Consider the following 72,089-nt stretch of genomic DNA (forward strand, 5'->3'; position numbering starts at 1 on the left):
GAAAGAGAGCCCACGACTAAGGTAAGGAGGGTTTGCATAGAATATTTTTGGAGATACATTTTGTTTTTTAATTAGAAATGCATACCACTGCCACTCAAAAACCTTGTATCTCCATTTTTGCTGTTTTTACTTTTAAATATTGTGTTCATGATGAACGGACCAATAGAAATGCTTGAAAATGGACTTCCGCTGAAAGCCCAGAAGGTTTTTCCGTGTCCTGTTATGTCGGCATTCTGGAGATACAAGGGTTTTGTGTGACAGCGACCAAATGTAGGCCTGAGTTTATGGCAAAGTTTACTGGCCTATTGTTATTATAAGCTTCTATTAGCAAATAATAGCCAAACCAGTTTATACAGAATACCTTGTAGTTACTGAGTAATACACCTTAGTGTGTAATAAGCCTAAAGGTGTTATTATTCAGTTATTAACCTTATGATGTATAATTCAATAACAGCTACAACACTAATATGAAATGAATGATGTTAATAAAGAGTGAGGAACTGAAATATGTGCCCAAATACAGGCATTTAAAGCAGGTAAAGCTTCATTTGCTGATTATTTCCAATGTACTCAAACCCCACAGGTCCCTCAAAAGATGATCTGGATCAGAGCCTTCGTTATTGGCAGCTTGCTGTCTGTCCTTGAAGCTCATAAACAGTGTTCACAGATGATAAGATGGGGAAACCTCTACAAGGCCTTAACTGGCATGGTAAATGTGGACATGGCATCTATCGGCCTCTCTTTAACGGCTGGTTTCATTTGGATTACATGTGAATGTTCCTATTTTTGTGTCCTGCAGAGCACCGATATATCCGGAGTGTGTGCTCCTCACTACAAAATAGACAGCTTATGTGATCCTGCGCAGATGCTGAATCAGGTACAGCATTAATGCTGAATTCCTCATTCATATGTATTCATACTGTATTCATGTCCAAATGTTTGCGGACACCCCTTCTAGTCGATGTATTCAGCTTGTAGAGACCCTGTAGAGAAATAATGGCAATAGAATATGACTCTCATTAATGCCCAGCATGTGTAAGAGGGGCATAAAGTGTACAAATCCTTACAGCAATGCTCCTTTCAAAATCTACTAAAAAGCCTTCTTTCCTGGACAGTAGAAACAGTTACTCAACAAAAGCAGGATAAACTCTTTTTAATACCCTTGAATCCGAAAGAAACAATGAATAAGCGAGTGTCCCAATACTTTTGTCTGTTTAGTGTATATAGTTTAATTATGCAGGTGAAGGGTCAAAATGAAAATAGCTCATAGGTTTGTTGTTTTGATGCTCTCAGGTGGAGCTGAACGCCGTACTGCTGGTTGACATTATGAAGAAAGCAGAATCGATTTACAGGAAAAATCCAAACCCGGAAAATCTCATTCAGGGACTGAAACACACCCAACACACTCTAACACCTTGTGTAAGCACCACCAGCACTGCATTATGTGTCTGTTAATTGTTGTTAATCGCAAAAATGGGCATTTGATAAACCTGTGCTTTGCTTTTTCTAGGCCCATCATGCTCATGACCATGAACCTGTAACTACATGCTTCAACAAGCTGGAGACTTTTATTCAAGACAACATGGTGAGTCTTTTGGATTTAGCCCTTATGATCGGGGCTTAGACAAGGGATAATAATTGAAATCAATTTTAGAACAAAAATTTGAACTTTCTGTTCATGATGTTGGAGCATAAGCACAGGAAGTGGAATTGTACTCTTTCTGTAGCTTGTTAACTTACTTAGTCTAGGTTAACAAGCTACATCCCCCCAAGCCCCCCCCCCCCAAGAGTGCAGAGCAAAAATGACCAGCCCAGCTTATCTATCTTATCTGAGAAATGTTTGTAGTAAGTTAAATTATCCTTGTTTATTGTCCAAAAATATACCAATCAGCCATAACATTAGTACCACTGACAGTGAAAGTGAAAGTGAAAAACAGTGATTATCTTCATCTACGGTGGCTGCTGTCAAAGAGTGGATATATTAGGCAGCAAGTGAAATGTGTAAATAAAAATAATCCGAAAATGGGCACACATAAAAATATGAGACTGGTCTCATATGAAGTCTGAACTGAAGTCTGGTCAGAACACCATGTGGATATTGTGGGGTATGCAGTGGTCAGTACCTACCAAAAGTGGCTCAAGAAAGGACCAAGGGTCGTGGGCACCTAAGGCTTATTGATGCAATCCATTGAGGCCCCACCTCACAACTTACAGATCTTAAAGGATCTGCTGCTAACGTCTCAATATTAGTCAGGTGATTCAAATGTTATGGCTGACAGGTGTATGATTATATAGCTTTATTACAAAAAAATCAATAACAATGCTTGGTTGAAAATAAGCAATATATATATATATATATATATATATATATATATATATATATATATATATATATATATATATATATGGTGGTTGGTGTGGCGCAACAGATAACACCACTACCTGCCACTGAGCTACCACACCATGTGAGGGGCTGGGGTTCAATTCCTGGTCTGGGTGGCTGTGCTACGTTACACCAATAAGAGTCCTTGGCCAAGACTCCTAACAGTCCATTGACCCTCTGTAATACGAGTTACCTTGTAAGTCGCTCTGGATAAGAGCGTCAGCTAAATGCCATAAATGTAAATGTAAATGTAAATATATATATATTTGCAAAACATGAAGGTTAATTTCTACTTAGGTCATGAAATGTGCATATTAGGAAGAATGGCGAAGGTGTCATAACATTTGCATATGCATTTTTTGCTCACAATGTTAAATGACGTAAAGGAGCAGTTACTGTAACAGTATCCAGGGGTTGTAACACTTTATTATGATAGTGGTAGATGCTTTGTAGATACTAAATTTATGTTTAAGGTACATTCACCTAAATATCCATTACACTTACCTTTAAACTGTTCCCATTACACCTAAACCTCATCCTAACCTTGACCTTAACCTAAACCTGAGCCTCATCCTGGTCCAAAACTCCTCCTAGCCCTACCACTGTTAAGAAATACCAGATAGTCTGTTAATAATCTGAATATTGGTAGATGATCATATAGGAGATTACAGCATCCTATCCATATGTCTAAATATCTAAATATCCAAAAAAGAGCATCATGAACCTCTAACAGACACTTTACAAGTTTTCCTGTTCTCGGTTTCGTTCCTCAAAGCAGTTGAGAGTTCTGCTTACAACAGTCTGACAGTGAATCATGGAACCTGTTAAAGGTTTTCCTCTCTGTTTTCAGGCTCATGCTGGCTGTGCGTGGGAAATAGTCAATGCAAGAGTGAGAGAACTCCTTCAGCGACTGGAGAAGCGCACTCTCAGACGGAGACGCTGAGGATTTCTGCTTGATCTGCTTATGTATGCTGTTTATATATACACCAATCAGCCACAACATTAGCACCACCTGTCTAAAATTGAGTAGATCCCCTTGTTCTGCGGAAACAGCTAAGCATTTGAGGCATGGACTCCACAAGACCATAGGCATCCTGTGGTATCTGGCACCAAGACGTAAGCAGCAGATCCTGTAGGTTGTGAGGTGGGACCTCCAGCCTTAGGTGCCCTGCCCTGTTGCCAGTTCAGCGGTTGTCCTTCCTTGGAGCACCTTTGGTAGGTACGGACCACTGCATACCAGAAACACCCCACAAGACCCTGACCAAGTTCTGACCCAGTCATATAGCCATCACAGTTTGGTTCTTGTCAACGTGGCCCATTACCACCTTCAGGAACTGACTGCCTAATGCGTAGATCCCACCCCTTGACAGATGTGACCGGTGAATGTTTTTCACCGGTACTAATGTTATGGCTGATCGGTGTATATATAGGCCATTCTGTTTTGTTTATCAATGTTTACATGGATTCAACTTGAATATTTAAACCCAACTAACTAATATATGTCAGGTCACAGTAAGTGCTGGAAGCTGCCTAACATTACCGTCCTCTCCTGCGTTCAGTTTTACTGGGGCCTTATTTCTAAGCTTTTCATCACGTGGATGATCTCTATTTAGTTTATTTTTCTGTGTTTCTGTGATTTAATATTACATATTTTATTACCTAGTTAAATAATATGTGCAAAATGATAATGATAATGAGTCTTACAGCGAATAATTTCATATTTTACTGTCTGTCCTTTGGGGTCTTCTCTCTAAACGTTTACCTTATGTTGATCATTTCTGTTCACTTTATCACTGCGTTGACATGAATGTAACTTGAATATTTACAACACACATTTTGTGCAAAATAATATAAAATAAATGCCTTTTTATTAAACTCATCTTGGCTTCAGAACTTCTTACACTGATGATGATGATGATGATGATGACATAAATCTCCTCAAATTCATGTAATTCTGGAGAAGTACAAAGAAAAAGTCACCCCTCATTCCTCAAACTAGACTGAGAGTGTCTGAGAAGGAGTAGCTCCATGCTTTGAGACCCAAGGTTGCTAAGTTGTCCCTGCCAGGCCCTTCCGAAAGGCACTTAACCCTCTCTGCCTCAGGGGTGCTGTAGCATGGCTGACCCTGCTCTCTGACCCTGGCTTTCCAAGTGGAAATATAATGATAATAAATGTACTTAACAAAAGAAATCTAAAAATTGTATTATGAACCTGAAAAAACATTAATGTCAAATTATAGTGAATAAAAATCTTAATAACAATTTATTTTTGAACCTAATCCTAACAACTACAATATGTAAATAAACCATAAATCTGAAACCAATAAACCATAAATCTGAGCCATAAATCTGAAAACTGTCACGTAAGAGAAAACAAGTCCAGGTGAAACAAGTAGCAGAGTCATGGCACATTGAAAATACTCTACTGCCACCATGTGGGGGAAATCAGAACAGCATAAAGTGTAGATTGTATCCTTCATGGCAGCCTGGTTGCTTTAACACTTTCACATGTTTTGTTGAGATTTGTGGCCCCAGTGCTGTAAGTGTAAATTTACTTAATAATAGCATTGTACAAAGGACCTAATTTCTTTATTATTATTATTATTATTATTATTATTATTATTATTTATTCTAATGGGCAGAGGGGTTTGGGGTGTTCGGTTCAATCCATGCTCTGGTCTCTGTCTGTGCCTGTGTGGGTTTCCTCTGGGTACTCTAGTTTCCTCCAGCCTCCCAAAAACACACATAACAGGTGAATTGGCTATGCTAAGTCACCCCTAGGTCTGAGTGAATGAGTGTTTGTGGTACCCTGTGATGGACTGGTGCCCTGTTCAGGGGGTATTCCTGCTTTCCACCTAGTGACCCAGCTGCTAGCTGTGCTGCTCTATTGATGGTATTCATGATGAGACCAAACTCCCTGTGGACTTAAACTGCCTAAACTGTCATCTTGTTCTACAGATTAAATAAAATCACCAAAAGTAAGGTAAGAGGAGGGATGGCTGCTGAATAAATATATAAGTATATTGTTGAGGTCACTTTGGGAGGAGGTGGGGGTTTGGTGCTACCTCCCTGAAACTGAAGTTTTTGCAGAGTGGGATGTCTGCAGTCATTATTTTATAGTGTCCTCTTTGGTGATAGTAGTGGAGCACCATTTTGAGTGAGTAATTGTCTAAGTAATATACATTAGCGTGTAATATGGAGTGTTAGAGGGTTAAGCAAAATCTGGACACTGAGCATGTCCATTCACTGACTGACTGCACTGCTGGTAAGTGGAACATTTTGTACATGGGATTTTTCACTGAACAAAGCAGAATAACAATGGCTATGCATGCCTGCATATCTGAAAAGCTATCCTGCCAAATCACCAACCCTGCAAGATATCCTGCTAAACAAAGATAGCTAATGTAAATCATGAGGAACGCTGAGAGATTAGCTGGAGAACAGTGGTCCCTTTCAGAACAGAAAGATGTTTGTGCAGTAGGCGGATTCAGACTTGCCTGCTTTGTACTTTTTTGTGGTCAGGGTTGCAAGACAGGATGACCCTTGAAACTCCCATGCCTGCACCTTTTAAAAATGGGGAGTCATCCAGCTCATCAACCCCACATTATAAACACTATATCGGCCTACTCATTACACCTACAGGAGCTTTTATGACTTCCCATTCTAAATCCATCCAATTCAATATGGAGTTGAATGGAGCACCACACACCATTTCAGAGACCACAGTTGCACTACTCCACAGCTCAATGCTGGGGGGCTTTATAATATAAATGCTGGGGGGCTCTATTATAGCCCACGCCTGGCATTAGGCAGCATAGTGCACATACAGTAGGTTCCTCCAGAGAGTCCTATTCTATTGGCAGTTCTATTCTATGGGGACTAGACAAGCTGTTTTGTGTGCATTTGCACATCTGGGTCTGTGATATGTGCAACCTAAATGGCCTGAATGCATTCATTAGAAAGGGTGTCCACAAACATTTGGACATGTACTATATTTGTGACTCATCACAGGCACAATATAGAACCCATTTGAATCAAAGTGCCGCCAATTACACACTAATAACATCATTCATGCATAATAATTTGCACAACAGGGTGGTAACAATGTGTTAATTGTGTATTACTACACATTAATATTGTACTAATTAGTGATTGTCACATAAAAGACCTCTAAAAAGGTCATAGTGGGTCACAGTAACTAAAGCATAATGCTCAGTGAGTAAATCCATTAGAAATCATTAGCTAAAGCTAGTTTAAAGACGTAACCCCCTTATTTGTGTTACTTAATTGAACTGTTTCCATCAGACCATATTAATTACTCCCTCAATTTAAAGCGTCTACTTATTTTTGATCAACTAGGAAGGCTCAGCTAGCTCAGAGACCCCAGCTGATGCTGTCCCAGACAGACAGATCCATGTGGAGTCTGTATGGGTAGCCCAACAGGGAACCAGATAGTTTTGTCCTTGGGTTTCTACGTTGAACCCATTAATGGATGCCCACCAGGGTCAATGACGGGACCAGCAGGGGTTGAACATGGGTCCCATGTGGGTTGTACACTACATACAAGGCCTAGATGGGACCCATGTGAGATTTAGGTGGGTTGTACGGATGAGGCCCACTTGGGAAGCCGAACTAAGTCCCAATAACAACACCTAGCCCACCTAGCCCACATTTCAACCCTGTGAGCCCCACATGAGCATGTTGGCTGGGATTCACATCTACTGTAACATCTGAAACATACATCTAGAAGCAGCTTATCAATCATATTGATCCTCTTTATTTATATAACACACACAGGTCAGATAAAATAATGCCTGCACCTGTTCCGCCCCATCATTTCAGTATAAATCACCACTAATGTCTCTTTTAATGCGTCTGTACCTGATGGAGGTGCCCAGATGCTCATATTAATATAATTGACAGCTCTTTATATTCTTAACATCTTGTCTTTAATATCTGAAAACAATAAATCATATCCTAATGATATCATTAAAATTCAGAAGACATGAAACATTTGACCTAATTTATATTTTATGTTCATTTAACTTCATCTGCTTATCCACTTACTGTAGAGGTAGGTACGAAACAAACCTGGGAACACTGGGCGCAAAGCAGGGTACCACACACACACACACACTCCCATTAACTCACACAGGAAATATACTTACCATGTGTTTTTGGGAGATGAGAGAAAACCTGAGTGCCTGCAGGACGGTCATGCGAATAGAGGCAAAACACAACTCCTCACAGACAGAAACTGGAGTGGGGATTGAACCTGCACAACTCCAGGCCCCTGAGACTGTGCAGCACACACACACACTCTAGTAACTGGTTTAAAAACATCATGAAGGTGGTTTCCTGAGTCGTTCAGCCACTATGGCTCATTATGGCCACTATGGGTCTCAAGTTCGAATCCAGGGCCATGACGTTTTGCAATCAGCGCCCAGAGTCCTAGAGAGCCCAATTATCAATGCTCTCTCCGGGTGGGTGGATGGCCCTCTCTTCCCTCATCACTCTTAAGCGATGTTGGCCGACACAGGCATCTGTAAGCTGCTGCAGTGGAAGACCCAGCATTTTCCTCTGAGCGTGTCAGTGGCAATGCAGCATTGGCAGCAGTTACCTTCCAGCATGTTGGGAGCGTTGCTAGTGCTAGAGGGAGCTTCGAATGGGTTGGTTAACTGGTAGTGCCAAAAAAGGGAAGAAATTCTATATATAAACATATGAAAATTATGTTTACCATAAACACAAAGGTATTTATTTGTTCAGTAAAAAACTCATATTAGAATAAACACTAATAACGTTCCTACAGAAAGTGGTGGTTGGTGGTTCTCCATCACTGCGTTTATCATTAGAACATCTCTAAAGTTCTCCTCTCTCATGGAGTCTAGTATTATTTAGTGTTCTCCTCAGATCAACACCTGGTTTGGTGGTAAATCAGGTCTTAATGATGGTAAATCAGGTGAGCTGCTGCTGCTGCTGCTGATGGAGTTGAACACATCCTCCACGCTGTGCTGGCTGGACTGGGGGGCGTCCAGGAGAAACCTGGAGGAACCGAGCTCTGTTCTTTAGACTAGCTCACCCACAAGATCTCACTTCTTTCTTTCTTCAGAATGAGAAGCTCTTGTTTCTCCTTTTTACTGGATTTATGTTCACCTGCTTTATCTGTTCTTATGAGATCTGGAGCTTCTACAGTAAAAATTCTCTTATTGCTGAGAGAGATGGGTTTAAATAATGTGCTTCGGTGCCTAAAACCTGTGTACTGTAAAGTATTGTTTACAGATTTCCACCTCACAGGCCCACTTTTCTGCTCCTGTTATTTAAGCTGCATATATCAAACTCCTGGGCACCGGGCCTAGCTGGCTTAGTTTATTATCCATGCTTGTTGGTGACCTTTCACATGCCCTGACAGTTGCTCAATTAACACCTTTCTACAGTCACTTGTAAAACTGTGCTAGTTGTGTGCTGCCCTCTACTGGACTAGGATGCATAGTGCATTCAGACAGCTGATAATATCTCCAGATTGATGTTATTTAATCTACTCTTGAGAATTCTATGGGCTGAAGTGCACATCTGGGTAACTGGGGTCCACAAGTAATGCGTAGCCTAAATTACGTGCCAGTTAATATGGTCATAGGGCACAGCCTTGATAAAAACTTATACTGCAGACTGTCAGACAACAGTGTCCTCACTGAATGTATGCAAAGAAGCATTTTGGAGGTTCTTCGGTTTGAAACTGTGGAGGAACCTCTTAAGGTGCTTTGAGGAACCTTCAAGAAAAGGTTTTTAGAAGAACAAGGTTCCTTGAAAGTTCCTCAAAGCACCTTAAGAGGTTCCTCCAAAGAGACAGAAACTGGAGTGAGGATTGAACCTGCACAACTCCAGGCCCCTGATACTGTGCAGCACACACTCTAGTAGCTGGTTTAAAACGTCATGAAGGTGGTTTCCTGAGTCGTTCAGCTACTATGGCTCATTATGGCCACTATGGGTATCAAGTTCGAATCCAGGGCCATGACGCTTTGCAATCAGCGCTCAGAGTCCTAGAGAGCCCAAATAGCAATGCTCTCTCTGGGTGGAGAGTTAATATGGTCATATGGTCATAGGGCACAGCCTTGATAAAAACTTATACTGTAGACTGTCAGACAACAGCATCCTCAGTTAATTTATGCAAAGAAGCATTTTGGAGGTTCTTCAGTTTGAAACTGTGGAGGAACCTCTTAAGGTGCTTTGAGGAAGCTTCAAGAAAAGGTTTTTCAGAAGAGGTTCCTCAAAAAGGTTCCTTGAAAGTTCCTCAAAGCACCTTAAGAGGTTTCTTCACAAGAACCTCAGTGGTTCCTCAAGGACCTTTTACTTTTAGATGACGACAGAACTTCAGTGGTCTAATGGTGTAGTGTGGTGTACTTATCCAGTCTAGGAATCGAACCCTATTCTGCCACAGGTAATGCAGCGTTGTTACCCATGCCACTATACCAACCTCTACATCTTGCTTTTGCTGGTTATGTACAGACAGTTCAGCAGTGTTGAATGAAGTATAACTTGTATGACTTTACTGTGAAAGTGCACATTTGTAAGTTCTCCAGACAGTGAATCACTCTAAATCCACCTGCTTTCCGTTTTATAGAAACAGCTCATCAGAGCTTACACTTCACGTCAGCTCCACTGATGAAGAATGAGGCCTCAGTTCCTCTGGCCTTCTTCAGCCTATAGTGCAGGAGTGCACCGTGTGCAGCTTGTCTTTAATTGTATAGTTTAAGATAACATATTTTGTCTGGGAATGTGCACCAAAACGGCAAAAATAAAACAACAACCACATTGTTATATATCTCTCACCCTCCCCAAATCTCTAAATGGGGTTTTCCATATAGACATTGTAAGTATTTTTCCTGTTCTGGGATTAGAGAACACCTGGAACTTTTTTTTTACTTTAAAAAAAATATATATTTTTTTTTTATCTGGTTGAAAATTATGGATATGTATGGATTTGATAAACCAGGGTTTGCAATTGTTAATGACTCTCTAAATGAGCCTTTACAGTAATATACTGTGAATGTACTGTGAATAAAGTGATTGTAAACAAAGGCATGTGTTATTAACACAAATTAGACTAGTTCAGTATGATCTTACAATAATGTCTTATTAATAGCAGAATTGTATTATAAAAGAAAAATATCAATAAATATTATGTTCATAGTTTTTTGTTTGATTTAAACACAAATTCTACATAAAAATACAATTTTCAACTAAAAGCTCAAATGATTTATTAAACACAGTTTTAATTAACTCAGTTAAACCCAGACTTTACATTTGAAAAAAAAAAAAAAAGTCTTTGACGACCTCAGTGACCTTCCTCACAGCTCCACCTGCTGGTCTGGTCTGGTTCTACCTGTGGCTACACTGTACAGTGTCTCTACAGGCAACACTTCAGCACGTCCACACTGTGCTCTCTGCCATGTTGGGTTACAGTGGTTCAGGTATGAGATTGTAACACAGATGGTTGTGAAACCTGTTAACCCTTGTTGGAATCCATACATGAACAGCAGAACTGCAGCACTATGGTTTGGGGGTGCTGTCTTATACCCATAGTGCTGCAGTGCTACTGTTCATACTGTTCATATGGATTCCAACAAGGGTTAACAGGTTTCACAATAGGGAATGTGTTACAGCCTATTGCGTCTTTCACGAGCCAGGTATCCCACTTAGGGCCTCAAAAATTAGATTTTTTTTGTATTTGGAGCCAAAAACTAGATCCAGACTGTGGAGCTGATGCTTTCAGGCCCTTTGAAAGGTCGCTGGTGATGATGCATATTAAAAAGACCCCCTTTTTCCAAATTGCTGGAGGTAACAGGTTTCACAATCATCTGTGTTACATCCAGTGACTGCAAATCAGCAGAGAACATTAAATGAGCTCCAGCACACAACATCACAGCTCGTCTGGTGGTTTCTAGCCTAGCCAGTCCAGCACACATGCCAAACGTGTATTGTGTTCTGCTGCAAGCAGCAGGAGAGAACAGAAACCAGCTGGAACAGAGGATCAGGCAGCTACAAAGAGTGCATCTGGCCTACCAAAGATCTTGTTTTTGCTAGAAGGTGTTTAGCTGCACAGGCTAGGCCAGACCTGTAGGTCTCACCAGATAAGAGCGTCTGCCAAATGGTGCGAATGTTAATGTACGTGTGTTTGATTTCCTGTGCTGTCACACAGAACAGTCACCTCACAGCAAACCTAATCTGAGTAATTGAGAATATTGGGATTTTGTGAAGGGGTGGTTTGCTGCTGGCTGTTCCCTTGGGGACACTGGATGTCCTTTGTTTTTATTTACACCTACATGAAGTATTGATTGGTATTGATATTATTTATTGGTGGGTCATTCTCGGCACTGCAGTGACACTGTGAATTTCATGATGAATGGACCAATAGAAATACTCCAAAATGACTAGGAATACTTTTGAGTCTTTTAACATTGATGATCGTTGAAAATTAAGAAGGTTTTTTCTTCTCCAGTAAAGTTGCTATTTTGGAGATTTTGAGTGCAATGATACACACATACACACTCCAGGCTCCTCCCACCACTATGCTTAATTGCCCCTAGCTTGTGCCAACTAATGTGGATGTGTGTGTGTATATATATATATATATATATATATATATATATATATATACACACACATACATATATATATGTAATTTGTGATATATATGAATTATATATAATAATTATATGAATATGTAATACTTAGCTTTTTAATGTGTCCTATTGGGAAAAAAAATAATGAATAAAAAAATTATAGACAAAAAGAATACATATGTAGAAATGCATTTATGTGCCATAACTTTGCACATGCTATTTTTTTCTTTAAAAATAAAAAGGACATCAAAAATAAAATGACATAAAATGAAGTAAATAAATAGTATTAGACTATACAGAAGTCACTGTAGAGGACATTACACTTATTATTACACTTGTAAACGTAATTTTATGTCATTTATGTAATTTAAACATGTCATTTTATCAGGGGTGCCTTGATTTTATATTATAACAAATTATTTTATAATGATGTCATAAAAAATATATATATTAACACACAAAACTGCCCATCTGCAGCCTTCAAACCCCCCACCGAAGAGCCCTTCTTCACACACCGATGCAACCCACACTCTCAGCCCCGGCCACACGGTCCACCTCCCCGCAGTTCCCATTGGTCCAAAAAATCCGAACGTCTACGTGATCTTTCCTGCTATTGGACGGCTTCACCTGTCAGTCAGACTGATGCGGTTAGACAGGCGGGGTGTGGAGGACGTGCCGAAGCGCGCACGGATACAGCAGACAGGAAAAGGGGGGCGGACAGAGTCCCTCTTACCGGCACGACTTCACTGCGTCCCCGTTTCTTTTCCTTTCAGTTCGCGTTTTATTACCACTGTTACCACATCCCTCTCCCTCTCTCTCTGTGTGTGTGTGTGTGTGTGTGTGTGTGTGTGTGAACATGGCGCAGCCGGACAACAAGAAGTTTTTCGAGAACCTGACGGGAGCCGGGAAAGCCATCGCTGTTCTGACGAGCGGAGGAGATGCTCAAGGTACAGTTCGGCCGGGCTGAAGTTGGATTTCCTTCCACCTTAAATAGTGCGCTGGTTTACGGCTCGTAGGGCTGTTGTGGGTGGTGCTGCCGGGCCATTTAAGGTGGAATTGGACATTTGAGCGGAAAGCTGGCTAACTTAATCTTCGTGTGTGTGTGTGTGTGTGTGTGTGTGAGTGTGTGTGAACGTGCTCAGTGACATTGCCTCCACTCCTAGAGGGCGAAACCGACGGTGGATGGAAATGTGAACCCCAGCTTAAGGCCATCACAGAAGGGCATCATTCAGCACCATCATATCTGGTGTATAATAGTCATATATTAATAAAAGTAGCTTAACAAGACAACCCAGCTCATTTGGGATGATGTCAGCCCCCATTACGAGGGGTACAGCCTATTGCGTCTTTCACGAGCCAGGTATCCCACCTAGGACCTCATTATTAAATTAGATGTTTTTTTGTTTTTTTTTGGTGTTTTTTTTGTATCTGGAGCCAAAAACTAGATCCAGACTGTGGCTCTGATGCTTTCAGGCCATTTGGATGGTCGTTGGTGATGATGCATGTTAAAAGACCCCCCTTTTTCCAAATGGAGGGGCGCACGGAGCGCACTGTTCACATCCTATGCCCTTAATAGCTGTAAATAGCTGTAATAGCACACCCTCACTCTGTAGTAAGCTGAAGGATGCCTGTCTTCCCCTCTTCAGAGACACTGCAATGCGGAGTCTAGCCGGTTTTTCTATTTTTTCCTCCTCCATGTGACCATCACGCAGCATTACGCACGCCTGCGCGCGTCCGCGTACCTGTCCCACCGCATCAAGTGCGTGCGTATGTTAGAGAGGTGACCCCTGCCACGATTTTAAGCCCACTAACGTTAGCTTGTCTCGCCCTTTTGGTCTTATTTCCTTTACTAAGTGGCAACCAGGAAGCGCTTTGCTGTGTTGCTGTCACGGTGTGTGTGTGTGGCGTGCGCATGCGCGGTGCAGGCAATGCTAGACCAGAGCCTGGAGCGTGTATGTATGTGTGTGTGAGAGAGAGAGAGAGAGTGCCAGTAGTCACGGATTCAATGGTGGAGGGTAGTGGATGAGTAAAAGGGACCTGACAACCCCCAGAGCCCAAGGGGTGTGTCGTCAGTGGAAACCCACGATGACGTCACCGTGCATCCCCCTGCAGTGAGTGAGTGAGTAAGTGAGTGAGTGAGGTTTCAGTCACACTCATTCAAGGGATGGTTTAGCTGAAACGTGGACCCTGTGCTGTGTCAGAGTGTGTGAGACTGAGTGAGTGGGCACACACTGCTGGATGGACTAGCCTGGTACCGCAGGTGTGATCAGGACTGGGGGATGTTCAGTGGTCAGGGGGTGGTGGGTTTAAATGAGAGGGCGGGGTGGGGGGCGGGGTGGGAGATTGGCTGTCTATGCTGCTGACCTTTTTTATTTGGATTTGATTGATATCTTAATCAATAATTGATGTATTTATTGGCCTCCAGAAAGGCAGAGTGATTAGGTGATGCTGAGCTGCTGCAGTAAAGTGTGCAGTCTGCAGGATCCACAATACCAGCGGTGCAGTGGTGGCTCAGCGGTTAGAGCTCCGGGCTGTCGATAACAGGGTTGTGGGTTCGATTCCCGGGTTCGGCAAGCTGCCACTGTTGGGCCCTTGAGCAAGGCCCTTTACCCTCTCTGCTCCCCGGGCGCTGGAGTTGGCTGCCCACCGCTCTGGGTGTGTGTGTGTGTGTACTCACTGCCCCTAACACGTGTGTGTGTGAGTGTGTGTTCACTACCAGATGGGTTAAATGCGGAGGACACATTTCGCTGTACAGTGTACAGTGACAAATACGTGCACCTTTGCACCTTTACCTTTAGTAACCCTAACGTTCTAGTAAAGGTCAAGAAGGTGCTGATCTGCACCAAGAGCCCTTCCAGCTTCAGGTACGGCTCGGCTCAACCCGCCATCCTTTAAGATCAACTGGAGACGAGCGTCCAGACTTTTTTCTGTCCTGCACCGAAGTGGTGGAGCGAACTTCTCCTGGGTGTCCGAACAGCAGAGTCCAACACTCGCTGTCTTCAAACCCAGACTGAAGACCCTCCTCTTCTGAGAGGACTTGGGCAGAGTGTAGAGTGTGTTGAGTATTGTGGTCTCCATACTGACTTCTGTATTTAGTAGTATCTAAGCTGGGGGATCTTTTGAGTATAGAAACTAGCTAAGGGTTTTTTCTGAGTGAACAGTGAAGCACTTTTGTATTCGCTCTGGAGAAGAGCGTCTGCTAAGCACCTTCAATGTAAATGTAAAAGTTGCAGAGCATAAGGTTATAATTGGATAGATTGTTTAATTGAAGAGCAGCAAATTTGAGTATAAATGACTGCTCAAAGTATCTGAGGTCAATCAAAGGTATTAAAAAGAGCTAATCCTGCTTTTGTTGTAGTAACTGTCTCTACTGTGCAGGGAAGAAGGCTTTCTACTAGATTTTGAAGGAACATTGCTGTGAGGATTAGACTGCATTCAGCGACAAGAGTGTTAGTAAGGTCAGACCACCTCATCACCAGCTCATCCTAAATGTATTAGATGACACCGTCCATCATTCCAGAGAACACAGTTCCTCCACTGCTCCACAGCTCAATGCTGGGGGGCTTTATACCCCTCTAGCCTACGTCTGGCATTAGGTAGCAACATGGTGCTAATAGATTCATCTGCTCCAGAGAGTCCTATTCTATTGGCAGTACCTCTCTACAGGCAATAGACAAGCTGTGTGTGTGTGTGCATTTGTACGTCTGTGTGTCAGCAGTGGGTACAACCTAAAGTAGCAGAATGTGTTTATTAGAAGGGGTGTCCACAAACATTTGGGCAGTGTATATTGCTCAGGCCCAGCTAACTGTAAGCACTTCAGCCCTTTGTTTGGCGTTCAAGCTAGTATGGGAGCAAATAGGATGCTATGTTTATGGTATTCCACAAATCTGACTAGGAACTGCTCAGAAATGTTGAATGTGATATATATATATATATATATATATATATATATATATATATATATAGATATAGATATATATTAATAATGAGTTATTGGATTATTATGTTATTAAGGAATAATAGGGCATAACAGCTGGAATCATTGCAGAGGGATAATGGTGAGACTTCAACAAGCCTGCCACCTCCAAAATGAGCCTGTGTGTGTTATTATAGTTATACAGCAGTGCCAGTTAAGGTACTTTTCCTTCCCTCACAGCTTCAAATTTAACTCAAATTAAATGGAAACAGCTGTTTTACGACCTTGTTTACGTGACTCCAGCCTCACCACTCATGGAGAGAGTGTCTAGTGACTGACATTTGAACCAGCCAGTGATCAGACGCAGACGTCCCACGTGGCTAAACGCAGTGTGACAATAAAATTGGAAATTCCTACGAGAGGAATCACATGACGAGGGGTTTTGTGCTGTAAAGAAGAGAGAAAAATAGGTTAACAAGGTTTTTAGTTGCTTCTGTTAAGACGAAAGTAGTTATTACACATTTGAATGAAGCAGGAAATGAGTAATTTCCCTGTTTCAACAGAGAGAACCCTGCACTGCACTGTACTCCAGTACTGAGCCACTAACAGAATCCAACAGGGCTGGGCCTCTTGTCTTTAAGCTTATTGATCTGGGCACTGTGGACATTTCACTGATGAGCTTCTGGAGATGTTAAGTGTCTCATCTAGAGCATCAGTAGAGACACAATCAATCTGAAAAGCACTGAAGCCAGTCTAAACAATTACAGTTGTCCAAATGTTTGTGGACACCCATTCTAATGAATGCATTCAGCTACTTTATGTAGCATCCATTGCTGACGCAGATGTCCAAATGCACACACACAGCTTGTATAGTGCCTATAGAGAAGTACTGTGAGTAGAATAGGACTCTCTGGAGCAGGTAAAAATGAACCTGTTGAATTGTGTTCTCTGGAATGATGGTTGGTGGTGCTCCATTCGGTATTTTTAGGATGAGTTGGGGAGTTGGAGATGAGGTGGGGTTGTGACCTCACTAAAGCTCTTGTCGCTAGACAGTAGAGACAGTTACTTCAACAAAAGCAGGATAAATTCATTTTAATACCCTTGATTTCAGAAGAAACCATGGATAAGCAGGTGTCCCAATACTTCTGTCCATATAGTGGATCAGTGGTCACCAGCCGTCCTCCTGGAGACCATGTTACATCATACGTTCCTTTAAGCCTTCAAAACATCTTGTTCACCTAATCAAGGACTTCTGAGGCCAGATAATTCATGTGTGGTCAGTTAGGGGTGGGCTAAAGTTTACAGGAAGGTAGATGTCCAGGAGGAGAATTGGTGACCTCTGTCGTACAGTACATTGATTAGCTGAAATTGTCTATGTTTTATGAGTATGGCAATTAGTAATTTATGTAATCTGTCTATAATCTGTATATATTCAGATAATAACACTGATTAGTCATGTAAATAAACAGTGTCAGTCAGTGAATGTAAACACACAGGCAGCTGTTTGAGGCAAGTCTAATGCATCTTCAAGTCAACTATAAACACTATGTGTCCAAAAGTATCCAGACACTCCTTCTTAGTGGTAAATTCACCAGCATTAAGGTGCACCATTTCTGAAACAGGGTTCTGTTGCCCACTCAGTGCTTATATAATCTCCATAGAGAAGCACTGCCAATAGTATGAGATGCCCTGGAGCTGTTGGACATGAAAGCCACCATAGCCTACTGCCAAGTGTTGGCTGGAGGGGTATAAAGCCCCCAAATAATGGTCTATGGAGCAGCGCAGTGATCTCTACTAGAGTAATGAAGCTCTATCCAATTCCTGGGATGGGATGAGTACTGATCCAACATCAGTACCTGACCTCACAACATCTAGCAACATGTAGTTGTAAAGAGTATAGGCTGTTACTGCAGCAAAGAGTAACATCACTCCTATTAATAATCTAGATTTCAGAAGATATGTTGGACGAGAAGGTGTCTACATACTTTTGAACATCATAGTTATGGTTCTGCTCTTAAAAACAAGTTATTGTAATTCAACAGCTCCCTCTTTTTTTTATTTTAATGCATGCAAATCTGCCCTGTCTCACACAGCTGGCTTTGACTGATGTATTTCCATTTACAGTCCTAATCCCGAGGCTGCTGGTGCTGGAGAATGGAGCAGTGCTGCCTTTGCTGGTGCTAATGTTTAGTCCTAATGTTTAGTCTCAGCATGTTGCCCAGTAACACCATTACACATCATCTACTGTTTCAGTGTAGGGCAGCCTGGCAAATGATATAAAGGCAAGCATTTAACACAGCTGTTTACACCTCCCTGCTTACGGCAGCGCTGCATTTTAAGAGCTACGGCAAGCTGGTGTTTTTATCTTCCACTGCTTCTCAGCTAAACCAGCAATTAACTTCCTCAAAAGCCTCAGGATGACAGTCATGATAAAGGAGGAGCCTGCCTGACTGAGTTTTACCAAACAAGGCAGCGAGGGAGAGAGAACCGAAAGAAAAGTACACACATACTCATACACACTCACACACACACTGGCATAGTTCTTACACAGGTTTTAAAATAAAGCCCTCTGCAGATGCTTAACTGAAGCCCCTTACTTTGACTTATAGAGCAGACAGCACATATAAGATTCTTAGCTTTTCGTACTGATGTAAGCTGTGAAGTGTCAAAACTTGACTTACATACTGAGCCAGTGGGTTTTCTGCTTTGATACCCATCCAAAGTAGCCACAGTGCCCTTGTTGTGGGAGTAATATGAGACGAGGGAAGCCTACGTGACATAGAAAATGTCGTCCTGTGTAGTCCTGGGTTGCATCTCTCTTCAAGTTCTACTTCAGTTGCAAAATGTAGAGCAATCCATGTCGGAAACCTCAGCAACATTTAGTTGTAAAGCCTTTCCAGAAGAGTATGGGTTGTTATTAGGGATGCACCGATACCACTTTTACCTTTCCGGTACCTTACCTTTACCGGTATTTTTGAGTATATGCCGATACCAAATCTGACTTAAATACTCGATAGACGGCTATAAATCCTGATATTTATAGTATTTCACTTTTTAAAGGTTTTGTCTTTTTTATATCTTTTCCCAAATAAGATGTAATAAGGTTTGAAGCATTTACTGCTTGAGTGGCTGCACATTTAAAAAATGTCAGAGCTATGGAATAATAAAAATTGGCACAATGCAGAAATGCATGCAGGTAGGGAAGCATAATTTTGCTTAGCTCGACCAAACAGCTTTTACTGGTGTTTAAAATTCACATTTCAGAGCAGTGAATAAACACCAGTTTAAAAACAACAAGTGCTGATTCAGCAATTTCACATTCAGGTTCACATCTCTTTTAAATTTAAATGTCTGTTTAATGGTAATAACTATTCATGACTGGCTTTTAAGGGTTGTTTTAATGTTTGGTTCCATAAAAAAAGCTTGCAAACAAAAATGTTTTATGTCAAAGAAATGCAGGGTGTCAGAAAGTGTCATGAATGGTATCAGTGCTCTCTGTTGCCGATACCGATACTGTGTGTAAGTTCCAGTATCGCCCCCCGATACTGATATTGTATTTGTATCGGTGCAATACTTGTTGTTACTGCAGCAAAGAGTAACATAATTCCTATTAACTCTCTTGATTTTAAAAGATATGTTGGATGAGAAGGTATCTACATACTGTTGGACATCACAGTCATGGTTCTGCCCTTCAGAACAGTATTTCTGTGGGTTTTAATAGTTATTGTAATTCAACAGCCCAACAGAAATGTTTATGGTTAAAGGAACAGTTCAACCATACATGCTTACATACAGTGATGGAGGATAATAGCCAACCATTAGTGTGATGTCATTATAATAATCCCAAATTAACAGGAAAAAATGCAAAAATCATATCTAACAATGTTATTTAAGTTTTGTTTGGAGCCTGATGTACAGCTCTACCATATATCAGTGATCACCAGCCCACCACCTGGAGATCAACCTGGAGATCATGTTTCACCTCCAGCCTATCCAGTCTAACGCACCCCATTGAGCTGATCAATGACCTATGCAGGCATAGTAATTACATGGATCAGGTGGGATGGGGAGTGGAGCTACAGTCTACAGGAAGGCCAATGTCCAGGAGCAGTGCCAGTGCAGTGGTGGAGTATTGCTTAACCTGTCCAGAGAAGATAGCTGACAATTAGTCATGTATGTTTGTTGGTAACTGTACACACACACACCCATCCATTCTCTGTTAGCTAAATGAAGACTACTGAGGGAACCTTTCTTTCCATGCAAGGCAGCGCTGCTTTAAACGAAGTTCCCTAATAATAACATTTATACGATTCTGTCCCAAATGTAGTCAGTCAGTGGTTTCTGAGGTTTGCCTAAAGATAAAAGGAGCAGGTTTGATCCCCTGGACATTCACAATTGAGGTACCTTTGAATAAGGCCTAACCCCTTACTTGCACTGGAGCTTTGAGGGAGATGTAGCTACACTGGAGCTTTGAGGAAATCCCTTCCTCTCCCCCCCAGGGTGATGCTGGCTAGAGGAGACATCTGTTATGTAATGCAACAGACTGGACAGTTAGTGCTCTCCTCCAAGCATGTTCAACCTTCAGCTGCCGTTGTTTGAAAAGCTGTGGTGGAGCACTGTGGTACTTGGTGGATCCCATGCCAGTCTTCATCCTCCCAGCACTGGTAGCATCATGTAATGGGCGGGTCCTAGCTACTGGATGGGAACTGGAAATGGTGAAAATAGGCATAGTTTAGACACCCAACATGTCTCGTCAGATGGGATGACTGTCCTTCTTCACGGAAAATGTGTCCTTGTTCTTGTTTTGTGTGTCCAGGGATGAATGCAGCAGTGCGGGCTGTGGTCCGAATGGGAATCTATGTGGGAGCCAAAGTTTACTTCATTCATGAGGTAGGTTTGTTGAGATCAGGTACAGGGACTATTTACTGCAAATAAAGGGAAATCGTCTGTGATATGAACAGGGCTTTAACCCGAGAAGACCCCTGTTAGTTGACACACATATTAGTCATGCAGTGTAATCGGCTGCAGTGCAAATAAGACAGTCTAGACAGTGTGTGAACCGGAGGCAACAGCTCTGCCTTTCGTTGAGTTTTACTGCAAAGAGAGGCATTGTGTATTGTGAGCATAGTGGTCAGCATAAGATCCAGCAGATGTCCAAAAGTATGTAGACACCTTCTCGTCCAACATATCTTCTGAAATCTAGAGTATTAATAGGAGTGATGTTACTCTTTGCTGCAGTAACAGCCTATACTCTTTACAACAAATCCCTCCCAAGGAGGGATAGTACCTAAATTAATAATAAAATTAATTAATAAATAAATGAATAAATTTGTGAAATTGATTTTACTATGCTTTTAACAAGCTTGTAGGTACACACAATGTATCCTAACATACTTCATAAATCTCTATAGAGTGAGTTTTTGATAGCAGCAGTCATTTCGCTCCACAAAGCCACTCTCAGAGAAGCATTCTGCTAAGCAATCTGATCCTTATTGCGCTTATTGCGTTAAAAGGATTATTTGGAGCTGTGTGGCTAATCACTGCTGATCCAGCAGTGCAGTGGCTATGTGTGTGTATGTGTGTGTGTGTACATGGGGGTCCTCACTCGTGCTTATATAACAGCCTGAAGGCATTAAAGCTCAATCACGCATGCATGTTCCTCCATAAGCACACAGCATGTAGGGCAGAGGCTGTGATACCATCAAGCTGCTGTCTATGCGTTTGTGTGTCACAGCGATCTCACAGAAATAGTTAGACAGATGTTAAACTTGTGAACAGTAGTCCTACACTACCGCGTTTGTGTAGATATTGAGATATTGGGACCTGAATTTGATGAGTATTTTTTTTGGTGTGTACATTCGTTTTATAGTCATTGTTAAAGCAGAATGCAAATTAGCTGTAAAAACATAACCGTGCACTTAATAATCATATAAATATAAGGGATAGCTAATAATGCTCTCTCTGAATTTCTGAAAAGTGTGATATGGTACAAAAAATACTAGATCATGATATTTAAAGACTTCTTTCGTGATACACAGTATTTATCACAATACACAAACTAATCACAGACTAAAACATCAGTAGTGACAGATTCCTATAAACTACTATTCAGAACCTCTCCTGTACTGAATACAGTGATTTATACTCAACATCTGCTGCTCTTCATCTAATTAACCCAGTCTAATCACACTGTTAGTAATAAAACCTGCAGCTGATCAGTGTTTATTAAGCAATAACAGTAGAGTTACAGTTACAGCAGATACAGTTAATGATTGGCTAAAAGAAATGACTGCATTTGGGTGTGTCAAAGGCCATAGTGTGAAGGAAGGAGCTGAATCTGCAGGTGTGTAGAAGCGTACGGTCATGCGGGTCTACCAGCAGTGGCTGCAAACCCAGTCCACAGGAAATCCTCGAGCAGAACTGTGGCCAAAGGACTGACAGGGACCATTGGTGGCATTTACGGTCTCGGCCCATCAGTTTCGTCTTTAGGCCACAACAAAAGGCGAATGTTCTGTGGTCAGGGATTTCTGCCACTGCTGATAGATCCTTATACACTATGGTCTTTGACACGCCCAAATGCAGTCACTCCTTTTAGCCCATCATTAACTGTATCTGCTTTGCGACCCATTTTCCACACATTTAACAAAACACTCACTGCACTGAACCCCCTCTTCTCAGTCTCTGAATCCCGTAGCACACACCTGTAGGTACTTATAGCCCTATTATCCTCTTGCAGCACCATCTGCAGGAGCTTGAAGTTGCTTCCACATTAAACAAGCAAGGTGAACATTTCTCTGGAAGCTTAATATTTAATGTCATGTCTCTGTCGCTGCCTCTGGGAGCTTTGGAGATGTTTTAATAAACACAAGAAAAAGCTCAACTTTTTATATGATTATTATTTGTATTTATTCTAATATTACTGTTTTACTGAGCAAATAAACAACAGTCCTGCATATAAAGCATGTTTTGGTCGTGTATGTGCTCACATTACTCAACCTATAAAGCTTTTTCCTGATTTGTGTGTGTGTGTACGTGCTGTCCCACAGGGATATCAGGGTATGGTGGATGGAGGAGATAACATAAAGGAGGCCACATGGGAGAGTGTCTCCAGCATGCTACAAGTGGTGAGTGTCATGAGAAGCCAGTGGCCCTCAGAGCCAGAAGCACACACATACTGACACACACTCATGCAGTCTCACACTGAGACAGCCATCATGTCCAGAAACACACACACACAGAACCTGACCTACAGCTGCTCTTGTCAAAGCTATGGGGGAGACGAGGTCACCGGTCACCATGGCAACCATAAGGCAGAACAAAAGAAAGACATTACTAAAGGCAGTAAGAAACCATCAAAGATTTCTGAAACCAGTAGATTCATTCTTTCATATTCAAAGAGCCTGATGACCTTGAACACTTATCTGGACTGAGAGCTTTCTCAGGTTTGGTAGTCCTGTTGGAACTGACCTCACAGTAATGTTACTGTAGTACTAATGAAATACCAGACATGTCTAATAGACAAGGCCATGTGCTGGGCTCATAATTTTACCCCGAAGCCATGACCTTTAGAATTTTGGCTATATGTAGGAATTTCCTGGTGAAAGGAATCCAGCTAAAAGTATTGGGACACCTGCTCCTTCATCACTTTCTGAAATCAAGGGCATTAAAAAGAGTTTATCCTGCTTCTGTTGGAGTAACTATCTCCACTGTCCAGGGAAGAAGGCTTTTACTAGATTTCGGAGCATTGGATATTGGATGATCACCACCCCACCTCACCCCCCACTCCCTAACTCATCCCAAAAGTAAAGGATAATTTCAGAGAACACAGTTCTTCCACTGCTCCACAGCTCAATACTGGGGGGCTTTATACCCCTCTAGCCCACGCCTGGCATTAGGCAGAAACCACAAACATTTGGACATGTAGAGTAGCTCTTAAAGCAGCTTTGTGTGAGAATTGGTATTTGTACTCCTGGGCTCCCCCTACAGCTGGGGATTATATTTTACATTTTCTCCACTGCTGTAAATGCTTTTAGTGCCCCCTCATGGACTTCTGTACACATACATTTGTTGACAAGCTCCACCAGAGTTACGTAGTGCAGTAGCAGCAGTGACCGTGACGCCAGTCTCCCCATTACAGTCAGTGTACCATCAACCTGATTCTGAAGCTACTATTTTAGGGTAAATCTGCGTAATGTTGCTTTAACATTTGAAATTCCTTTTCTATCAGGGAGGCACCGTGATCGGCAGCGCTCGGTGCAAAGAGTTCCGCACACATGAGGGGCGTCTGAAGGCAGCTCATAACCTGGTGCAGCGCGGCATCACCAACCTGTGTGTGATCGGCGGAGACGGCAGTCTGACTGGAGCCAACCTGTTCAGAGAAGAGTGGAGTGGACTGCTGAACGAGCTTGTACAGCAGGGTAAGTGTGTGTAAATACATATGTGTGTGTGTGTGTGTGTGTGTATAGTCTTAAGCAACAGTTTGGGCACCCCTGGTAAAATGACACTCGGGTGTTAATTGTTCAAGTGGAAACGATTGAACGAATCCTCTACAGAAAATAGTCACTGTCCTGAAAAAACCTAATATCTCCAAAGTGTGAACTTTCAATGGAAATCAGTAGAAAAAGATTTTATTCCAAGTCATTTTGGAGCATTTCTATTGATCCATTCATCATGAAGTTTTGATACAGAGTAAAAAAAACAACTGCCAGATTCATATTATTTTAAAAAGCAAAAAACAGTAAAACGTTGATACAAGGTTTTTACAGCAACAATATTGAGAGGAAAAACCCAAAAAAAACCCAAAAACAAATAACAGATTATAGATGTGCAGCCTTAGTGTGTGTCTGTGTGCCTATTTCTCTGTGTGTGTGTGTGTGTGTGTGTGTGTGTGTGTGTGTGTGTGTGTGTGTGTGTTTTTAGAAAAAGAGCAATAAAGCTGAATATCTGTCTTGGGACTGGAGAATGCTGCTTAATGACTGGACGCCTGCTGAGAGATCAGGCCAGTAGCTGGCAGTTTTCCAGGCACATTTGAAGTTTCAGCAGATTTTTCAGCAGTGCATCCCTGTTAAAATCAGACTTCACTTCAAATTAGACCTCATTTGAAAATACAGTCTAAAACAGCATTTTAGCAATAGAAATTTTAGGAATATATTATATGGACAAAAGTATTGGGACACACCTCTTAATTATGGTTTCATTCAGTCTCATTGTCACAGGTGTATTCTGTTCTAAAGAGCTCACTGAACTCCAGCGTGGTTCTGTATGTAATTGGAGACACCGCTGCACCAACAACAACAAGTCAGCTGGTGAAATTTCCTCCCTCCTAGATCTTCCACCATCAGTTGTGAGTGGTATTATTATTGAACAGTGGAAGCGTTTAGGAGGAACCACAGAGAGCAGCTCAGCCACCGAGTGTCTGTTAGACCACGTAAAGTTACAGAGCGGGGTCAGGGTCGAGTGCTGAGCTCAGAGCAGAGTGCAGAAAAGTCTCCAACTGACTCAGTAACTGCAGAGCTCCAGACCTGCTGCTGTTAGAGCTTTAGAATAGGATGTCAGAAAAGCTCCTGTAGGTGTAATGAGTAGGTGTCCCAAAACTTTTGTCCATGTAGTGCAGTTTTGTGTCGTTTAATTCTCAGAAACGAGAACTGCTTTTTTTTATCTAAAAGGATTCAGCGTGTGTATGATGTTTGTGTGTGTGTATGTGTGTGTGTGTGTGTGTCCTGGGACTGGAGAATGTTTCTCAATGACTGGACACATGTGGATGATGAGAGCCATGGGGGGTTGCTGGTTTTTATTTGTTGATTAAGTCTTTTCCTTTGAGACCAGGGGATTGTTGTTGGTGTGCCTGTCAGAGCAATATCTTCTCAAGCTCTAATTATTAAAATCAACTGGTCCAAACTGATGGACATCTGGTTTTAATGCACATATTGAAATACTGATGTATTTCTGAAATTCTAGTGTATTTGAATAGGGTGTTTTTATCAATATGTTCTTCTGGTAACATGTTATTTTCAGGTCTAATTGATGAGGACGCTGTACAGCGCTACTCAGCCCTGCACATTGTGGGCATGGTGGGATCCATCGACAATGATTTCTGCGGCACGGACATGACCATCGGAACAGACTCGGCTCTCCACAGAATCATCGAAGTGGTGGACGCCATCATGACTACCGCTCAGAGGTTAGACCTCAGTTACTTTAGTCAAAATCTTGTGTAGAGAGAAACAGCCTCCTTCCCTATGGCAGATATATATCATTTATAACATTTATATGGAATCAGTAGATTATTAGACTTTCAGTATAGGCATTTGTTGCAGCCCTAATGCTAACTATAAATAATACTAGACTCACACTAATATTAGAGTAAATAAACACTTACTGCACAGATAAGCTTTTTTTTAGGCTAACACAGGACTGTTATGTTGCAGTAAACCCTGAACTAGTATGTAAGGTAAAAAAGGGTAGTGTCTGGAAAATGATGCAAATGCAAATAGGTTGATAGTAGTTGAATATCATGTCATTTAATGCTTCTACAATAACTAAGTGACTAAAGTGTGCTGACCATGAGCCATTTTTCAACTGACCACAACTACTGTGTGTGTTTTCAGCCATCAGAGGACGTTTGTTCTGGAGGTGATGGGCAGACACTGTGGGTGAGAAGAACCAGTCATTCAGATATAAATTCATCATCTATCTGTGTGTTACGTTTACCATCGGCCTCTAAATCGCTTGCCAAAGCGACGCATTGCTGTTGATGTTGAGCTGTTCGGCTTTTATACCGACGTGTCCTACTTCAGTATTCAGTTCAAGAGCAGCTTTTTTAAACAGCGCCAGTGCTGAAACTCCATTAAGAGGAGTCCCTGCTGAGTCCCAGCTAAAATAACAACCCACTCACACCCAAGGTCTGAATCTGAAGTCAGGTGATTCATGTTATGATCTTGTGTGCGTGTGCAGCTATCTGGCATTGGTCAGTGCTCTGGCTTGCGGAGCCGACTGGGTTTTGATTCCTGAGATGCCCCCTGAGGACGGCTGGGAGGAGAAGATGTGTGAGAAGCTCTCTGCGGTAAAACCTTTGACTCACCTCCACAAGAAAAGCTATCTACACTATAGGTCCAAATGTTTTTGGACACATCCTCTAACGAATTAATTCAGCTACTTTAGGTCACACACAGCTTGTCTAGTCCTCGTAGGTGTATGTAGGTAAGTATTGCCAATAGAATAGGACTAGAGCGGATAAACATGAACTTATTGGCTCCATGCTGCCTAATGCCAGGGCGTGGGCTAGAGGGGTATAAAGCCCCCCAGCATTGAGCTGTAGAGCACGACGTGAGACGTGTCTAGATTTCTTATTTAATAGCTGTTGGAATTAAAAGTATATATTAAATTACTCGTTCACACTCTAATAAATCTAGAAATAGGTTCATGCGCCTTTTTTACATTTTTAAAATCGTATAGTATTTCCTAAAATAAGAAGTGCTAAAATAATATTACATGTATTTTGCAACTATTTGATGTTTTAAAACATATTTCAGTGCAAATGTCTGATATTTATTGATGCTATCTGCCGTTTTTGTATGTTTTATGCTTGTGTTATGTGGAACTGTGAATGTGTGCATTCATGAAACCAGACTCGATCCAGAGGTTCAAGGTTGAACATTATCATAGTGGCAGAGGGAGCCATTGACAGACATGGAAAAGCAATTACCTCTAGTACACTGAAGGATGTGAGTACTGAAACATGCTGTCAGGGGAGACCAAACGCGTGGGGACCTGCAGACGTGGAAGCACCTCTGGAGTAAAAGCTCAAACTCCAGTGTAAAAACAAAACTCATCCTTAGTCAGCATCTTAGTCAGTCAGTGTAGTCCTGAGTGCTGAAGTGATATCACTAATTATTAAAAAAAAAAAAAATAATAAAAAAAATAAAAATAAAATATATATATATATATATATATATATATATATTATATAAACTGAATATTTTTATATTTCTCTCTCTCTCTCTATCCCTCTCTTTCTCCCTCTATATCTCTCTCTATATCCCTTTCTCTTTCTCCCTCTATATCTCTCTCTATATCCCTTTCTCTTTTTCTTGCTCTATCACTCTCTCTATTCCTCTCTATCTCACTATCTCTCTTTCTCTATCCCTCTGTCTCTTTATCTATCTTTCTCTCTCCCTCTCTCTTTCACTCACTCTATCTCACTCTCTCTATCTCTTCCTGTGTCTCTCTCTATCCCTCTCTGTCTCTTTATCTATCTATCTCTCTATTCCTCTATCTATCCCTCTCTCTACCTCTCTCTATCCCTCTCTCTATCTCTCTCTATTCCTCTCGCTCTTTATCTATCTCTATTTCCCTCTCTCTCTCCCTCTCTGTCTCTTTATCTATCTATCTCTCTCCCTCTCTTTCTCTTGCTCTATCTCTCTCTCTATCCCTCTCTGTCTCTTTATCTATCTATCTCTCTATCCCTCTCTCCTTCTTTCACTCTATCACTCTCTCTATTCCTTTCTTTATCCCTCTCTCTCTCTCTCTCTCTCTCTCTCTCTCTCTCTCTCTCTCTCTCTCTCTCTGTACACAATTCTTAATTCATCCTAATATATCACACAGGATAAACGTTTGTTTCCTGCAGAATTGAGAACACTGGTTCAGTGTTGAGAAAATATGAGGAAATAACAGCATGATTTTACCCGTGTGGTCCAGCCTTATCTGAAGATCGAATGGATGAAGTGCTTCCACAGTATGTCTCCAGCTTTGGAACCTCCTGACATTTTATTTTCTGTCAGTCTCCTGTAATGTGTCTCTCACCCCCCACGTAGAATCGGGCAGGAATGAAAAGGCTGAATATCATAATAGTAGCCGAGGGCGCCATTGATCGTAACAACAAGCCTATAACCACAGATCGTGTGAAGGATGTAAGTACATCAGGCTTGTTGGTGGCACAGCTCCTGCACTGACCTCTAACCTTTTTGACCTCTCTGACCTCTCGTGTGGCTTCACTGTCTGGCTTTGACCTGTTTGGGAACCTCAAACACACGCTGTGTGTGTGGTAAGACAGCTGCAGTAAGCTGTATAGATGTCTGGGATCACTCCAGAGCTAACAGCAAGCTCAACGCTCTCCTCTTGTTGCTTATTCTCACCCACCATACCTGTACTCACACAATTACAGCATGGAGGAGTTTTAAAGGGCTCTATTAGCGGCCTTGAATAAATTCTGTATTTAGACTCTATTTAGACTTAATAATTACAGGCTATTTCTGTTTATTTCTTATTAAAGTGTAATTTAGTCTAAATTAAATTAAATTAAATTAAAATGTATTTAACATTTTCTTTATCTCGGATGTCATTAAAGCCAGTTTGGTGTCTAAAGTTTGCTTTTATTAGTTCTGCAGTGGAGCTACAAAGCTAACATAGCTAAGGATAGCTAACATGTGATTAAAGCTTATACCTTCCAGTTAGCATCACCGCCTCCCTAAATCAACACCCTTGTCTCAAACCATGTTGAGGCTTTAATTAATCTCAGATAGACTTGCTCATGTGGTTTCTGGCACTGTATGACATATGATATACATATGATGGTTATAATAGATTACAGTTATATAGTGTCAGAACCCATATAAGAAAGTCAGTATTTAACATCTCAAGTTTACAAGCTTATGTTGTAGTTAGCCCTGTAGCTAGCTGTAGAGCCATAGCTACAGCATAAGCTTATAAACTTTGGACACTCAGCATGGCTTAGCAGATGGACTACATTTGTGGTGGGGTCAAAATCATGTAAGTGAGTTTTTCTCCAATTTCCCCTTTTAAGCTTTTAAGCTAAAATTCATTTAAAAAAATTGGCTTACATTAACTCTGTAAAACTGTAGTGTTTATTTGACTTTCTGTAAAGTTATTCTCAAAATATATATTAAATAATACCAAAGGCATATTTGCCTTTCATAATGTATCATATTTTATATATCCGAAATGTATTTCTCACAGCAGGTTCTTAAAACAAATATAGAAATGATATAGAACGCAATGTAGTTTAACCCCTTACACTCTAAGTTGCCTTTTACTCAAGTAACTCAAATTAAATTAAGTAAACTTTTAATTAATTAACTTTATCTTCTGGCATAAAACATTATATTATCATTATATTTTCAGTGCATGCAGTTTTTTAGAAACAGAAAATTCTGATTTCTATTTCTGATTTCTATTCTATTTTATTATTTCTGTAATTATTATTGTTTTATTTATTTATGGTGTGTATATATATATATATATATATAAAATTGTTATAAATGTTATAATTGTTAGAAAATTAAATAATTACTATTTAACTAATACACTGACAGTTTCAGGGGTTTAAAAATTTAAATATGTCTTAAATATGATACACTTAGCTTTAAAAGGTTAATGTTGTTTTAAAAAGTGCATCACATCCATTATTTAGTCAAAGAGATGATTTGTTTATGTCTCACAGTCACGCCACATTTTGTTTCTCCAGTCTTAAGAGATAAAACACTTTATTTTAGCTACACCAAATAAGAAGCCATTGATAATAAGCTGATGAACTCAGGAAGGCTTGTTGGAGCAGATGAAATCCTGCAGCAGTCCTGGTCCTGAGAAACCCAAACTCTGCACACTGTTGAGTCCTCCACCCCCCGTCCAGCACAATCTGGTCTGGTTCAATCAGTTTACTTGTTTATAAGCTCCTTGCGCTTTGTGTCGGGTGTGTCAGTGTAAAAACAGCAGAACGTGTGCAGAGCGTGGGATTCTCCACTTCTTGGAATGGGAGTACTGTAGAATTGCAGCTGAAAGATAATCTCGTAATTCTGCTTCACTGGGTCAGAACCGTAGCCAGACTCCTCTGTCAGACAGGCCTTGCAGGAGTAGAACTTGTGCCCGCCACCTTGCTTTGATAATAGACTCGCTTCTGTGGCTGCGTGTTTGTCAGTTGTCTAATGGTTTGCATGTGCAAGGCAGCTTGTAGTGAAGCTTTCTGCTACTGCATGCTGCAGCATCTCTGATTTCTGATTCCCCTTGCTAGCGCTCTGATTGATTGCCCAAATGATTCTCCCCTGTGATGAAATCATTGTAACTTGAAAGTATGATCATGGTTTGCACTTTAACCTCATCAGAGAAAGGTTCAGATGTGAAGACTGTTGATTTTGGAACCTGAAGTTATATTATTTAATCTTTCTTTATCAAAAATTAAAATAAAATAAAACAATAAAACAAAAATAAGGGGATTTTCCAGTAATTTTTCAACCCATCAGTTCAGTAAAATACATTTCCAGGATGAAGCTGTAATAAAAAAATTATCCAAAATGAAGTTCTAATGAAAACAAATGTTGCTATAACATGAACAGCCAGTTATAAAAGTTATAAAAACATTAAAATCCAGAATGAAGTCGTAATACATAATATTCTAAATAAAGTTGTAATAAAAGTTGTTCTATAGTCTATATAATCAAGTTTTAATGAACAAATATCCAGAATAAGATTGTCATTTTATAAATATTCAGAATTCAGTGTAAATAACATTAAAATCGAGAATTAATTTCTTGTCACATTAATATCCAGTATGAACTTCTAATAACAGTAATAAACAGTATGAAGCTCTAATAATATTAATAGCCAGTATGAACTTCTTATCGTATAACTACTCTGAATGGTAACTATTCTGAATCCAGAATTATTATTTAGTGACATTAGTATCTTGAATAGAGTTCTAATAACAAAAATAACCAGTATGAACTTCTAATAATTTTAATAGCCAGAATGAGGCTTGAGTAACATTAATATCCAGTATGAATATCTAATAATATTCATATTTATAATGAACATCTAATAACATTAATAACCGGTATGAACATCTAATAATATTCATATTTATAATGAACATCTAATAATATTCATATTTATAATGAACATCTAATAACATTAATATCCAGTATGAACATTTAATAATATTCATATTTATAATGAACATCTAATAACATTAATAACCGGTATGAACTTCTAATAACATTAATATTCAGTACAATAAATACATTTATTATAGTTATAGCAACAGGCAGTTGAATCAGCACTTGTAATTAGGTGTACTTAGTTAAAACTACTGTCCATTGGTTTTTGTTGTACGTTTGTTTTAATTCAGCAATTGTTTTCTGTTGATTTACTAAGTACAGTATAGTACAGTACAGTACTGTTGAAAGTAATTAAATACTGAGTGCACCCAATTACATGTCCTGATGTAACTGCCAGCTGTCTGCTTCTATTATTCTATCAGTCTGTTTTTGAGTAACAGGTGGTGATGTGGTTGAAAGGTCGCTGGACTGTTCTTTTAAACATTTTAGTTTTGATATTGATCCGTATTGATTACCTGCCCCTGAAACCAGAACCATTCCATAAACTGTAAGTTGAATTTGTTAAAGAGTTGAATCTTGAATCTTAAATTTCCTCCGTAGTTGGTGGTGCGCTGTCTGGGCTTTGACACGCGCGTGACTATCCTGGGCCACGTCCAGAGAGGAGGAACCCCCTCTGCCTTCGACAGAATTCTGGTGAGAGAGAGATTGTGAGCGAGAGAGAGCGAGACAGAGGGAGAGTGAGTGTGTAATGCCTGTCCGTCTGTGCTCACTGGGCATTTGGTGGAAGAGCTGGTGCTTTCAGTCTAAGCACATTAACAGATTTCGTGCCTGCATGCCACACATGCTCGGCTGAGGCTGAGGCTGCAGTACGCAGCGCTAAATCCTCCACCCGGCCGAGCGTTTTCCACAGTCCCTCAAATCCTAAAAAAAAACACAGCAAGGGCAGTCCGTGAGGCTGAACGGCAGGATTTGGGGCCTTAATATGCACAGACACGTGCTTGTCCTCAGTGCTGCCCTTTTATATATATTCTCAACCCAAATTTGATCAAGTCAACGTTTTTTTTTTACACAAAATGAACTGATATAAATATTCATTTATTGATTGATTGATTGATTCTGATAATTGTTTTTTATTTCCACACAACATGACGGTGGTAATTGTAGCCAGTGCAAAAAGATGGGATAAGACTCTGTGACACCAGAGAACCTTTATATTCTAAATATTTATATATTAAAATAGATTGCATATCATTTTCACTGATTTCACAGACGTTTTGCACAGCACTGTAGTTATACAGTTATTAATGTCTCTAAATTTTCATATTCATCTTATTATTATTATTATTATTATTATTATTCTTATTTAAATTAAGGACGTAAACCAGGCAGTGTATCACATCAAAGCACTGTATAGTGACTAGCATGTTAACTTGTGACTAGTGTGTTAACTTGGGCTTAAGACTCTAGCCTGTATACTCTATAAATATTGTATAAACACGTTCCTCCCAAATATCATACTTTTATAATGCTAAATATTCTAATAACCTAAAAATGTAGTAAATAAGTGAATGCATCAAATATCAGATTTATACAACACTTCATGCGAGCTGATTGGCTGAGAGGCGCTCTAACCGCACCATTATCGCGAAACAACAGCAGGGTTAGATCACTTCTCAACCAATCAGCATAAATACTGGATCACTCCACTGAACACCGCTGCTATAAATCATATAATGAGCCAACAAGTGACGTTAAACGTGACCTAGAACGACCTAAGAGAGAACTGAAAGGATTAAAACCGACAACAGCAGGAAACAGGTGGGAAACGGGTTTAGTTAGTTGGTCTGTGTGAGGAGCTGAAGAAGAAGAAGGAGTGAGGGGAGCTCATTGCTGTGATGTAGCCACAAGCTGCTTGTTAAGGAACTATCATTTACATAACTATAATTATAACACATTGAATGCTACGTTCACTGCTCCATTTATTTATTTATTTATTTATTTATTACTTTATTTATTTTCAGAACTGTTGTATAAAAGCATTAAAACACTGGAGGTCGTGTGTTCTTGTGTAATAACAGCACAACTATGGTGAAATATGACCCTTCCTACAGCTGTTGCTGTTATATCATGATAACACACTCCCTCTTGAATTTAGGATGTAGATTTAAGTATATAGGGACAGTGGTGGCTCAGTGGGGAGAGCTCCGGGCTATTGATGAGAGGGTTGTGGGTTCGATACCCAGGCTCGGCCTTGAGCAAGGGCCTTCACTCTCTCTGCTCCCTGGGCGGCGCAGCAATGGCTGCTTACCTGCTCTTCTATAGATTTACCTTTTAAAATGTTGCTTTTGGCACAATACTAACAGAACATCACTGTACTTGTTTCTTCCGCAGGCTAGCTGAAATATTAAAGACATGTCCTTTTGTTAAAAGTGTGTGTTGGTGTTTTGCGCAGGCCAGTCGTATGGGTGTGGAGGCCGTGTTGGCTCTGCTGGAGACCACAGCGAACACGCCGGCCTGCGTCGTGTCGCTGTGTGGAAACCAGGCTGTGAGGCTGCCTCTCATGGAGTGTGTGCAGATGGTAAGTTCTGGACACAGGCCAGGCCTCAGACGTGTGTGAGTGTGTGTGTGTGTGTGTGCCTCCTCACACAGCCAGCCATATAAAGTTACTGGGTTTATCAGCAGGGTGAGGGTGTAGTGTTGTGTATTGTTCTTGTTTGCAAAGCAATTGTGTGGATTGTAAATTATCTGATGCTGTTTGCTTTTACTGAGCTGTTTATTTATTTAAAAAGATTAAATTCTGTGCATTAAAGGCCTCATATCCTGTAGTATTGAGGTTCATAATTCATAATCACTCATAATCACACAGTACATGATAATTATTTAATCTGTCAGGCTTTGTTATTTATTATTTTTTTTGTTACTGTGTCTTTAAGACGATGTCACACCAAAACCTTGTATCTTCTAAATGACAATTTCACAGGAGAAAGGCAAAAGACTTTCTCAACTTTCAATGGAAGTCATTTATGAGCATTTCTATTGGTTCGATATATTTTAACACACTGTAAAGATCAGCTGATTCAAATTATGTTAAAAACTAAAAAAAAGTAAAATGTAAAAAATTCAGATACAAAGTTTTGGCATGAAACCTGCGATATGTTATCTAACTCTGAAAGGCATCCCTATATGGTGACCTGTTCAAAAAGCATAGACCCCAGTTGTGGGTGGGCGGAGCAAAGCTAATCTAGGCTGAATTAGCGGGAATATTCAAATATACCAGTTTATGAGACCTTAAATACAGCTCATACAGCTCAGTCTGTTCATTTTCCCAAGTTGCTTCGTTTCTAAATCAGGACTGTGAGAAGTGAACGCCTTCAGATGTATTCCAAATTCCCCTGTTTTTAATGCAAAGCCTTTATGTGTTAAACCAGCAATGAAGCTTTAAAGCAACACCAGTGAAAATTGGCTCCCCCTACAGTCAGGAAGTGTAATCCATGCTTTGAGCCACCACTGAAGGACACACTGAAAGTAAAAGCATGTGGACTGAAGCGGTAGAATAATAATAAAGGATTTTCCAGGAATATGACTCCTCATAAATCTGTCCACATAGTGCATTTACATTGAAGGCATTTAATGGACGCTCTTCTCCAGAGCGACTTACAACAGTGCTTCACTGTTTACTCAGAAAATACCCTTAACTAGTTTGTATCGGCTAGAATCCAAAAGACCCCTCTATGCTTAGATACTACTAAATACAGAAGTCAGTATGGAGACCATAATACTCCACACTACTTTTGCCCAGGTACTCTTGGGGTGCAGTTCTCTCTATTACAGCCAGTGGAGCATTAACCTGATTCTGGAGCTGCTGTTTTATGGAACATGTGCTTCTTAGTGTTTCTTTAACCTCTTGAGACATTTCTACATTTCTGCTTCTCTGCACCATGATACTGCATTTTTAAAACTTTAACCCTTTGACCTCATATGAGGATATTGTTTTTTGCAAAAATCAACTTCCTGTACAAAGACTAGGTTTAGTTTTTGTGCTCGTCGGGTCCTACCAATCCCAAATAGCTAGGAGAAATTAATAATGCACACCAAGCAAAAGCCCGGGTCTCAGGAGGTTAAAGCTTGGAACATTTACTTTATATATTTGGATCCTGCTCCTGCTTATGACAGGATATACAGATGTGTAACGTTTGTCAGGTGTTGTTTATCATATCGTCATCTTTCCCACTGGAAGCTTCTGCAGGCGTTTACTGGAGAACCGTGTAAAACATGAAAACTCTCACTTTATTGCAACAGACTCAGGAGGTTCAGAAGGCCATGGATGAAAAGAGGTTTGAAGAAGCTGTACGGCTGCGTGGCAGGTACAGTATATGATGCAATGATGACGATTTTTTTCTTCTGAAGTAAAAGTAATGATTTTGAGTAGAGATGGCATGATGCATGAAACCACCTTTTCTTTTCTGCTACAGATTCTGAGATTCTGAATGTTGGCCCATACCTATTTGATCATTTTTCATGTAGAAGCTACAAAGCCCACTACTCTTTAGACCAAAACTACTCAAACCCCCAATTCTACCCCAACACTAAGGCTTGGTTTGTCACAGGATGGGATGGGATTCATGCTCTTTCTCCCTCCGAAATCAGAGTACGCAATTTCTGCTGATATCGGCCCGATCCTGATACCCATCTGTATTGGTTTGTGTTGCAGAGACTGAGGGTCCAGCGCATCAAGCCTTTTAGATCTGTTTTAGGCACAGTAATGGGACACGTTCTGCCGTTGTGTTAAACAACATGTCCAAATGTTTGTGGACACCCCTTTCTAACGAATGCATCCAGCTGCTTACTAAGTTACACTCATTGCTGACACTGTTGTGCAAATGCACATACCCACGCAGCTTGTCTAGTCTTTGTAAAGAAGTACTGCCAATAGAATAGGACTGTCTGGAGCAGATAAACATGAATCTATTGCCAGGCCTGGGGTATAATGCCAGGGGTATAAAGCCCTGCAGCATTGAGCTGTGGAGCTGTGGAACTGGGGTCTCTGGATTAAGGATGCTCTGATGATGACTACGTGGGGTGATGATCATCCAACAGCCTGACTTAACTAACGCTCTTGTTGCTGAACGTAGTCAAATCCTCACAGCAAAGCTCCTCCAAAAGCTAGTAAAAAGCCTTCTTCCCTGGACAGTAGAGACAATTACTTCAACAAAAGGATCAACTCTCTTTTTTAATATCTTTGATTTCGGACGAAGCAGTGAATGAGCAGGTGTCCAGATACTTTTGTCCACCCATGGAAAAACACAATGTGCTTTTGAGGGAGGATTGTGTAATACAGCTTGTAGACGGCTCCTGTTTTGTCAACATGTATTGGAAATCATAGCTTATTTTCTGTCCACACTGTGACGTATGTCTGAGTGAAAGACGGTGTCAGGGAGGATCTCTGAGTGTTTGCTGTAGATGATAGGTGAGGGTGTGGGGGGAAGGTGAAATGTGATAATATCAGTTAATATTATTTTGCCCTGTCTGCTGGTGCATCGTGACCTGAAGACATTTTAGAAACTGCTAAGGTCATTGCACTGTGATGGAAGATTTTCAGTTCTGTCCTGTAAATGATATGATTTTTTTAGCATATTTATTTATTTATTTATTTAGTTTTTTTTTAAAACATAAAACACAACTATAAAAAATAATAATGAAAAATGGACAAAATGGAATTATGAAAATAAATAAACAGAGGGAAAATACAAACATTTATTAAAATAAATATAAATAAATAAATAATATAAAAAAGAGTCGTGTTTAATATGAGTAGGGAAATGATCTAATAAGGTGTTGACTTTTCTTTTACTGTAGGAGCTTTGAGAACAATCTTAGGACCTACAAGCTGCTGGCCCACCGCAAACCGGAATCTGAACTTCCACAGGTGAGTCTTCCTGTGATTCATAACTCAAGAAAGAAGGGATGTCTGTGGAGATTTTACAGTGTCTTCCTTCATCAGGAAGGCTGACTCATACCAGCATTTGTGTTTCACCTTGTTTATTATATCCTAAAGCACCACTGGCAGGTTTAGAGCAGGTTCACTGATGACCCTTGTCGTGTGTTTTACCAACAACCCCACTAAAACCTGAATGTACATATAATACATATAGTACCTTTTCCTTCCTCTGTGTCTCTCTGAATCTCCCTATCTGCATTGTTAAGGAACCATTCAGTATCTAACAGCAAGGGTGTCAGGACTGCTAGCTCACTTGCTAGCAACTACTGTGTTGTGCTCAGCGGCCCAGAGGTCACAAGTTAGAATCCTGGGCCATGCTGCTTGCCATCAGTGGCCGGCGTCAGAGAAAGCACAATTGGCCATGCTCTCTTTGGGTGGGTAGATGGAGCCCTCTCCCCTCATCACTGCTGAAACAGTGTGCAGAGGAGTGTGTTAGCTGGTGCAGAGGAGCTGGGGACCCTGCGCTTTCCTCAGAGCGGGTTGGCTACCCGGCGATGCCGCAGTTGCAAGTATAAAAAGGAACTTGGTTTTTCTCCATGTTCAGTTATGTGTTTAAATTTGTAAGCGATCCTACCTGGCCAATAAAAAAAACATCTCTGCCCTGATAGGCGCACCATTCCACCTTGAGAGGTGCTTTTGAACGTGGGAGGCAGAGGATAGAAGCACATGAGCTTATTTCTCTGAACAGAAATGACTCAGAAATCTGGAGGCTCTCCAGAAAAACACTGGATTCTCTTTCTCTGATCACACGTATGTGCCATCTCCATCCTAACAAGCAGGAATAGCAACAGAGAGATGAATGTGAAGAACTTGTTGAAGGTCTGAAGAAGCTTTACACCAATGTAAAGGTTCCTAACACTCAGCCATCTCTATTACTGACATGGTTCTCTCTATGGCATCTCATAAAGAACCATTCATAGCCTCTTTAATTTCAAGAGTAAACTTTATGATTTTAACTGGTTGTAATGTAGCGGTCGCGAATGAGCCTGTATGAAATCAGATTTGCAGGGTTTCAAGTTTGGATTCCCACAGTATGATCTGATCTTCCCCTTCACCCACACACTACTCTTCTGCCTTCAGCGAGGAGCTGATCATAACACAAGGCTTCATAGAACAGTGCTTTGCTAGTGCTTTGCCTGAAAAGGCTTGGCTAGCTTTGAATGCATTATTAAATAAATGCCACTTTAATGCTGCCTGTGAAATAAGAGCCAATGCTCATGCCATTTACAGGTGTTTGTAAGTGTGAAGAGACATCAAGCACAGATATTTGGACATGGTCTTCCTCAGTAACTAATAAACTCTTACAAATAAAGGTGCTACAAAGGGTTATTTGAGCGATGCCGCTTTTGGTTCCATAAAGAGACATGTTTGTAAAAGAGATGATGTATGAAGTTTGAAGAACCTTTTAAAGGTTTAAAATTTACAGGTTTAAAGGTTCCTCACACTCAGCCAACTCTATAGTTTTTAGAGGCAGCACTGTGGGGCTGCCGGTAGTGTGTGTGTGGTACAGCTCCAGGAGTCTGGGGTTGTGGGTTCAGTCCTTCAGTGTTCCTCCTCTATCTGGTTACCGCCTGCCTCCCAAATACACCTGTGGTTGATGAATTGGCTAATTCTAAATTGCACCCTAGACGTGAATGTGTCATCGAGTAAGCGGTTGTGTGTTGGTACCCTGTGCTGGGCTGGCGCCTTGTCCGGTGGTGTTCCTGCCTCGTGCCCAGTTATTCAGAATAAGCTTTGGACTCACCTTAATCCTGACCAGGAAGAAGCAGATGGGACGATGGCTGAATGGTTCTTTCTAGGACCAAAAGTGGGTCTTCTAGGGTAGCACTCAAAGAACCCTTAATAGCATCTTTATTTTTAAGAATGTATGTAAGTATGTATGTATGTATGTAAGTAATATGTAAATCAGGGGTGGGCAACGGGGGTCGGAGCGCAGCACAGTTTTCCCTGCTCTAACAGACCTACTAAACCTGGCAATGAGCAGGAACAGCACAAAGCTGTGCAGGAACCTGGCCTTCCAGTACTAGAGTTCCCACCCCTGATATAGGTCCTTGAGTAGTGAGAGTGAGAAATGATAAGGATTTAACCTGCCATGCTGGTAACTGGTGTCACATAGTCTAAGAGGTATATAAGGTCTAAACCTTGATGGTTGAGGTGGTTGAAAAGCTGGTCATCCAGGTGAAACATGCCCTGTACTGGTTAGCTTGCTGGTTATGCTGGTAGACCAGCTTTTAGGGGTTTGTTTTTATTTTAGTTTGATGGTTTAGCTGTTCTCAAAGTTTGATCAATCTGGTTATGCTACTGGACCAGCTCGGTCAAGTTGGTCATGCTGTTAGACCAGCTAAGCCATCAAGCTACAAAAAAAAGAAAAACAGCACACTGGTCAAGAGCTAAGTCTATTGGCTTAACTGGCTTGACCAGCTTGAGCTGGCCAGGATTTCTTTTCTTCAGCAGGGTGCTTAAAGATATCATATCTGTATTTGTTAGCTTCTGGATGTAAGAGGGTTGTGGGTTACCCAGTGGATGTAGGACATACACTGTGTCCAAATGGCTCCATGTCTAACGCCAGGCGTGGGCTAGAGGGGTATAAAGCCCTCAGCATTGAGCTGTGGAGCAGAGGAAGAACCCGTATTCTCTGGACTGATGGTTGGCGCTCCATCCAATACTGACCTCCCTAACGCTCTTATCGATGAATGCAATCAAATCAAAATGAAAGTCTACTTCCCTGGACAGTAGAGAGTTACTTCAACATAAGCAGGATAAACTCTTTTTAATACCCTTGGTTTCAGAAAAACCAAGGTCCAAATGTAGGTCCAAATAACCCTTAAAGGGTTAGAGCGGTCAGTCAGTAATATCTCTGTGTAAACAAGTCATGTGTTTTCTCTCTTTTAGAGCAACTTCAATGTGGCGGTGTTGAATGTTGGTGCTCCTGCAGCGGGTATGAATGCAGCTGTGCGCTCTGCGGTCAGAGTGGGCATCTCTGAGGGACACAAGATGTTCGCCATAAATGATGGCTTCGAGGGCTTCTATAAGGGACAGGTAAACACTTCTTCACAAGTACCTGCAGAGCCACAGTACGGTTCGGGGACTGTAAGCATATGTATATATATATACTGTGGGGAAATTCTCAGTGTCACAGCAGAAAAGGGATAGCAAGACACTCAGATGCAATATATATATATAATATATTCCTGCATGTGTGTTGTGGTCTGCTGTGTGTATTTTCCAGATTATATATATGATTGTTCAGATTGTTGGTTGATTAGCCAGTGTGATCCAGTTCCCCATAATTATACCCCTCTGCAGCCATGCTGTATGTTGATATGTGCATTCAGTGTGTGTTAGTGTGTGTTTACAGCATGCTAATGACAATAAGGTCCGCTGAGCTTCTCTGTGTGACCTGCAAAGACAGTCAGACGTCTTAGGCGAAATTGCCATATTGTTGACCCATAGCATTCGAGCATTAGAGTTCCAGTAAGGCTACAAATATGTGACTACATACACGTTTATATGGCTACAAATTCAGCAAAATACACAAAATGCAGATAGCAACTTTAGCGCAGTAGCCCATCATCTAGAGGTGAAGCGCTGGTCAAATCGAATCAGTTGATAAATCGATAAATCGAAGCAGTTATCATCCATTCCATCATGATTCCATTGTAATATCATCATGTCCCCTTGTTTGTGTGATTAAACTCAGTGGCTAATTTGAACTGCTCATGGGTCGAACCAGTGGCTATATTTACCTGCTGTGATTTTCACCACTCCAGGTTAAATGTATCCTGATTATCCATTAAGACTGAGGTGTTTATATAAACACTCAACAATCAGATTTAAATGACCCACCTTTTTCAAACGGATAGAACTCGTAATCAGCATGGCCTCAATCGGACCATTCCTTTTCGACTGAGGTGCATACTATTCCACTTGAGCTATTATAATCCAATTGAGTCGGATTATTAACAGATTATAAGGCTGCATGTAAACATGGCTAGTGACTCATGAGTTTGAGCAGCTAGAGCACAGAAAATACTTCAGCAGCAAGACATGGTGTCCTTGGCATTTAAGCCATCAATGGTGGTGGACACACACAAGCGAATGGACAGTGGCAACTTGCCGAGCCTAGGTATCGAACCCACAACCCTGTTATCAATGGCTCAGAGCTCTAACCGCTGAGCCGCCACTTTCCCGTAGAAATGGACATTTTGCCCGAACAGGGACTTAAACCATGGACCCTCAGATTAAAAATCTGATGCTCTACCCACTGAGCTATCCAGGAAGGTGAAGCGAGCTACAGGTATAAATAGATAAAGGGTAAAGGGTTCCACAAAGGGAGAGACGGGGCAGCTACACTAAATGACCTGCCACCCGTGTTGGACAGCCTGAACCTGGAGGCAGCTAGAAGACCTGAATCAGAGCAGAAGACCTTATTTATGAGCTGGTGCGTCAGAATGAAGTACTTGTATTGAGTTCGTACGTTATTGATCCTGTACAGTGAGGCTGCAGAATGGTTTGGCTGGATACTGACGCAACAGCTGACAGTCACACTTCAACAGTCAATCATGTGAAAATTAAACGGTGCTCAAAAGCACTAAACCCACGCAGTGTCCTACAGAGAGGCCTGATCTAATAGAAAGTGTGTGGAAATGGGACAGGACGAAAATGCTGAGCTGAAGGTCAAATCTTCAGCTCTGTGACTTCTGACCCCACGCTTCTGCTCTCTGCTGGGTCAGCCAGATAACAACGAGGGATTACTGTAAACCAATTACATGCCCTGCCTACGTCGCAGTACCGCACTCTGCTGACAGGGGGCGGTAAGCGGCAGCGGACTTCACTTCAGCAGGCTGTTAGGGCTAGTAACACAGTGAAGTAATTACTTGCTGATTACATCAATGGCTCGGTCACTGGAGTAGATACAATCTTAATCCACTGTTAATGCGGACGGACAATCGAAAAACAGAGAGGGAGAGCGGAGAGGGTTTGTAGGCTAAGCAGTGCCACACATTAACCTTCTGTGCTGACTTTCAGTGCAACACTGATCACTAAAATCGATCCATTTTGTGAAACAGCATGGTTAGTTTGACCTAGTCACGGATGGACTCACCTCAGTGAGCACGCTGATTAGCCAGTGTGATCCAGTTCCCCATAATTACACCCCTCTGCAGCCGTGCTGTACGTGTGTTAGTGTGTGTTTACAGCATGCTAATGACAATGAGGTCAGCTGAGCTTCTCTGTGGGGCATCTAAAGACAGTCAGAAGTCTAAGGCAGTTTTTTTAGGACATATGGTTTAGTGCAGGGATGTTCAATTCTGGTCCTGGAGATCTACCACCCTGAATCTAACACACCTGATCCAGATAATGAAGACCTTTAGTAGCAACTGAACATAAGAGTCAGCTGTGTTGGACCTGAGCTCTTCAGGGTGGTAGATCTCCAGGACCAGGATTGAGCAGCCGTGGTTTAGTGCATGTTCTTAGGACAGTATTTTGACCTGTCTCAGATGTTCTTTGTATGTTTTGACAATTCCAGACATGGGCCCGATTTTACCGATCTTTAGGCGAGCCTTAATTTAGGAAGTGTCAGTGTGTGTTTGCTAAGTCGCTAAGGCACGTACTAAGTCTCTTAATTATTCCTTTTGGGCGTAATGTGCAATAATAAACCAATCAGCGTATCGCTCGCCATTCTTTTTAAGAGCCAGGTGCGGTTTGACTTCGGCGGATTGCTATATCAATGGTGCATTGAATTTACATTTACGGCATTTAGCTGATGCTCTTATTCAGAGCGACTTACAAGGTAACTTGTATTACAGAGGTGGGCCAATGCAGTGTTAGGAGTCTTGCCCAGGGACTCTTATTGGTGTAACACAGCATAGTCACCCAGACTGGGAATCGAACCCTGGTCTCCCACATGGTGTAATAGCTCACTGGCAGCTAGTGGTTTTATCTGTTGTGCCACACCAACCACCTGTTGTGCACGTGGTCTGGGAAGGTGTGCTGAAGCGGTGGAGCGCCTTGCCTCTAGAATAATATTATTTTATTGTGTATTCTGTTTATTGTTGATGTCAAAGTTTCAATGCTGCCAACTGGCAAACGCTATGGGTTTGTGCACTGCTGCGGAACAAGCGTGGGTGTACGTGCGTTGGGCTGCACGCGCCTGTGTTGACAATTCACTGCTAAGATAGCAACGAACGTCTGACTGTTGACGTCTGCCTAGGCTGTTTACTGTCAGTGGAGCTCCTGTGTTTTCCCTGGACACCCCTCATTTCGAGACCACTCCCATCGGCGTAGATATATTCAAGCAAGCACTGTTGCTATTTAACGACACAGTCGGAAGGCTTGAAAATAGTTTTGAGGGGGTGTAAGATAGCAATGTAGGGTATAAGATAGGGCCCATAGTCTAACAATAATTTTGGTAGTAATTATCTAACAATAATCTAACAATAATTTTGGTATTAATTAACGCAGGCCATTCTCTAACCATATCCCATCACGCATTCACCATTGTTTTTTGCAGTTTGTAAAATCGCAGTATGGCATGTGGTCTTTTTCCCATCCAGAGAATGCAATCTATCCCCCTAATACTCTCCTTTATTGCCCCAGCAATAATAAGCTCCACAATAGGATTGTTTATCTGAGTAAAAACTGAATTTATTGCTAAAACTAAAACATACACATTACACCATGTATCTCTGTCAGTGTGTTGCCTGTGGGTTTAGTGGCTCTTTCACCTATTGTGTACGGTTCTGCCCTCTGTTCTCCAGTATGTACCTCCAACCTTTTCCTATCTGCTCTTGTCTCAGATAAAAGAGATCAAGTGGGGAGATGTGGGTGGCTGGACAGGCCAGGGAGGATCCTTGCTGGGAACTAAAAGGTAATTATTGAGACGTACAGACATTTGACGTGTGCTTGTGACCAGTTCTCAGGGCAAGGCATTCTTGATGTAATTAGCTTGGTGTAGGTGCGCTCAGTGTGAGTCAACACTTTGCCCTCTTTCCAGGACACTTCCAGCAAAGCACGTTGACAAAATCGCAGAGCAGATACGGAAGTACAACATAAACGCACTGCTGGTCATCGGAGGATTTGAGGTATGTGGGGTGGTGGTCACTGAGACAGGGATTTTAGAGGCTTGCTTGCTTATTTACTTATTTATTATTTGCTTATTGTTTATTAATCAGGGGTGGGAATCAGTGGAGGCCACACAATACAATATTATTACAATACTTGGGCCACAATATGATTTGTGATATGCTGAGTAAATCAATAAAATTTGGTTGTGGCCATGACTTAGTAAGGCATGGGAACAAGATAGTTAGGTTGTAGGCAGGTAGAGATAAAAGATGTGGATATGGATCACTTATCCACACAAATCGGCCGTTAACATTGAAACAAGGAGGCCAAAACCACAGTCAATGTTATTTAGAAGTCCAAATATTGCTAAATTATACCGTATTAAATATTCTCCCACCCCTGCTATAAGCCTTTGGGTTGTACACTATGTAATATGGCTGTTTAAGAGTATTAAATAGAATGTCTAATACTGCATTTAAAAGCTGTACAGAGATGTTGTGTTAACTCTCGCTCCTTTCAATCACGTTTTTCCTCTGTAGTGTCACCTAAAGTTCACCCGACCTCCTGTTCTTCTCTTCTCTTCATCAGGAGTGTTGTTAAAGCACACCTGGCACACTTGCACACTTGCATTTTATTCTGGCCTCATTTTGTTCTGGTTCATCTTTCACCCCTGCTCTTACAGTTTGTTGTGAGCAAAGTATGACCATAATCAGGCAGCCGAGGTGACGAATGAACCATCCATGAGTGAAAAATCCTTAAAAAAGTCATTCCATGCTTCTCTGTACAGACTCACCCTTCTATCTCTCTGTTTTTGTGAGTGGGTGAGGAATGATAGGAACGCAGTGTGTCTTTGGGAGAGACTATGTGTTTTCCCTGTCTGTGTCAATGTTAAGCACTGTTGATCTGGATTAGTGCTACCTGTGGAGGTTCTGTAATATGCTAAATAATGTGAGTGGCCTGATTGGCTGATTTGTCCGGAATAAGTATGTCTAATGTCTAAAAAAAGCCTGTACTGATACGTCACAAAAGGAAGTGATTTATTATTTATTTATTTATTGGTTAGAATTAAGCAGGTGCAAACGTAAATGCTTGGTAGATAGGGCCTAATTTCCCTACAGCATCTTAGTGTCAAGATCATCTTGACTGGTAGAGAGAGTGTTCTCTGTGACAGGAAGCTAAGCATGCTTTCGGGAAGCCCAGCCTAAGTTGGTAAATTGGGCTAATTCCATTGAAAAGCCGCCTAGCAGGATAGAAATCCCGTTGTTTTGGAAGCGGTATCTTCAGCTTGTAACCATGCCTTCAGTAAGGCTGTAGGAGGCCCATCTTGGCTTTATAGAAGCTGTCTCAAGTTATATTCCATTATATCAGTTTGGCACACAACACAAGAGTAACCTTCTTCACATGGTTTTATGCAAAAATGTCGGCATCCCAGTTTAGATGATACATTGCGTTCATTTTCTAAAGTGTAAATAAGTGAACCAACCCTCTGCAGGATATTCTAAAGAATACTTACCCCATAATATCAGCTTCTGTAGTTCTATAATACCAGACGGTATCCATCTGTTTCTCTGTACTTTGTTTGCCTCCTTTCACTCTGTTCTTCAACGCTCAGGACCACACAGGATTGACCACCACAGAGCAGGAAGTATTTGAATGGTGGGTCATTCTCAGCACTGACTTCTTGACATGGTAGTTTGTGTTGTGCTGGTGGAACGAGTGGATCAGACACAGCAGTGCTGCTGGAGTGTTTAAACACACAGTCCACCAACCAGAAATATCCGGCCTACAGCTCCACATTTGAAGGCATTTATGAATGAGTAAAGGATGACCAAACAAGCTGCTGTGTCTAGTCCACTCGTACTAGTGCCTTACAACACACAACAGGGTGAAAAGAGGCTAACAAAGTATGTAGGGAAACAAATAGATACAGTCTGGAATTATATATATATATATATATATATATATGTATATATATATATGTATGTGTGTGAGAGAGAGAGAGATTGATATTGTAATTAATTCTTATGTAGATTTTACTAGCATATCATTCTCTTATTATTATTGCTAATAATAATAATAATAAAAATAAATAAATAATAAGGACAATAGTTTATGGTATATCATTGTATATTTGTATAATTGTATATCCATTGATACAATGGATATTGTCTATTATTATTATTATTATTATATTTTATGCAGATCTCTTCCTCACAAATTAGGGACTCCTGGCTTTTATGTGCTGAACTGCAGGCAAAGTCCATCTTAAAAAGTGCTTGAGGGAAACAAACAGGTCAGATTAGTCAATAATTTGTGAGCAAGTTGACGTAGTCCTTCAGTTATGGAGGTTTTGGGAAATGCTCATTAATTATTATAAACATACACTCTAGCTAACAAAGTATTTAAACTAGTTAAGGAAGTATTTAGCACAACAAAGCCTTTGGGACACTCCTAACCCCTATTCATTTAATACTCATATTGTACTTCCTCCACAGGTAAGGCTAATCCAGCTTGATTTATCTTTTTATATGAATGTATATTTTTATTTTGCTTTGTTTGGAGTTGTACCCATGTCTGTCCCATGCTGTCCGTTGTGATAGACCTGGCTCTTCCTTCGGCTCCGTTTCGATCCTGCCTCCATTCCTTCTCGCGCCCCCTGTCCCCTCGCCCACTCCCTTTTGCATACTCTTCCCTTCCCATGGCCATTCCCAGCAGCAGCAGTCCACTAAAGCCCTGGCTCTGCCCCGCCCTGCAGGCCTACCTGGGGATCATGGAGTTGTTAGCAGCTCGTGGGACATATGAGGACTTGTGTTTGCCCATGGTCATGGTGCCGGCCACAGTCTCCAACAATGTGCCGGGCTCAGATCTCAGCATTGGCGCAGACACCGCTCTAAACGCCATCACTGATGTAAGTCCGGCTGGTCATCCTGCCCACACCCCTGCCAGCCAATCATGAGAGGGGCTACGCCTTCTGTTTACCAGCCCAGCCGCGCAGCAGATTAGGCAGAAGTAGCTCATGGTTCTTTATGGAAAAGTGGTTCTTCTATGCCATTACTCAGAGAACCATTTGAAGAAACTTCATTTCTAAAAGTAATCACTATCTGCCTCACCTGTATCATACCATCCATTACAAGCAGGTAAGGTAGAGATTCTATTAAAAACACTAGAGTATTCCTTTAACATGACCTGAGCCATAACTGACCATAAGCTTAGGTAGGCCTAATGTTTTGGGCTGCAGTAGCTCAACATGGCTCTAGCTGGTAAACTCAAAAGGCAAACTGGTAGCTCACAGGTAAGTGGAGATGATGATGGTGCTGATGATATGAAGGCATGCTGTTGGTTTTGTGCCTGTGGTCTTTGCCCTTGACTGTGAACACACCACCATTAGCCTTATCAGAGCCCATTTCCTCAACCTTACAGTTCAAAACGGCTACAGTTCAGTTTTCACAGACAGAGTAGCTCTTTAGAGGGAAGTTCAGCATTTTATAACTCCTTTACAAATCATCACATCCAGCACTTACTGCACATTTTATTGTAATGGATCAGTAGTAATTACCTTAGTAAAGTAACGAAAGGGATGGTTTTGGCACAACATCACATTCACATAGTTTTTCACTTCATATCCCAGATATGGTTAATTAGCCAAGACATGCTTGGTGCCCAAATCTTCACAAATATTGTCTTTACTGAGAATGAATTCTCATTCTTAGCTTTTATGTTTTAATCACGCATTTCATTTGCATTGCATGGACAAAAGTATTAGGACACACCTATTGATCATTGACTTCATTCTGTTTCCTTGCCACAGGTGTATAAAATCAAGCCCCTAGTCATGCAGTCTGTCTTTCCACACATTAGTGAAAGAATCGGTGGTTCTGAAGAGCTCACTGAACTCCAGCGTGGTTCTGTATGTAATAAGACCCACCGCTGCAGCAACAGCAAGTCAGCTGGTGAAATTTCTACCCTCCTAGATCTTCCACCATCAGCTCTGAGTGGTGTTTAGGAACCACAGAGAGTGACTCAGCCACCAAGTGTCAGACCATGTAAAGTTACAGAGCGGGGTCAGAGCATAGTGCAGAAAAGTCTCCAACGCTCTGCTGACTCAATAACTGCAGAGCTCCAGACCTGCTGCTGTTAGAGCAAAGGAGGACCAACCCCATAATAATGCCTATGGATTTAGAAAAGGGATGTCAGAAAAGCTCCTCTAGGTGTAATGCGTAGGTGTCCCAATACTTTTGTCCATATAATGTATAATGTGTAACACACACAAGATCATATCTGTAGAATTAATTGCAGTATTGTAAATGAATGTGTAGCAAAGCAAAGGTAGAGAGGCAGGAGATAGAAGGGCAACTCCCACACTTCATCCTCAGTCCATCCTCATCCTCTGTGTGCATTAGCGGCCGCTGACCGTCATGTTGGTGTGCTCTCTGATGTCATCCTGCTGCCGCTGCTGCTGTTGCTGCTGCTGCTGTTGTCATGGCGATGAGTTGCCCGGCGACTTGCTCGGCGTGTTTTGCTCATTTCGCGTCACAGGGTCACACTTTTGTGTATAGGCGTGCACGCGCTCGCTCACTCAGTGTGCATGAGCGAGTTACGTTTCCGGCCCCGCCTCCTCCTCTCTCTCTCAGCCAGTGGGAAGACGCCGTGGCTGTCACACGGCTATCAGCATGCGAAGGACAGGGTCACTCCGGTTCCAGAGTATTCCGTACCGCTCTAACGTGACCTGCGCTGTGCTGTGCTGTTGTGGTTGTGTGTGTGTGTGTTATGGGCCTGTCTCAGGCGGTTGAGTGCCTGCTGCAGCTGTGTGACGCTCGGGCCACCCATGAGGAGTTTTGCATCCCGCTGTGTATGCTGCCTGCCACTATCAGTAACAATGTGCCTGGCACTGACCTTAGTATCGGGGCAGACACTGCCCTTAATGCCATCGTGGAGGTAAGGGGACGGACCGCCGATACATCATTTTATAGTGAAATAAATAGAATATTATTATTAAAAGACATTTCTAGATTTCTGTCAATGGGAAGAGTTTGTTTTTTATGTGGAGTAGGTTCCAGTAAACATATCTTAAAGTAATAGGCATAGTACTTATGGCTGTTGTCCACTGAATCAAAAACATGTATCTCCAAAATGACTTTACAGGAGAAGGCGATAATGCTCTAAACTCTGAATGGAGGTTGATGTAAAATTTAGTTAGAGTTCATTCCAGGTAATTTGGAGCATTTCTGTTGGTCCATTCACACAGAATTATTTATACAGTGTACAGAAGCAGCTACAGGGTTCAAACCATGGAGAAAACTGAGATGCGTGTTTTTCATTGGAGAGCAGCGATATAGTACCATTCCACGTTGTAATCACTCCATATATAGCTCTATGTCATACCAGAGCTGAATATAATCTATAATATATCCATAATAATAAGGAAATGATGATCATTAAAAGCTTATGCAGTTTTAATTCAATTAACATCCAGAAAGCTTAATGTTTTTTTTTTTAAAGCTGTGATGAAACTTTGGGACAGATTCACAAACTTTTCAAAAATTATTGTAAATACATCATCAAAGTGCACTCTATTGATTATTAACAGATGCGTAAAACACATCAAGTCTAGTTTAGAATAGAGTCAACATTGTATAATTGCATATAAAATAACAGAGGATTAAAATGACAAGTGATTCCAAACCTTTGAACAATTTATAGTAAATAATCGTATCCTAATCCTCATACAAGTTTGTTTTCCATTCTGCAAAGCTTTATTCTGTAGTAGCCTGTGTAGATTTTTAGGCTTGCATGCTAACTACCAGTATGAAGGTAAGGATGAAACTGATGCTTTGTTGGTTTCTGTTACTTGTGAAAATGTGCTTCCATCTGAGGAATGTTGCATTTTAGTTAACTTGGCGGATTTAGTTGTAAGAGTCAGTACCAGTTTAAATGAGCAATAGAAATAATAATAATAATAATAATAATGGGTTAAACAGTGCTTTACCTGAACGATTTACACCGATCAGCCATAACATTAGTAACAGTACTGACAGGTGAAGTGAAAAACATTGATTATCTACATCTGCAGTGGCTTCATCTGTCAAAGGGTGGATATATTAGGCAGCAAGTGAAGCACCAGTTCTTGAAAAGCAGGATTAATGAGCAAAAATGATAATCTGAGCCAACAAAAACCTAACTGTGACGTCTAGACGACTGGGTCAGAGCATCTCCAAAACATCAGGCAGGTCTTGTAGGGTGTTCCCGGTATGCAGTGGTCAGTACCTACCAAAAATGCTCCAAGAAAGGACAACCGGTAAAATTTACCCCAAGGCTCATGGATGTAACACATGGAGGCCCCACCTCACAACTTATAGCCAACTTAAAGATCTGCTGCTAACATCTTGGTGCCAGATCCCACAGGACACCTGCAGAGGTCTTTTGGAGGTCATGCCTCGAATGGTCAGGTCTGTTGTGGCGACACAAGGGGGACCTACTCAGTGTTAGGCAGGTGGTGCTAATTTATGGCTGATTGGTGTCATGTCTGACTGTCAGATCTCAATTTTCAGAAACTACATTAGTAAGTTAAGATCTTAAATAGTATCAATATAAAACAAGCAGCTTACAGGTAATAGTTTAAAACACACATTGTGTAGCTTGTAGAACCATAAACAGGTAAATAACACACTTGCCAAATCTACAAATCTAGTGTTAAACTGAAGTAGGTGACAGAATAAGGAATTCATTAATAACAAAGCTTTCTGCTTTACTGCATGTTTATTATTTGTTACTTACTGTTATTCTTTACTGGTTATGGACAGTTTTCAAGTTTCCCACTTATTATTATATTTTTCCTGGTGTGGCATAGTGTGTCTGTCCACAGTATAGAGGCTGAGTATAAAGGCGGAGCATTAGAGCAACAGCCTTAGACCTGCTGACAAATTCCATTTGTGTGTGTGTGTGTGTGTGTGTGTGTGTGCGCGTGTGTTTTGTCAGACATGTGATCGTATCAAACAGTCTGCCAGTGGGACAAAGCGACGTGTGTTCATCATTGAAACCATGGGAGGCTACTGTGGATATCTGGCCAGTGTGGGTGGACTGGCCGCAGGGGCGGATGCGGCCTACATTTTCGAAGAGCCCTTCGACATCCGAGACCTGCAGGTAACAGTCATAGGCACATGTGCTGGTTCAGGATATAGCAGTAAGTTTTGAGTAGCAGTGCACTTATGCTATAATATGGAGATGGCGTGATGGCCCAGTGTAATAAGCTGGTAAAAATAGAGAGAGAGATGTTTGCTGCTGAAAACTAAATTTCAGTACATATTATTTTTTTCATTATGTAAATGCTGGTACCCCACACCCCACACTGAATGTGAATCTTACAGCCCTGCATGTTGTCATTCTTGACGTCAGTCATGCATGCTGTTTTTACTGTGTACAAATATCACACAGTATACTATGGCTCTCTAGGAATCCAACAGTCACCCTGTGTATTTGTCTAGTAGTGCTACCGCCATCTGCTGGTGACATAAAAAAATAAAAATAATGCATGTGGTGTTGTCTTACAGTCTAATGTTGAGCACTTAACAGAGAAGATGAAGACTAGCATTCAGCGAGGACTCGTTCTGAGGTAAGCCCATCTTTTGCCAGTCATTCCTGAGCTTGTAATGTAAATGTAAACCGAAGCCCTGCTGATTCCCGACTTTACAGTGAGTCACTTTGGGCACGATTCTGTAGGAAACGATTCAGTAAGTTCAGTTATATTGGTACGACACTACTCAGAGTGAAAACTCTTTGTACTCATTTGTATCTCCATTTTATTTTACATAATGTGAAACTGCCAGCTGCCCTTTTTTTAAATTCTGTGCTGAATGGAAATACAAATACTCCCAAATTTCCAAATTCTGAAGTTTTCCTTTTGAAAATCTGAGGTTTGCTATATATACATACACACAAAACTAAAAAACATCAGAATTTGTATATATATATATATATATAAATTCTGCTCTGCTCTGCTGTCAGTCACCCGCAGCCTCCGCCTGTCCTCAGCTGTTTTGTGTTGTTGTTTTTTGCCCAGGAATGAGAACTCCAACGAGAACTATACTACAGACTTCATCTACCAGCTTTACTCAGAGGAGGGCAGAGGCGTTTTTGACTGCAGGAAGAATGTTCTGGGTCATATGCAGCAGGTACTCACAGTGTACAGTATGACTTTTTGTGCATACTGTAGATATCATTAGTGCTCAAAGAACGCTAAACAACTAGAAGTATTAACTCCCTAACACAGAAAGGCTTATGTACACACTGGTGGGGCTATTCTTTAGCCGTTCTTATAGGCTGGTTATGGGGTTAATTGGCTGGGGTGCAAATTGTGAATAGTAAGTAAGGGTTAAATCTGTGTTAGAGGTGTCCTAGAGACTAACATTAATCTGATATTTCACTCAAATACACTATATGGACAAAAGTATTTGGACACTTACTCATTCACTGTTTTTTTCTGAAATTAAGGGTATTAAAAAAAGAGTTTACCCTATTTTGTTGAAGTAACTGTCTCTACTGTCCAGGGAAGAAGGCTTTCTACCAGATTTTGGAGGAGCATTTTATAAGGATTTGATTGCATTCAGCGACAACAGCATTAGTGAGGTCAGGGTGTTGGAGGATCACCACCCCACCTCATCCCCCATGTCCCCAACTCATCCCAAAAGTATGGGATGGAGCCCCACCATTCATCATTCCAGAGAGCACAGTTTCACTGCTCCACAGCTCAGAGCTGCAGGGCTTCATACCCCTCTAGCTCACGCCTGGCATTAGAGAGGACTCTAGAGAGTCCTGTTCTGTTGGCAGTGCAACAGTCTCTACAGGGACTAGACAAGCTGTCATGTGTGTGCATTCTTGTTGCTGAATGCTAGCGAATCCTTACAGTACTGCACTAAGTAATCTAGTAAACGCAATCCCAAGACAGTAGAGATAGTTACTCCAACAAATGCAGGAAAAACTTTTAAGAACCTTGATTTCAGAAGAAACGATGAATTAGCAGGTGTCTCAATACTTTTGTCAAGATAGTGTATTTAATTAACCGGTATTTTAATGAATAATTGGAAAGGCTGTGCCATTTTGAACCTGATGAAGCCATTGTGTTACAAATTCTCTCTCTCTCTTCCTCTCTCTCTCTCTCTCTCTCTCTCCTCTCTTCTATAGGGAGGCGCTCCATCTCCATTTGACCGCAACTTTGGGACTAAAATCTCAGCCAAGGCCATGCAGTGGATCTCAAAGAAACTGAAGGAATGCTACCGGCAAGGTAGACATCCACACACAGCACAGCAGCACTGAGGCAGTCTCACTGACAGAGAACCAAAGACAACACTGAGACATTAACACTAACAATGTGAAGAGAGAGATCCCTAACACACTAACTGCCTCTTGCCCTTTTTAACACAGTGATGTTGTGTGTACATACAGTAGGTCTGTCACAGCTATTATATAGTCATCCTATAGCAGGTATTCAATCAGACAGCAGTTGGTAGCTTTCACCGTCATTTCTGTCCCAACAATCAATGTGAATTGGTCCGTGTTCATCTTTTGGGTTGAGGCTAATGCTTGAAAAGAAGAGAACACTGCAGACACATTTATTGAGACTCATCATGGGTGTTGTTAAAACAACAGATGTTCAGACGAGTGCTGTATCATTTTTATTGCATATATTTGTGTATTTTAGCTCTAGCTTAAGAAGCTGGAAAGCCAGTACAGTCACTTTGGGCTTAAAACACATAAAAATTGACAATTCTTCTCTATTTTCTATAAAGCAATTATTGTAATAGTGCTAAAAAGCCTTTGATGTGTTATGTCTTTGAAAGTTTTTGCACGTGCCTGTGTGCATGCATATGAAATGACCAATTGCATCTGTGCAAATGTTAAGTTTGACACATTGTGTGTATTTTTGCCTCTTTCGCTTTACGTCTGGCTGACTAAAGATGAAGGTAACCGTTTACTTACATTTAACATCCAATCACACTCACTGATCTGTTATCCACTCTAAATAATGACTGATTATTATTATTATTAGCATTATTGTTAGCATTAGCATTAGTCTGTTCAGTAAAGAATTTTTTTTTTTAAAAACTTCAAACATCATTACATCTTATATCACAACTTCATAAACATGTAAGTCAGACTTTGTATCCGATCCCACCCAGATCCTTTTACCATGACTGTTAAACTTTCTACACATTAATGTAGAGTCCGTTCCAGTAACCCCCCCCCCCCCCAAAACCTCACTAACGCACGCGTTTATGAATGTATGCATGCTGAAAATGTTTGTGTGTATCTGTGTGTGTGTGTGTGTGTGTGTGTGTGCCTGCAGGGAGAGTGTTTGCTAACACAGAGGACTCAGCATGTTTGTTGGGGATGCGTCGCCGGGCCCTCGTCTTCCAGCCTGTGGTTCAGCTGAAGCAGGAGACAGACTTTGTGTGCGTAGAATTTACTAGATAACCTTCTGAACTTCTCCTGAGTCTAACACCCCTGAAACACTGTTATACTGGTGTGGCTGCCATTCAGTACTTTTACTGTAGTACTTTTATTGAGATCAAGTGCTGGAATTAGAGCTTGGCAATAGGACAATATTGTATCATAGCGTGATACATTTTGTTCCCGCGATACACAATATACTTTTCTGAACATAACGAGGATATTGTAGGTTCAAGATCAGTAATAAACACTGATCAACTGCACGTTTTAATACACATAGTGTAATTAGACTGGTTTAATTAGATGAAGGGAAAATTAGATGAAAAATCACTGTATTTAGTATGGGAGAGTGTCTAGTTTTCAGGTATCTGTTGCTGCTGATGTATTTAGTCTGTAATTACATGTATCATGATAAATAGCGTGAATTGTGAAGTATTGTGATATGGTATTTTTACCATATCATCCAGCGCTAGCTTAAATACTACACCTTTAAAGCCAAAATAAGCAATTTGTGCACACATACTTAAGTAAATAAATAATTAAATCTATAAGTTATATGTAATAAATTGAAATATGCTGATACACAATCCACTCAAGAAGCTCTGGAAGCATACACAGATAAAAAAAAAAAAAAACTATTCTATAACCATTCAGCTCACAGTGAAAACCCGTATTACTGTTACTGTGAGTTGTGTTTCTTCTTAACCCCTTAATGCAGAAAAGCTTATTATACACTAAGATGTATTACTAAGTAACTACAGGAACTTCTATACAACTGGTGGGGCTACTCTCTTGTAATAAACATTAGTAATAACACACGTGGGTTGTAGGTTGATTTTTAAGGGGTTAAATTATCTTTTAGACTTACACTTAGGCTAAAAACTAGGCAGCTCCATGAATGCTATCACATCACGTTTTTGTCAAAAGGGTATTTAGATACCATAAAAGAATCACTGTTGGTTCCATAAAGAAGCATTCAGTTAAGCTGATAGAGGGTTGTTTTTTCATCCACCTCGCGCTCCTTTTACGTGCTTAACGGTGTGCTGGCAACATAATAAGCAAGAGAGCAGAGCCGCTTAAATCTTTTATTTCACGGCAGACAGATTTCGGCTCATGTCGTCCTCAATGGCATTAAGATTCATACAAATGTGGCCTAAAATAATCATGACATGCAACATGATTTTTTACATGATCATCAAACTACCAACAACATGGACCGTTGGACTACCAGCAAAGTGGGCTAGTTGGTAGTTTGATGAACACGTGAGAGTCATGTGACGTCATATGTCTAGGCCGTTTTTCTGTTCTGTTTAGACCTTATTTCGAGTGTGGAGGTCCATGTCTGTGTTCCCTGTTATTTTTTAGTGTTACAGAGAACTACTGCTTAGATAAAAGTAACAGACCTGCTTTTGCACATTTGCTTTTTGACATATTTAAACATAGCTAAATTTATCAGAATGATTAACCCCTTAAACGACAGGCTTATTCAAATATTTATTAAATTGCAGTTATTTTACGATTTTTGTTATTATTCTGTAACTACTGAATGTGCTGATGTGTGAGTTATGTTGTTATGTAGTGTAGAGCTTGACTGATATACTAGTTGGCTAATATTGATAATACGCATTGTGTATATGTATGAAATCATATAAAGGTATATGTTTGAATACATAAAAGAATCGTTATTAAAAGTGATATTCGTTAAAATACTTTTAAGTAATTACCAAATGTTTTTTTCTGAAATGACCAGCCTTTGATCTCACAGTGATAGAGTGAAATCAACCTGCCACTTGATAGCTTAATATGAGCCTTTTTAACTGTGATAGTAATACAGCCTGAATTCGTGAATTTGGTAACATGTGAAATATCTTCATACCCAATCTTTAGCAAGAGAATATATTATAATTATATATAATTATATATATTATATTATATTATATATATATAATATAACACATTACCTCCTCACTGCTATGTATATATAAAGAGAGCTGCTAAGCAATGAGGAAATAATTTCACAGACTTTACAGAAACCGAAACCATTAAAGAATCCTAAGCAGCTCTGCATCCAGAGCGGCAGTACTGATATCATGCAAGATTGTTTTTGCTGTTTATTTAAATTTAAGAAACAAGACCGATGTGGAGTGACCATATTTCCTGATTGATAATTAAATCAACATGTACTGTTTAACTAATACTGCTGTAGAATACAAATTAAATATGACTATAAATATAAAATTATATTTATTATAAAATGTGTGTGCCAATAATGTTGGTTATCTGGATTTTTGAACCCCTTAAAATGGATATTGGCCACAGGGTTTTAATATCGGTTATAAAAGTTAAGATGTGGTGTGGGCCCACATATTTTATATCTGTGTGTAGAGTATGTTCTTTCTGTGTACTACCATGAATTTTGTCACTGTGTAAAAGTTGTTCAAGGCTTCTTCTTGTTGGATGCACTATATGTTTATTTCCTGTTATTAACAGGACGAAGTAGATTAAACAGCAGAAGTAAAGGCTGCTCAGGGTCCTGGCGAAAGAAGAAGAAGAAAATATGTCTCAATGTGCTCATAATGTAATGCTGCTGCATTTGTGTTCAGTCACAGGATCCCGAAGGAGCAGTGGTGGCTGAAGCTTCGCCCCCTGATGAAGATCCTGGCCAAGTACAAGACAAGCTACGACGTGTCTGACTCTGGCCAGCTGGAGCACGTCGTCTGCAACCGCACCAAGGAGTCGGACGCCACCGCTGCTATCTGAGGTTGCAAGAGTCACAGCGGGGTCAGAAGTCACCCTGTAGACAGGCTGGTCTGTTTAGTGTGTGCTGACGCAGAAGCTTCGTCCTTTCCTCTTATCGTGTACCGGCACTTCATCGTCCTGTCCCACGTCGTTATTTAAACCCCAGTCGCCCCCTTGTCGTTTCCCCTAAAAAAACAAAACAAAAAGGCGCCGCACGGAATGTAGGAGAGTCCAGGGACCGGCCGTGTCCGGCCCGAGTCCTCAGGCTTTTAGTGTGTGTCCATGCTGCAAGTCACTACCCGCTGACTTCCTGTCACCAGGAGCAGCAGCTAGAGTAGTTCCACCCGTTAGTGTCCAGCTGTTGATGCAGCGCGTCTCTGAACCTGATGCAATCCAGCTCCTGTCTCTCAAGCACAGTGTGGTTGATGTGTGGATGTGTGAATATCATTATGTGCTGACATTTATTTGCTTGACCAATAAAGATTGCATACACCTACTTGGATGAGCCTCACTTTGTGGTCTCTGTACACTCATATTAGCTTGAAATCCAACATACATATACAGAGGCTTTTTACATTATTTAGAAGCATCTCTCTCAGCAATCCAGTAAGAAGGAGAGGCAAGAGCTTCTCGTTCTGAAGGAAGTAGTGAGATCTTGTGAGCTAGTCTGAAGAAAAGAGCTTGGTTCCTCCAGGTTTCTCCTGGACGCCCCCCAGTCCAGCCAGCACAGCGTGGAGGATGTGTTCAACTCCAGCAGCAGCAGTAGCTCACCTGATTTACCATCATTAAGCCCTGATTTACCACCAAACCAGGTGCTGATCTGAGGAGAACTCTAAATAATACTAGACTCCATGAGGAGAACTTTGGAGATGCTCTAATGATGAACAGTGATGGAGAACCATCAACCACCACTTTCTGTAGGAGTGTTATTAGTGCCCAGATATGTGTCCAGCTTTTCATTGTAATGATCACAGTCCTCTATATTTAAATACAACTGGATTGAACTCAGTATCTGGGAAAAATAAACTAAATGGCTCATGCCGCTTTAAAAATAATTTCTCTTTGGTAGGATTGAGAAATCAGACCATTGCTCACAAATTATTACAAAAGTTTACGTGCCAGTGATTAATTTTACACACTTTAGTCTGAACGTAATTAACATTTGCCTTCAGACTGAACAATGACTTGTTTGTATATGAATAAATTGGGGCATAAACAACTGCTATGCCACATATTCACTATCTAAAGAATCCTGTAGTTTGCTGGGATAGCTGAAGTCATGACTTCAGAATTCATAATCTAACACTACCATCATAAATAGCCCACAGAGATGAATGCTGAAAATTGCAATTCCCTGGCCATAAACTGGAGACATGAATGTCCAGGATTAATGCTAGGTTTAAAAAACAAAACAAGACATGTTTTAATATGTTTCAGTACAGCACTCTAGACATTAACTCCCAAATCAGAAAAATACACCACATCACACTTATTTCCTCCTCAAATCTACACTTAACAAATTCCTAACATTCCAGTCAGGCTTCCGGCCTCCTAGCATAGAAGCCAGCACTAGTAAGGACAACAAACAACCTTGTGTTATCCTCTGACCAAGGCTCTGAATTTTGGATTCTGGATTTGCTCAGTCTCTGTGTGGCGTTTGACCCTGAGGCACCCTATCCTGCTAGACAGGCTAGAAAACATGGTTGGGATCACAGAACAAGCCCTGTTTAGGTTCAGATCTTACCCTACTGATCACTGTCAGTTCCCACATACAAAAATAAAATGTGGCATCCCATAAGGTTCTCTTCTAGGACCTCTATTATTCACGTTTTACACGCCACCACTGGATACTATTATTTGCAAGCGTGGCATCAGTTTTCCCAGCTACACAGGCAACACACAGTTCTCTATATATATATTGGCCAAACCAGATTATACACTTCATCTTGAGCACTGAGCACTGGTAAAAGATTCTCCTGCTTACCTGTGAAAAACAGAGGTTCTTTTGCTTGTCTTAAAAGCCAGTAGAAACAGACAGCTTGGCTTAATGCTCAAACCAGATAGCTTCTCGGCCAAAAACCATGGCGTTATGATTGATTAATAGATTCTGGTCCGTCTACTGATGCTTGTACAGACAATATTGCTGAAATAGTCCCTATTTGTCTTCCAAATATTGCTGGACTAAGAAACCTTCTTCCTTTATATGATTTTAAATACCTGGTTCATGCTTTTATTTAATCAAATTTAAACTAAATTGCAAGGCCGTTGCTCTGCTAGAGGCCTAAATAAGCTCTGGTGAGTCTGGAATGCAGCAGCCTTATGAGAACTAGGCCATTTGACCATATCAGTCCTGTTTGATCAACACTACGTTGGCTGCCAGTCAAACTCTGTATTGATTCCAAACCCCTGCTGTTGATATATAGCTCATATAAAGCTCTAAAATGTCTTTACCCTTCAATACCTGAGTGACCTTATCTCCTGTAAGGAACCATCACGCCTACTTAGATCCCAGCAGCACTGTTCACAAGGCTGCTCAACACCTACATAAGCATTTCATGGCAACTGACAAACCTGCATTAGTGTTATAAAGGCCTATTCCCGTAGGTGTCAGTTGTCGTAATATTTTCTAAAGCATACTGACAAAGGCAGCCTTGTCAAAATAAGCCAATAGAAATGTTAAATTAATGTGTAGGGTTACAGCAATTGCCAGGAAAGTCTTTCGTAGGTGTGATGTAACCCTACAACTGCTGCCCTTTGGAAAACTGTGACGAGCACATGGACTTTAACAAGGTAAAAGAAAGGTCAATTCTCAGGTTTCAGGTTTATTTGATGTAAATGGGATTCATGTAAATATCCATACTACTGTATAGTAAGGGTTAGTATATATGTGGTGTGGCGAAGTGTGGTGTGCATCCAGCAGAGGGTGCAAGAGGTCTATGACTGAAATGGTTTGAGCACGTGCTCTGCAGCATGGTCGTCCATGCTTTTTGCAGCATGCTCCAAAACCTGCAATGCCTCATTTCCTGCTTTCTGCCATATTTCGCAACCTCTCCACTACATTTGGAAACACACCGGCTGGGAGTTTGTGGGTTTTATGTAGTTATCTCATATCTTCACCGTGCCATTTGAAAGCCATCCAAGGAACCCCACAGAAAAGCCAGTTTGCAACTGAAACTGGACCACTGTGCTAAATCACAGCTAAGCGGATTTACTACGCCCGTCAGAATCAGACATAGATCCGTCTACGATTTAACCCACTGTGCGGGGCTTGGAGGGTCAGTATGGTGGACAAACGTCAGATTTGGTTGCAAGTAATGACCCTTGGGGGCATCACCTTCAGCAGTGAGGCGCTGCGAGGAATAAAGAAATGATCAAACACTATGCTAATGTGATTAATGTGAAGAGCTGACAGGCACTTTTTTTTCTCTGCTAGGTGACATTATTCTTCACACCGTCACCTCCTTCTCCTCTCTGTCTGCACGGGCAGAGGTATTTCGGTGCGGCCGCCCCAGCGCACGAAGGGAAAAATTAGCAAATCCAATCTTTTGAGTTGATTTAAGAATGCAAAGGGAGGCCTGTGGGGTCATATGCACATAGGTAATCAATAGTAATTACCATTTCATCTCTCCTTCGTTCTTTTCTTCCCCTCCCTTAAATCAGGCTCTGATCTGATCTCATCGGACTGATTAGGGCTTGTAAATGAAGGAGCCGGTCGTGGTTACATAGCAAAAGCCAGATGTGTGCTTCCCCAACTTTATCTTCATTTAATACCTCAGTCCCCTTAAGCGCCGCACCAATTAAACCTCAAGCCTGTAGCATTCAAATGGCCTGGCAAATAGACTATTTCCATTAAACAGACTCTTAATTCGAGGCCACCGTGTGGGCTGAGAGTGCTTGGTGTAGCAGATTTCTGCTTTTGATTCCACACGTATGGATTTTCAGAGAAAGATGTATGATCCTGGACCAAACTCTGCTGCAGTAAATGCTGAATACCCATAGTGGTAAAAATAGATTACTTGGAAGCTATAGCAATAACAATGGTAAGGGGAGACAATAAATCTTCGCCTGTGATATTAGAAAAGCAATACTTCTCTTTCAGAGGAATCGTGTGTGTGTGTGTGTGTGTGTGTGTGTGTGTGTGTGTGTGTGTGTGCATTTGTATCCATGTATGAGGTTTTTGCGTAACACAAAGTATACTATATGTAAAAACCAACTGGCTGATTTTCAAAACCTGAACAGACTTGTCTACCCCCTGTTGTTCTGCCAAGTACTGCCAAAAGAATAGGACTCTCTGAAACAGATAAACATGACCATACTGGCAGCATGCTGCCTAATGTCAGGCATGGGCTAGAGGGGTTTAAAGCCCTCCCAGTATTGAGCTGTGGAGCAGTGGAACTGCGAATGATGGATGGTGGAGCTCCATCCAGTACTTTTGGGATGAGTTGGGGAGTTGGGGATGATAAGGTGGGGTGGTGGTCATCCAACATCCTGTCCTCCCCCACGTGCTTGTCGCTGAATGCAATGAAATCCTCACAGCAATGCTCCAGCTCCAAAATCAAGTAGAATACCTTCTTTCCTGGACAGTAGAGACAGTTACTCCAACAAAAGCAGAATGAACTCATTTTTAATACCCTTAATTTCAGAAGAAGTGTCCCAATACTTTTGTCTATTTAGTGCATATCATTATATTTTGTTTAAATATTAAAAAATGATTCTGATTTGATAGTCTTATGCAACTCAACTTCAGAGATATCAAATAATAGTATACACACACACACACACACACATGTGTATATATATATATATGCATTACGTAAAATAGTCATTCTAACCACTGCTAGTGGTCCTGACTCATTAAGACGGGTTAGGCAGGTCAGGAAATGCCATTAGGACAATGACATAAAACATTTCTCAAAATCCACCATGAACTACACTGAAGTTGTTCCCAAAATTCCCAAAGAGAAGGAGCCTGAAGGAGACTTCTAGTTGGCTACAAAAAGCCTTTACAGGCTGTGAATTAGCCAAGCAGCCACTTAGTAGGATCATAATTGTTAATGACTTAATTACTGTTATCCCTCCTATTTTTATATAAAGTAACTATGCCTTGACATTTGCAGAACAAGGCCGGTGTGCCCATATTTTTGCATCAAAGTATATCTACAGCGTGTGTTTGTCAGCGAGAGAGTGAGATAGAGATATAGAGAAAGAGAGCTGCATAGAAAATGAATATTAATGTGTGAATACATCAATGAGAAAATAAACTGGTATAATGGTCGAGCCATGGCTGCTCAATAGCAACCGCAGTGATGGATGTGAGTTCCTCTCAGTTTTCCTCATGACTGATTGAACAAATCTGTACAGTATTGTACAGCATGTGCAGTATCTGAACCTCGATTTCCCTCATTGATTAAAGGCTGCAGAGTCCCTTCGCTCCACTCGCTGAAATTGGAGATGCTATCAGAAACCCTGTATCCACCCCACCCACCCAGGTACAGCGGCCCGCCAGTGCAAAGGGACAATGAACTGCATCCTTCATATTCAGCACCAGATTTATCTCTCGGAATTTAGCAAATGTGGCGTATAATGGCCTAGAGCGCAGCGGAGTTGCAGTTATCTAGTCTTTTGCCATCTACCAGCCAGTTCAAGTCTGCCTTCTGCTCATTACATTTAACAGTGCACACCAGGCAAAGATGAGAGGCTTCATTTGATATACATATCAAATCTGTGCTCTTGCTGAGGTGCGGTTTCATTGACGCCGAGGCTCAGCGGGGGCATGGACCGTGAAACAGCTTTTTGGAGCAACTTTGAGGATCTGTTGGAATTGGGCAAGGTTAGTGCAACCTGTTAAAAGTGTGTAGACTCCGAGCTTTTCGCAATGTTTTTACCGTGCTAGAAACTAGGCAATATCATGTGTATGCTTACATCATACAGCCATAACATTAAAACCACCTGCCTAATATTGTATAGGTCACTCTTGGGCTGCCAAAACATCTCTGAATTGTCCTGACAATGTCCTGTGGTATCATTAGCAGCAGATCCTTTAGGTCCTGTATATGTTGTGAGGCAGGGCCTCCATGGATCACATCAATGAGCATTGAGTGCCCATGACCCTGTTGCCATATCATGGGTTCCTTGGAGCACTTTGGTAGGTACTGACCACTGCATACAGGGAACAACCCACAAGACCTGCCTTGTCAAAGTATCTTAAATTCTTGCGCCTGCTCATTTTTCCTGCCCATCTTCTGCTGCCCAATATGTAGATATTGGTGCCATTAGAGCCTATACCTATAGGAATGAGTATTCTTGCAAGCTGTATCACCCCCTGGTACGGAGGGAACTGCACCGCTCTTGAGCGAAAAGCTCTGCCCAGCACATCATCTGGGTTCAGCTTTCAAACATTCTGGATTTATACACCAGCCGCTGTCTGAGAAAGTGCGGGAGGATTATTAAGGACTCCACCCATCCAAGCCACTGCCTGTTCTCACAGAAAGTACAGAAGCATGAGGCCCTGGACCAGCCGGTTCCGAGACAGCTTCTACCCCCAAGCCATTAGACTGATGAACAGCCAGTAGTGCAGTGTATCAGTCCACAGTCCACAAGTTATCTCCCCTGTCTCATCACACCTCCAACTCATACAAACACACCTTGCACCCTGTACTTTTCTACTGGAACTGTGACCTCTGCTCAGTCACACTGCACCCACCAAAGACCTCTCCCCACTCACACTACACTTGAACTAATTTCTGTCCAGTGTCTATATGTAAGTAGTAATGTATGTGTGGTGTGTGTATAGTGTGTGCATAGTTAATATATACACACACATATAGTGAATAAATGCACACATATATGCATAAAAGCATAATATATATATATATATAGTGTGTGTGTGTGTGTGTTTTTACTACAGAAAGGGACTATCCACATACACTTATCACTCACCTTTACACCTGTGTTAGTGTGATGTGAAAATAAACCTGGTTTAATTTGATCAGTGACTTTAATGTTTAATTGTGACTTTAAACTTTAATGTGCCACTGTTAGGTACGGGTCTACTGAGATGATCATCGATACGCTGAGCCGTAGTGATGGTAATAACACATTGGGTGTCCTAATACCTGGTACTTGTCCATTAATTAGTCATACTACAGTAACCATGCCTAATGCCAGGTGTTGGCTAGAGGGGTCTTAAGCCCCCCAGCATTAAGCTGTGGACCAGTGGAAGAACTGTGTTGGATGGTTGGTGCTCCATCCAATACTTTTGGGATGAGTTGGGGATGAGGTTGGGGATGAGGTTGACCTCACTGACGTTTTTGTCACTGAATGCAATCAAATCCACACAGCAATGCTCCTCCAGAATCTAGTAGAAGGCCTTTACACCTGTGTTAGTGTGACGTGAAAATAAACCTGGTTTAATTTGATCAGTGATTTTAATGTTTTGGCTGATTAGTGTATGACAGTTCTACTATAATGAAAAAGCCCACCCAGTTTACCACCTAGTTATTCAGGCAACACCTGCTCTTTAAACCAAGGTAGGCTTATTGGTGAGCATGAAGCTGAATGGTCAAGTCTCCCAAATGGTAAATAATACCTGGTTTTTGTAAAGATTCATTTAAAAGTTTATTATTATTTTTCTATATTTATTTTTTATATTTTTAGGAATTTTATCCAATTTTCCTCCATACTTAGTCATCAAATTTCCCACTTGCTAGCTAGGTCTCTGGATACTATCAAGCTGTTAAAGTGAAAGTTGGCATGGTCTTCCTCTAAATCACTCTAAGCACCTCCACATCTTTTCAAACTGCTGCTGACACAATGTCACTGAGGCTCAACGCTTCAGGAGAAGCTGGTCTGAGTGTTGAGAAAGAAGGTAGGCCATCCTACCTACCCACAGAGCACAAGACCAATTATGCTGTCTTGGACTTCCGGCCACAGATGACTGCATTTTCATCTGGGGTCAGACTCATTATCTCTCATCAATAGGGCCAACACTTGGACGATTGCACCACTTGCAAGCAGGCATCCCAAAGCACTTGCTTGCTGGCTTTACAGAGCATGTAGAGCATGTCTACCCTCTGCTAATTCCCTCATCATGTAACAGCTTCCTCACAGCATTCACAAGCTCCTGAATTTATAACATGATATAAATATTATTTATTCCATTATTCAGTGACCCAGAGGCAGCAGGGCCTTTGCGTAGTTGTGCTCTTGTCTTACGGTCTTCGGTCAGCAACTCTTTTACAGCTCTGAGCCTTAGGAGCTTAGATCCATTACACTTGGATTCCCAGGCCTGTGGAGGGGTGGCCAGTTCAGGACAGTGGAGGGAAGGCCTGTGATTTGATATATTGGAGTTAATATGTCACAGACGCATCCCAGGGCTGATTTTCATCTGCGGTTTCATCCTCACTTTTAGGTCCCGTTTTTTGACAAATGACCCTGGACATCCATTTCTCACCGGCTCTTTCATCTTCTGCGGAGGAGAGGAGACCCGCTGCGACTGCACCGCCGAGAAAAACTTTCAGCGGCCGGCGGGGGAGAAGCGGGGGCAAATGGACAGTGGCATTAATGGAATTGACATTCATTTGACAGAGTGCTGGCTAACATGTGAAGTCACTGGCAGTTCATAAGAATAATATTAAGCAGGACATTAGCATGCAAGAGCGCATCTCACCGCGGATGCTTGGGCATTTTTTGAAGAGGGAAATTGGGAAGTGCGGGAATGCAGTGGGTATGTGGGTGTGTATGTGTATGTGTGTGTGTGTGTGTGTGGGGCGGGGGGGGGGGGGGGGGGGGGCGTGAAGCTCAAGGCTGTTGTATGGAGAAAAAAATGGCCTTCTGTCTCCTGATTGGAAGTGTGATCCAAACACATCTAATTTTGGAATTGCCTTGATAGCCCAGATATTTTTCAGTGCCAAACATAGTCGGGAATGCATGCCTAAAATATCACTGAGGTCAAGTCAAGGCACATTTGTTGGGTTAGTGCTTTCTACAACCTAATGTCGCAAAGCAGCTTTACACAAATCCAGAACTGGCGACAGGGTCATGGGCACCCAAGGCTCATTGATGTGATCCATGGAGGCCTCACCTCACAACATACAGGACTTAAAGGATCTGCTGCGAATGATACCACAGGACAACTTCAGAAGTCTTGTGAAGTTCATGTGTTGACATGAGGTCAGAGGTGTTTTGCAGCACAAGGGTGACCTACACAATATTAGGCAGGTGGTTTTAATGATATGGCTGTTTGATGTAAACGTTCACATGTAACATGTAACCCCAAGTGTGCAAGATAAGACCACAATGGCAAGGAAAACTCCCTCAAAACTGGAGGAAGAAACCTTGGGAGGAACCAAGACTGTATGAAACCAAGGGTGTTATGTGAGGAGGAACATGCCAGAAGTCCCTCCTCTCTAATCTAACGTCCAATAAATTCCATCTCTACCTTGTTCACGTGTCTACAGCCAGACTTTGCAACCCTCCACCACCCCATCACCTCCCTTTTAACCCTGTCATCTCTCATTACTAGCTCCACTTATCAAAGAGGGACTGGCTTCTACCACATAGCAGAAGCCACTTGAACTCCAGCCCTCAGAGTCTTCTGAGTTCTTCTCCCTCCAAACCTTAAAAAAGCTGATGGCATTTTCTGAACCAGCAAAATAATTCATAAAAGGCTATAAAGCCACCTTAGCACCACACAAGTCCACTGTTAGGCACGGGTCTACTGAGATGATCATCGATACGCTGAGCCGTAATGATGGCAATAACACATTGGGTGTCCTAATACCTGGTACTTGTCCATTAATTAGTCATACTACAGTCACCATGCCTAATGCCAGGCATTGGCTAGAGGGGTCTTAAGCCCCCCAGCACTGAGCTGTGGACCAGTGGAAGAACAGTTTTGGGTGGTCGGTGCTCCATCCAATACTTTTGGAATGAGTTGGGGATGAGGTTGGGGATGAGGTTGACCTCACTGACGTTTTTGTCACTGAATGCAACCAAATCCTCACAGCAATGCTCCTCCAGAATCTAGTAGAAGGACTTTTCCCCAGGATAGTAGACAGTTACTCCAACCAAAGTAGGGTAAACTCTTCTTTTAACTCCCTTCATTTCAGAAGAAACGATAAATGAGCAGGTGTCCCAAAACTTTTGTCCATTTAGTGTAGCAGTCACAAGTTGTGCAGTGAGCTGTGCAGGTCGCACACACATGCTTAATATACAAACTTGACCACCAGCTGCCACAGGAATTCACATATGAGCACTAACACACACACACACACGTGCAAAAACACAAAAAGCATTACTTTTGTGCCCTTGAGAAAAGCAATTAAGTGTGCGCGTTCACAACAACAAACAACACCCCCCATTGCTCTCTGCCTTGAAGCATGACCATCCATGTAGCAGCCAAAGGCCATTACCAATGCTCATTAACACTAATCAAAAACCACTTTGTCTGATAAGAGCTGAGGGGTCGCCTTCAAGCCCCCTCAACACGCACACACACATACACACACGTTCTTCTCCCACTGTTACTGACCCATCCTGAACAAGGTGCCAGTTTAGACACGCAATCTCACCCCAGATGAAGATATGGAGTGTAAGGCCTTTCCAATTATAACTCAGAGGCAGAAGGAGCTCTCCGAGATCAGCCGCCTTTCAGCCTGTGCAGTTTATCTGCTTGAAAGGGGATTTGACTGGTCTCCACACAATATGGCTCCGGCGAGACTTCCCTCTCTTACAGAATGTAATTATGTAGATGTAGTTACTGGTGTGTGTGTATGTGTGTGTATGAGTGAGTGTGTATGTGAGTGCGAGGCCCATTAGGGTTCTGGGCCTCCATGCAGTCGCTCAAGTCCATCGAGATGCCAAGTGTGTGACCTACAAGACGTTTCACACACTCAGGAGCGCCGATGTTGTGACTGGGGTTGTCTGGAGCCGGAGTGGATAAACTTGTGTGAAATATGGCATGGATGGCAATTTTGGGAATGGAATGGTTAAAGTAATGGGAATAACATGGCAACTTACACTATGTGGACAAAAGTATTGGGACACCTCTCACCTTCATTGTTTCTTTAAAAAAAGGAGCTGATCCTGCTTTTGTTGGAGTAACTGTCTCTACTGCCCAGGGAAGAAAGCTTTCTACTAGATTTTGGAGGAGGAGCATTGCTGTGAGGATTTGATTGCTTTCAGCGACAAGAGCGTTAGTAAGGTCAGGATGTTGGATGATCACCACCCCACCTCATCTTCCCCAACTCCCCAACTCATCCCAAAAGTACTGGATGGAGCTCCACCACCATCATTCCAGAGAACACAGTTCTTCCACTGCTCCACAGCTCAATGCTGGGGGGATTTATACCCCTCTAGCCCACACCTGGCATTAGGCTGCATGGTGCCAGTAGCTTCATCTGGTTTATCTGCTCCAGAGAGTCCTATTCTATTGGCAGTATGTCTCGACAGGGACTAGACAAGCTGTGTGTGTGTGTGTTTGCACATCTGTGTCAGCAATGGGTGCAACTTACAACAAGTAGCTGAATGCATTCAGAAGAGGGGGTGTCCACAAACATTTGCTGGCTCTGACAGAATATTTTTATATACAGATTTACAGCGTAATTGATTCAATTTACAAATATTTTTGACTCAACGGTTTGTTAAAACTATAAAAATATATTTTTCATTTATTGAATTACAGAATTCAGCAACTGCCCATTGGGTTCTATTAAAAGTGTTTTGAGTCAGCAGGATTTCTGTTCTTTTCCAAGAACAGGGAAACATATTGAACTCACTGTCTGTAGTAATCAATCGTACACAACAAATGCGACAAATATAGATTAGGTTTAAGAAATGCTGGAGTATTCCTTTAACATGGGGACAGACTGGTGGGAATTACAGTAGAAGTGCACTAGGCCATAACAGCCCTTAACACTCTCTACATAGACTTTCAACTTACTGCTCTCCAGTGAAGTGCTCCCGGCACTTACTGAGCATTTCACAAAATTTACACTGCTGAGGACATTATGCTGATGTGAGTGAAGAGGGAACTATGGATATAATTATGGAATATAAGGATACAAAATTCCTCAAATGAACTCACTTGGAGTTAAAGCTCTATAAACACCCATAATTCAGTTCAATCTCTCCGTTTTCACCTCCTTAATATCCACCGAAAGAACCTTGGGCCAAAAAATGTACATATTTTCGGATGAAAAAAAGAGGCTCATATATTCCTGCCCTGGGTTGCGTTTGTTTTCCTCGGAGCTCAGTAGCCAAACGGTTGCGTGCTTTAGTCGAGCACTATCGCTCCAAATGAAATTACATATTCAAGGTTTGATACAAAGGCAGATGAAGGCACATTTGAACATTCAAAGAGAGAACATTCCCCAAAATTAATTTCATCTCCAGGGTTCATGCATATTTAATACCACGAGCTCCAATATCACACAGTAATACAAACCCAACAAGCTCGCAGTCAACAGACAGAGAAAGAGAGAGAGAGAGAGAGAGAGAGAGAGAGAGAGAGAAGACAAATTGAAAAAGAGGGGGGGAAGAAAGAAAAGAGAACAGTAAGGAAAGAGGAATGGAGACTGAGCGAGCGAGAGAGGGAGAGAGGGGGGGGTAAGGGACAAGAAAAAGAGGAGAAAGAAAAGTGGAGAGAGAAGAAGAAGCTGGAGAAAAGAGGAGAAAAGAAAGAGAAAACAGTAACAAAAGAGAGAGAATGAGAGCGAGAGAGAGAGAGAGAGAGAGAGAGAGAGAGAGATAGATAGAGAGAGATAGATAGAGAGAGAGAGAGAGAGAGAGAGAGAGAAAGAAGGAGAAAAGCAAGAAAACATTTGGGAGAGAGAGAGAGAGAGAGAGAGAGATAGAGAGAGAGAGAGAGAAGAGAGTATGAGGTTAGAGAAAAGAGAGGGGGGGGTTGGGGTGTATTGTGGTCGTTGTCGTAAGTAATAACTCTCAGTGGTGCGGCGGCGTGGCTTTGAAGCAGGAATACAGTGTGTGTGTGAGTGTGTGTGTGTGTGTGTGTGTGTGTGTGTGTGTGTGTGAGTGTGTGTGTGTGTGTGTGTGTGTGTGTGTGTGTGTCTGTGTCTGTACGGGCAGGTTAAACAGCACAGGGCACCACACGCTGCGCAGTGGGTTCCTGTGAGACACACACACACACATAGGGAGACAACACACTCAGCTGAGTGACAGTAATTGACAAGCCCTGTGGACACCGTCCCCAGAGACCCCCCTGCCTTCAGTCAAATAAACACAGCTCCAGCTCAGCAGGGAGAACACACACACATATATATACACACAATGCATGAACACACACACACACGCTTTTTAATTCTGTCTGTACGGGATGGTTTTATTGAGTTGTGTTCGACACTGTTCAAGCAGAGCCTCACAAGGTCCCCACGAAGTCAGAATTACACAGTTCCAATCAATCCTAGACAGACATACATGGACACACACTTGCATGCACACATTCATGTTTGTATTCCTATCATTGTTGGATGTCTCCATTGATTTCTGTACTAATATGCTGGTGCTCAAAAACCTCAGATCTCCAAAACGGAAACTTTGGAGCATTTTTATTGGTCCGTTCATCATGAAACTTGATCACAATGTAGGCACTGAATTGCTTGTGGTGCCGCTCAGGTAATTTCTTTGCAGCAGGATAGGATAGCTCTAATATACAGAGCTGAATATGCAGGGCCCTATGTATGCCACTGGACTAGGTCCCTCTTGTGATGCCACAACAGAGCTCTGAGGGGGTCCTGTGATCTCTGGCACCATGTGGACATTAGCAGCAGATCCTTTCAGTGCTGTAAGTTGTGAGGTGGGGTCTCCATAAATCACATCAATAAGCCTTGGGCACTATAGACGATGCTTTTACACATTAAGCATCGCACACTAAACAACTCGGGATCGTCCACTTGATGCTGGATGAACTGAACACCGCTCCCAAAAAATGCATACCAGTTGCAATGACCCAAGAGAAAAACAGGTGAGTAGCACAGCACATATTGAAGGATACCTTAGATCCAACGCAGATGTTGGCCTCGGTTGGCCACCGTAAGTGGTGCTGCAGTATTGGACATGTA

General features: G+C 41.5%; 2 protein-coding genes across 7 annotated transcripts; both read left to right on the top strand.

Moving 5' to 3' along the window:
* Window positions 1–595: 595 nt before the first annotated feature.
* Window positions 596–3,326, top strand: LOC140555454 (uncharacterized). The gene is made up of 5 exons (XM_072678694.1): window positions 596–709; window positions 800–877; window positions 1,294–1,419; window positions 1,511–1,585; window positions 3,234–3,326. The coding sequence occupies exons 1-5, from the start codon at window positions 596–598 to the stop codon at window positions 3,324–3,326; spliced, it is 486 nt and encodes a 161-aa protein (XP_072534795.1).
* Window positions 3,327–12,678: 9,352 nt separating this feature from the next.
* On the top strand, window positions 12,679–58,511 carry pfkpa (phosphofructokinase, platelet a). Of its 6 annotated transcripts, XM_072679343.1 has the most exons (23): window positions 12,679–12,949; window positions 20,735–20,808; window positions 22,965–23,042; window positions 24,146–24,335; window positions 25,933–26,098; window positions 26,526–26,570; window positions 26,872–26,980; window positions 28,731–28,826; window positions 32,367–32,459; window positions 34,219–34,344; window positions 36,066–36,130; window positions 37,623–37,692; window positions 40,657–40,803; window positions 44,562–44,632; window positions 44,759–44,846; window positions 47,585–47,737; window positions 49,612–49,764; window positions 51,805–51,969; window positions 52,377–52,438; window positions 52,886–52,997; window positions 54,007–54,106; window positions 55,169–55,274; window positions 57,876–58,511. In XM_072679343.1, exons 1-23 carry the CDS (start codon window positions 12,859–12,861, stop codon window positions 58,030–58,032), a joined length of 2,517 nt encoding a protein of 838 aa, XP_072535444.1. In that variant the 5' UTR covers window positions 12,679–12,858; the 3' UTR covers window positions 58,033–58,511. The 6 variants fall into 6 exon arrangements, with proteins under 6 accessions (XP_072535444.1, XP_072535442.1, XP_072535441.1 ...); XM_072679341.1 differs by lacking the exon at window positions 47,585–47,737; XM_072679340.1 differs by lacking the exon at window positions 49,612–49,764 and having other exon boundaries at window positions 12,680–12,949.
* The last annotated feature ends 13,578 nt before the right edge of the window (window positions 58,512–72,089 follow it).

Source organism: Salminus brasiliensis, chromosome 5 (assembly GCF_030463535.1).
Source record: "Salminus brasiliensis chromosome 5, fSalBra1.hap2, whole genome shotgun sequence".
Lineage (NCBI taxonomy): Eukaryota > Metazoa > Chordata > Actinopteri > Characiformes > Bryconidae > Salminus > Salminus brasiliensis.

Excerpts from the sequence above, each read along its gene's own strand:
- pfkpa (XM_072679343.1), top strand. The coding sequence starts at position 12,859 with ATGGCGCAGCCGGACAACAAGAAGTTTTTCGAGAACCTGACGGGAGCC. Across the intron at positions 24,336-25,932 it reads GAACGAGCTTGTACAGCAGG|GTCTAATTGATGAGGACGCT; the intron begins GTAAGTGTGTGT and ends TGTTATTTTCAG. Across the intron at positions 49,765-51,804 it reads CCCTTAATGCCATCGTGGAG|ACATGTGATCGTATCAAACA; the intron begins GTAAGGGGACGG and ends GTGTTTTGTCAG.
- LOC140555454 (XM_072678694.1), top strand. The coding sequence starts at position 596 with ATGATCTGGATCAGAGCCTTCGTTATTGGCAGCTTGCTGTCTGTCCTT. Across the intron at positions 710-799 it reads ACAAGGCCTTAACTGGCATG|AGCACCGATATATCCGGAGT; the intron begins GTAAATGTGGAC and ends TGTGTCCTGCAG. Across the intron at positions 1,420-1,510 it reads AACACACTCTAACACCTTGT|GCCCATCATGCTCATGACCA; the intron begins GTAAGCACCACC and ends TGCTTTTTCTAG.